The following is a 72,089-nucleotide window of genomic DNA, read 5'->3' as shown; positions in this document are numbered from 1 at the left end:
CGGTTCGGCCTTCCGCTTCTGTTTCCGACTGGTGTTTCCTTTTTCCGACTGACTCGGCTTGTGCTTGCCGCTTCGGAGTCGGTCTTCTTCTTCGCCGTTGGCGTACTTGGTAGCAATCTCCATCATCCGACTCAAGGTCATGTCACCGGTTCGACCAAACTTCAAACTCAGTTCTCTGTTCTTGACACCATCTTTGAAGGCGCAGACTGCCTGATGATCAGACACATTCTCCACAGTGTGGTGCAAAGTGATCCACCTCTGAATATACTCTCTGAGAGTCTCATTAGTTTTCTGCACGCAGACTTGCAACTCTGTCAATCCAGCTGGTCGCTTGCAAGTTCCTTCAAACGTCCTGACGAACACTCGGGACAGATCTTCCCAAGTGTAAATGCTGCTAGGAGGTAATTGAGTCAACCATGCCCTGGCAGAACCTTCCAACATGAGGGGCAAATGCTTCATGGCCACCTCGTCGTTCCCACCACCAATCTGAACTGCCACTCGGTAGTCTTCAAGCCAAGTTTCAGGCTTTGACTCACCAGTGAACTTGCTGACTCCTGATGCCAACCTGAAATTGGGAGGGATAACTGCGGCTCTGATAGCTCTGCTGAAACATTCAGGACCAGAAATATGCACTCGACTGCTTGTGGGTACATCTCTGTCGAGTCCACCTCGATGGGCTCTGTTCCGGTCGACCAACCCTTGCACGATAATGGATCGCGCGTCGAAGCCTGGTTCTCTGGGGTCGACTGGAACCCTACGCCCTGTACTGTACTGACGCCTATCATCTGTCTACCGAGGAGTGTAAGACCCACCCCTCGGAGGGGAATAGGGCACTCGACGCCTATCACCCCGGTCGAGTCTGTCACCATATTGATCTCGCCGATTCTCACGCCCTTCACGCCGCGGAGGCGATCTGGGGCTGTGAGCCGACTGAACCATATTCACAGTGACGGATCGACTGTGAATTCTGTTGCGCGACTGAGACACGGCTGAATTCTGATCTCCTGCTGCCCGGAGCAGATCCCTGATCTGCAGCAAACCTCTGCCAGCTTCCGACTGCGAAGGCTGGATGGACTCTGCTATACGGGTCGCAGCTGCTAAATTCTGAATTGGGGTTCGATATACCTGAGTCGGCGGGAAGAGTTGACGTCGACTGGTGTCGGGAACTCGTTGCCGCGCGCGCTCGTCGAGTGCTCACTGAAGGTTCTCCAGTCGAGTGCGCTCGGCCAAATTGGCCAGGCGCGCCTCCTCCAAGGCACGAGCCTCGGGGGTTTCTCCTGCGATGGGAATACGTAGGGGGTCCTCGTTCCTGCGGCGAAGTTCCTCTCTTTGCAGAGAGTCGAGTGGCTCGGGCTGGTACTCTTCGTAGCCTCGTGTAGGGTCGCCGCCGTCACCTGCTCCACCACCACGGGCGAAGCCAGGGGGACTGTGGGGCCCGTCGACCATCAAGATTTCCGCCGCTGGATCACTGCTACCGCACTCGGATGCAGTCTCTACGGAGCCAGTCGACTGATCGAACAAGCCGTAGAGAGGTTCGTCGGGCTCGATTGCCGCAACTTGGGTGGTGGCCGATTGGCGAGCCACCGCGTGCCTCACCCATCGCTGAAGCCTCGACCGGCCTGAGCGCTTGCGCTGGCGGGAGACCGGGAGGGTGGACGATAAAGGAGCCGACCGATACTGGGTCGACGGTTGCCGCAGCAGAACGCCACGGACACATGCGCGAAAATGCGTCGCACCGCGGACGGGGAGCGCATCCACGTCGAGTGGAGCCTCCTGGAGCCATGCGGAGTCGTCGGCGATGAAGGCGAGAGTGCCGAGACGGATCTCTTGACCCTCGACCAAAACTCCAGCAGACACCATGATGAAAGTACTCGGAAGAATCGCAACTTCTCCACAAAATCGCTAAAACACCTGCCCCACGGTGGGCGCCAACTGTCGTGGTTCTAAGCCTGACAGTAGAGTGGGGGTAGGTATGGAGAGGCAAGGTCTTAGCTATGGAGAGGTTGTAAGCACAAAGGATGTACGAGTTCAGGCCCTTCTCGGAGGAAGTAACAGCCCTACGTCTCGGAGCCCGGAGGCGGTCGAGTGGATTATGAGTATATGAGTTACAAGGTGCCGGACCCTTCTGCATGTGGAGGGGGGTGGCTTATATAGAGTGCGCCAGGACCCCAGCCAGCCCACGTAGGAGAGGGTTTAAGGTGAGTTAAGTCTGGGGCGTTACTGGTAACGCCCCACATAAAGTGCCTTTACTATCATAAAGTCTACTTGATTACAGGCCGTTGTAGTGCAGAGTGCCTCTTGACCTTCTGGTGGTCGAGTGAGTCTTCGTGGTCGAGTCCTTCAAGTCAGTCGAGTGTGTCCCTCGTTGGTCGACTGGAAGGCGACTTCTTCTAAGGGTGTCCTTGGGTAAGGTACTTAGATCAGGTCCATGAACCTACCCTAGGTACATAACCCCATCACCCCCCTAAGGCCCAAACCGAATTGGTTTAGGGCAAAGGGGGCCGGGCCCCTCTTTCCTTCTCCTCCTCTCCCTTTCCTTCCCCCTCTCCTACTCCTACTAGGAAAGGAGGAGTCCTACTCCCGATGGGAGTAGGTCTCCCCCCTTCGCGCATCCTCCTTGGATGGCCGCCTCTCCCCCCTTGCTCCTTTATATATGGGGGCAGGGGGGCACCTCTAGAAACACGAGTTGATCATTGATCTCTCCCAGCCGTGTGCGGTGCTCCCCTCCACCATAATCCACCTCGGTCATATCATAGCGGTGCTTAGGCGAAGCCCTGCGATGGTAGCTTCATCAACATCGTCACCACGCCGTCGTGCTGACGAAACTCTCCCTCGAACTCTACTGGATTGTGAGTTTACGGGACGTCACCGAGCTGAACGTGTGCTAGAACGCGGAGGTGCCGTACGTTCGGTACTGAGGATCGTTCGATCATGAAGACGTATGACTACATCAACCGCGTTGTCATAACGCTTCCGCTTAACGGACTATGAGGGTACGTGTACGACTCTCCCCTCTCGTTGCTATGCATCACCATGATCTTGCGTGTGCGTAGGATTTTTTTTGAAATTACTATGTTTCCCAACAGTGGCATCAGAGCCAGGTTTATGCGTAGATGTTATATGCACGAGTAGAACACAAGTGAGTTGTGGGCGATACAAGCCATACTGCTTACCAGCATGTCATACTTTGGTTCGGCGGTATTGTTGGATGAAGCGGCCCAGACCAACTTTACGCGTATGCTTACGCAAGACTGGTTCTACCGACGTGCTTCGCACACAGGTGGCTGGCGGGTGTCAGTTTCTCCAACTTTAGTTGAACCGAGTGTGGCTATGCCCGGTCCTTGAGAAGGTTAAAACATCAATAACTTGACAAACTATCGTTGTGGTTTTGATGCGTAGGCAAGAACGGTTCTTGCTCAGCCCATAGCAGCCACGTAAAACTTGCAACAACAAAGTAGAGGACGTCTAACTTGTTTTTGCAGGGCATGTTGTGATGTAATATGGTCAAGACATGATGCTATATTTTTGTATGAGATGATCATAACGGAGTTATCAGCAACTGGCAGGAGCCATATGGTTGTCGCTTTATTGTATGCAATGCAATTGCCCTATAATTGCTTTACTTTATCACTAAGCGGTAGCGATAGTCATATAAGCAATAGTTGGCGAGACAAAAACGATGCTACGGTGGAGATCAAGGTGTCGCGCCGGTGATGATGGTGATCATGACGGTGCTTTGGAGATGGAGATCAAAGGCACAAAGTTGATGATGGCCATATCATATCACTTATATTGATTGCAAGTGATGTTTATCCTTTATGCATCTTATTCTGCTTTGATTGACGGTAGCATTATAAGATGATCCCTCACTAAATATCAAGGTATAAGTGTTCTCCCTGAGTATGCACCGTTGCGAAAGTTCGTCGTGCCGAGACACCACGTGATGATCGGGTGTGATAAGCTCTACGTTCAAATACAATGGGTGTAAGCCAGTTTTGCACACGCAGAATACTCGGGTTAAACTTGACGAGCCTAGCATATGCAGATATGGCCTCGGAACACTGAGACCGAAAGGTCGAGCGTGAATCATATAGTAGATATGATCAACATAGTGATGTTCACCATTGAAAACTACTCCATCTCACGTGATGACCAGACATGGTTTAGTTGATTTGGATCATGTGATCACTTAGATGATTAGAGGGATGTCTATCTAAGTGGGAGTTCTTAAGTAATATGATTAATTGAACTTAAATTTATCATGAACTTAGTAGCTGATAGTATTTTGCTTGTCTATGTTGTTGTAGATAGATGGCTCGTGCTGTCGTTCCATTGAATTTTAATGCGTTCCTTGAGAAAGCAAAGTTGAAAGATGATGGTAGCAATTACACGGACTGGGTCCGTAACTTGAGGATTATCCTCATTGCTGCACAGAAGAATTACGTCATGGAAGCACCGCTGGGTGCCAGGCCTGCTGCAGATGCAACTGACGATGTTAAGAACGTCTGGCAGAACAAAGCTAATGACTACTTGATAGTTCAGTGTGCCATGCTTTACGGCTTAGGACCGGGACTTCAATGATGTTTTGAACGTCATGGAGCGTATGAGATGTTGCAGGACTTGAAGTTAATATTTCAAGAAAATGCCCGGATTTAGAGATATGAAGTCTCCAATAAGTTCTACAGCTGTAAGATGGAGGAGAACAGTTCTGTCAGTGAACATATACTGAGAATGTCTGGGTACCATAACCACTTGACTCAGCTGTGAGTTAATCTTCCGGTTGATAGTGTCATTGACAGAGTTCTTCAATCACTGCCACCAAGCTACAAGAGCTTCGTGATGAACTATAATATGCAAGGGATGAATAAGACAATTCCCGAGCTCTTCGCAATGCTAAAGGCTGCGGAAATAGAAATCAAGAAGGAGCCTCAAGTGTTGATGGTCAACAAGACCACCAGTTTCAAGAAAAAGGGTAAAGGGAAGAAGAAGGGGAACTTCAAGAAGAACGGCAAACAAGTTGCTGCTCAGGAGAAGAAACCCAAGTCTGGAAGTGCTTCTACTGCAAACAGACTGGTCACTGGAAGCGGAAATGCCCCAAGTATTTGGCGGATAAGAAGGATGGCAAGGTGAACAAGGGTATATGTGATATACATGTTATTGATGTACCTTACTAATGCTCGCAGTAGCACCTGGGGATTTGATACTGGTTCTGTTGCTAATATTTGCAACTCGAAACAGGGACTACGGATTAAGCGAAGATTAGCTAAGGACAAGGTGATGATGCGCGTGTGAAATGGTTCCAAAGTCGATGTGATCGCGGTCAGCGCGCTACCTCTACATCTACCTTCAGGATTAGTTCTAGACCTGAATAATTGTTATTTGGTGCCAGCATTGAGCATGAACATTATATCTGGATCTTGTTTGATGCGAGACGATTATTCATTTAAATCAGAGAATAATGGTTGTTCTATTTATATGAGTAATATCTTTTATGGTCATGCACCCTTGAAGAGTGGTCTGTTTTCACTAAATCTCGATAGTAGTGATACACATATTCATAATATTGAAACCAAAAGATGCAGAGTTGATAATGATAGTGCAAATTATTTGTGGCACTGCCGTTTGGGTCATATTGGTGTAAAGCGCATGAAGAAACTCCATACTGATGGACTTTTGGAATCACTTGATTATAAATCACTTGGTACTTGCGAACCATGCCTCATGGGCAAGATGACTAAAACGACGTTCTCTGGAACAATGGAGTGAGCAACAGATTTGTTAGAGATCATACATATTAATGTATGTGGTCTGATGAATATTGAGGCTCGCGGCGGGTATCGTTATTTTCTCACCTTCATAGATGATTTGAGCAGATATCGGTATATCTACTTAATGAAACATAAGTCTGAAACATTTAAAAAGTTCAAAGAATTTCAGAGTGAAGTGGAAAATCATCGTAACAAGAAAATAAAGTTTCTACGATCTGATCGTGGAGGAGAATATTTGAGTTACGAGTTTGGTCTACATTTGAAACAATGTGGAGTAGTTTCGCAACTCACGCCACCCGGAACACCACAACGAAATGGTGTTTCCGAACGTCGTAATCGTACTTTACTAGATATGGTGCGATCTATGATGTCTCTTACTGATTTACCGCTATCGTTTTGGGTTTATGCTTTAGAAACAGCTGCAATCACGTTAAATAGGGCACCATCGAAATCCGTTGAGATGACGCCTTATGAACTGTGGTTTGGCAAGAAACGGAAGTTGTCGTTTCTTAAAGTTTGGGGCTGCAATGCTTATGTGAAAAAGCTTCAACCTGATAAGCTCAAACCCAAATCGGAGAAATGTGTCTTCATAGGATACCCAAAGGAATCTGTTGGTACACCTTCTATCACAGATCTGAAGGCAAGAGAATTGTTGCTAAGAACGGATCCTTTCTAGAGAAGGAGTTTCTCTCGAAAGAAGTGAGTGGGAGGAAAGTAGAACTTGATGAGGTAACTGTACATGCTCCCTTATTGGAAAGTAGTTCATCATAGAAACCGGTTCCTGTGACAACTACACGAATTAGTGAGGAAGCTAATGATGTTGATCATGAAGCTTCAGATCAAGTTGCTACCGAACCTCGTAGGTCAACCAGTAAGATCCGCACCAGAGTGGTATGGTAATCCTATTCTGGAGGTCATGTTACTTGACCAAGGCGAACCTACGAACTATGAAGAAGCGATGGTGAGCCCAGATTCCGCAAAATGGCTTGAGGCCATGAAATCTGAGATGGGATCCATGTATGAGAACAAAGTGTGGACTTTGGTTGACTTTCCCAAAGATCGTCAACCATAGAGAATTAATGGATCTTCAAGAAGAAGACTGACGCTGACGGTAATGTTACTGTCTACAAAGCTCGACTTGTTGCGAAAGGTTTTCAACAAGTTCAAGGAGTTGACTACGATGTGACTTTCTCACCCGTAGCGATGCTTAAGTATGTCCGAATCATGTTAGCAATTTCCGCATTTTATGATTATGAAATTTGGCAAATGGATGTAAAAACTACATTCCTGAATGGATTTCTGGAAGAAGAGTTGTATATGATGCAACCAAAAGGTTTTGTCGATCCAAAGGGAGCTAACAAAGTGTGCAAGCTCCAGCAGTCCATTTATGGACTAATGCAAGCCTCTTGGAGTTGGAATAAACGTTTTGATAGTGTGATCAAAGCATATGGTTTTATACATACTTTTGGAGAAGCCTGTATTTACAAGAAAGTGAGTGGGAGCTCTGTAGCATTTCTGATATTATATGTGGATGACATATTGCTAATTGGAAATGATATAGAATTTCTGGATAGCATAAAAGGATACTTGAATAAGAGTTTTTCAATGAAAGACCCCGGTGAAGCTTCTTACATACTGGGCATCAAGATCTATCGAGATAGATCAAGACGCTTAATTGGACTTTCACAAAGCACATACCTTGACAAAGTTTTGAAAAAGTTCAAAATGGATCAAGCAAAGAAAGGGTTCTTGCCTGTGTTACAAGGTGTGAAGTTGAGTCAGACTCAATGCCCGACCACTACAGAAGATAGAGAGAAAATGAAAAGTGTTCCCTATGCTTCGGCAATAGGCTCTATCATGTATGCAATGCTGTGTACCAGACCTGATGTGTACCTTGCTATTTTATTAGCAGGGAGGTACCAAAGTAATTCTGGAATGGATCACTGGACAGCGGTCAAGAACATCCTGAAATACCTGAAAAGGACTAAGGATATGTTTCTCGTTTATGGAGGTGACAAAGAGCTCGTCGTAAATGGTTACGTCAATGCAAGCTTTAACACTGATCCGGACGATTCTAAATTGCAAACCGGATAAGTGTTTACATTGAACGGTGGAGCTGTCAGTTGGTGCAGTTCTAAACAAAGCGTCGTGGCGGGATCTACATGTGAAGCGGAATACATAGCTGCTTCACAAGCAGCAAATGAAGGAGTCTGGATGAAGGAGTTCATATCCGATCTAGGTGTCATACCTAGTGCATCGGGACCAATGAAAATCTTTTGTGACAATACTAGTGCAATTGCCTTGGCAAAGGAATCCAGATTTCACAAGAGAACCAAGCACATCAAGAGACGCTTCAATTCCATCCGGGATCAAGTCCAGGTGGGAGACATAGAGATTTGCAAGATACATATGGATCTGAATTTTGCAGACCCGTTGACTAAGCCTCTTCCACGAGCAAAACATGATCAACACCAAGACTCCATGGGTGTTAGAATCATTACTATGTAATCTAGATTATTGACTCTAGTGCAAGTGGGATACTGGAGGAAATATGCCCTAGAGGCAATAATAAATTTATTATTCATTTCCTCATATCATGATAACTGTTTATTATTCATGGCAGAATTGTATTAACCGGAAACATAATACATGTGTGAATACATAGACAAAAATTGTGTCACTAGTATGCCTCTACTTGACTAGCTCGTTGAACAAAGATGGTTGAGTTTCCTAGCCATAGACATGAGTTGTCATTTGATTAATGGGATCACATCATTAGGAGAATCATGTGATTGACTTGACCCATTCCATTAGCTTAGCACTTGATCGTTTAAGTTTACTGCTATTGCTTTCTTCATGACTTATACATGTTCCTATGACTATGAAATTATGCAACTCCCGATTACCGGAGGAACACTTTGTGTGCTACCAAACTTCACAACGTAACTGGGTGATTATAAAGGTGCTCTACAGGTGTCTCCGATGGTACTTGTTGAGTTGGCATAGATCGAGATTAGAATTTGTCACTCCGATTGTCGGAGAGGTATCTCTGGGCCCTCTCGGTAATGCACATCACTATAAGCCTTGCAAGCAATGTGACTAATGAGCTAGTTGTGAGATGATGCATTACGGAACGAGTAAAGAGACTTGCCGGTAACGAGATTGAGCTAGGTATTGAGATACCGATGATCGAATCTCGGGCAAGTAACATACCGATGACAAAGGGAACAATGTATGTTGTTATGCAGTTTAACCGATAAAGATCTTCGTAGAATATGTAGGAGCCAATATGAACATCTAGGTTCCGCTATTGGTTATTGACCGGAGACATTTCTCGGTCATGTCTACATAGTTCTCGAACCTGTAGGGTCCGCACGCTTAAAGTTCTGTGACGATCGGTATTATGAGTTTATATGTTTTGATGTACCGAAGGTAGTTCGGAGTCCTGGATTTGATCACGGACATGACGAGGAGTCTCAAAATGGTCGAGACATAAAGATTGATATATTGGAAGGTTATATTCGGACACCGGAAGGGTTCCGGGGGTTATTGGATAAATACCGAAGTACCGGGGGTTACCGAAACCCCCCCCCCCCCGAGGGGGCTTAATGGGCCTACATGGGCCTTAGTGGAAATATAGGGCAGCAAGGGGAGTGTGGGGCGCTGCCCCCCCCCCAAGGCCCAAACCGAATTGGTTTAGGGCAAAGGGGGCCAGCCCCCTCTTTCCTTCTCCTCCTCTCCCTTTCCTTCCCCCTCTCCTACTCCTACTAGGAAAGGAGGAGTCTTACTCCCGGTGGGAGTAGGACTCCCCCCTTGGCGCGCCCTCCTTGGCCGGCCGCCTGTCCCCCCTTGCTCCTTTATATACGGGGGCAGTTGGCACCTCTAGACACACAAGTTGATCATTGATCTCTCCCAGCCGTGTGCGGTGCCCCCCTCCACCATAATCCACCTCGGTCATATCGTAGCGGTGCTTAGGCGAAGCCCCGCGACGGTAGCTTCATCAACATCGTCACCACGCTGTCGTCCTGACGAAGCTCTCCCTCGAGCTCTACTGGATTGTGAGTTCGCGGGACGTCACCGAGCTGAACATGTGTTGAACGCGGAGGTGTCGTACGTTCGGTACTGAGGATCGGTCGATCGTGAAGATGTACGACCACATGAACCGCGTTGTCATAACGCTTCCGCTTAACGGTCTACGAGGGTACATGGACGACTCTCCCCTCTCGTTGCTATGCATCACCATGATCTTGCGTGTGCGTAGGAATTTTTTTTGAAATTATTACGTTTCCCAACAGGGTGGACGGCTGGTGGCCGGACCAAGGTCAAGGACACCATGGAGGTGTGCTCGAACTTCGGCTCCATGCCGGACATGCAGAACGAATCTAATGTCGTGCTCATGAAGGCCACTAAAGAGGAGCTGGAGACACTGATTCCTGACCCAACGAAGGGCGCGATGGTAGTTGACATCATTCGCTGGGCCATGAATCAGGTCGTCTCCGACGACCCTAAACAGAGGAAGAAGTGGTGCAAGTACAAGACCAACTGGGCTCCTAATGACCGCCGTGCCGCACTGTACTGGGAGATGGCTACCGTACCGGCGGCGGTCATCGGCAGGGAGCCTAAGGAGGAGGAAGAATAGGCGGTGCACATGCCAGCTAGGGCGCCGGAGCCAGTCCGTCCTACCTGGCAGATCGACCTCGACTCCGCCGAGGACGACGAGGATGACCCGCCGGCCCGCACGGCGATGAAGAAGAAGATGAAGGCCAGCGGCTCGACCAGCCGCTCCGCACGCCGATGACGGCCGTCGCGGTCAGCCGGTGTCCGTTGTGTACCCCCTTTCCCCCTATTCCCCAATCCCGAAATCTACCTTATGCATTCCGATCTTGCATGTATGAACTTGTATGAACTGCTATGAACTAGTATGAACTACCCCTATGCTTATCTACCTCTATTCCCCATTCCCCTTCGCCGTGGATCGAATATATCGCCGTGGATCGAATCTAGCGTGCATGTTGAAGAGAGAGAAGTGCTTACCGCCATTGATGGAGTCCGGTGGTCTTCTTCCTCTGCTCCGATCCGCCGACGCCGGTGATGGAATCCGGTGGTCTTCTTCCTCTGCTCCGATCCGCCGCCGCCGGTGAGAGTTGGGAGAGTGGAGAAGAGTGGGGAGAGGGAGCGGTGAGGGGCGGTGAGGCTAATAACTGTCGGTGCTTCGAGAAGCAATGCGGCTTCTCGAGGGTGGTCGTGCGCGTGCAGCCGCGCCCGCCCACGTGCACCGCTCGGGCTTGGCCCTGAAGAAACTGTCGATTCGTACGTTCCCACTGAGGCAGGCCATGAGATGCTTTAAGAAGCGTGCAATGCAGACCCAATAATGTATGCGGGCTACCAAACAGGCCACGCACATCCCGCACGGGCCTGGTTGGGCTGCATGCGGGCAACCAAACACGCCCGTACCTGCTGCAGCCAACATGTGCACTGGACAAGTTACCTGGAGCTGGAGCTCCTTTTGGTTTGGACCTTTGCTTCAGAGAATGGAAATGGCCCCCTTTCTTTCTTTCCCTTGGACTTGGAGGCGCCTCACGTACTACTCAAAGCGCCAAACTTGTTGTTTACTGCTAAGCAAAATCGAGCCAACGCGTGAGATTCAGAGAAGCGTACCCAAAAGAAAGTGCACTGTGACGGAATTCGGCGGCCATAAGAACTACGGTGGCTCGGCAAGTATCAGCCGGCGTACACATCCCAATCCGAGCGTATACCTTTCCCGCCGTCTAGCCAAAGACTCGAGAGAATGCAGAGGCCGGTGAGCACCCCGTCGTTCCCCGTCTTCGCGGACGAGGAGGAAAGGGAGGACCTGGAGGCCAAGCCGGAGAAGGCGCCCGCCGTCCGGCCGTCGGCGGCGACGGAGCGGTCCGTCCACCTCGTGCCGCTCATCGTCGTGCTCTGCTTCGTCGTCCTCTTCCTCTGCTCCCACGTCCCCTCCCCCTCTGGTACCCGCGTCGCCTGTGCGTAACTACGCAGCAAACGTCTTGATACAGCTGTGCTGCTGATTCTGAGCTCTGCGTTATGCTGCGTTTTTTTTTATCTGCAGATATGTCAAGCTTCAGAGGGAAGGCCGGGGGCCGGAAGCCCAAGCTGCTCTGACGCGGACCAAGGAAGGAGACGATCGTGACAGCCTGACAGGAGCTGAAGAACTGAGGACGCGATATGCCAAAAATATGTGAAAGTTTTCTGCTTTCTTTCTTGATCTCAGCTGTGTTAGACAGTAAGCTGTACTGGTCTCGCTGCACCAATAATAAAGCGTGCATACAGAACGCAATAATTGTGTGGTTTCATGGCCGGTGCCATTTGTCCACTCATAATTGTGCGGTGAACAAACCTCTCATCATTTCTTCGTTCAAGAGGGTATAAAATGACGTAATTCAAAACGGTGTCCAGACTCATCTACCCCTGATGAACAATAAATTAAAGAAAAACAAAATAACTCAAAAAAACCTGAAGGTTTTACACATTAAAGGTGAGAGAATCTTCTAGGTGCGTGCAAAATTTCAAAGTGTTTGGACATTTGAGAAGCCCGTGGTAAAAAAATAAATCCGGTCTACAGAGTGCACTTTTTGAAAGTTTCTTTGACAAACCAAATTTGTTATTTTTACCACGAGCTCATCAAAATTCCAAACAACTTGAAATTTGGCACGCACCTAGAAGATTCTCTCAACTTTCATGTGTAAAATTTTCAAATTGTTTTAAATTGATGGGTGGAACTGGAAGCATGAACTGTTTTTTCTTTTCTTTTTGAGGCAGGGAAGTGTGAACTTGTGAAGAGGCATGTTTTGGTTTCGTTGGCCATAATGCATGCGAGGCTTCTAAGATGGGCTCGGGTATTACCGTACGGGCGAATCGACCACTTGTAAGACCATTGAATTCTGGGAAAACCCAGAGAGAAAGCTCCCAAAAATAATTTATGGATTATGAGCATTCATGGAAGATCATTGTATACCCTTTTGCATCAATATATTGAACTTCTTTTGTTACCCTATGTTCCCGTCACCAAATTAAGGGTTTTTCTATCAATGTTTCCGCATATTTTTGATATATATTCAAGCATTCCCATATCTTAAGGCAACAATTCCCCATTGACCCTGAATGTTCCTATTTTATTTTTCTTCATTCCTTTTGTGCCGAATAGATTGTCAGGTCATTTGTCGAACATCAAAACAGCTCGGGTGAGGTGCTAGATCAGTCATGTTTGCCTACTTTTAGATTTTCCAAACCAAGGTTAGATTCGACTTAATTATCTGGGAGACCAAATAGTTTTTGCCATGTTGCATGTAAGCACGGAGGAAGGCTTGGAAAGAAAAGGCTAGGCACACTAGCACACGAGCTTTTCTTTTGCAAGCACGAAAACTCATAACAAACAAAAACTGGTAAACCCAATACAACCCGAAAACCCATAATAAACAAAGAATACGCAGATTTGTAAAAGTAACTATCACTTAATAAGTGAAATAAATTGTTTATTTTGAAAACCTAATTTTATTGAAATATATATTTAAATATAGATAATAATCAAGTAAACCAAGGAATTAATAACATAAAAGAAATGGAAAATTATTCCACGTAATTTTCAAAATATGGAGATGTTACACATGGAAACTACTTAGAAAAAAATAAAAAATATGGGGAATAGGTATTCCGGGAAAACCCCTAGAATTAGAGAAAGCTACCGAAAATACTTTACGGATTATTAGCATTCATGGAAGATCATTATATACCCCTTCTGCATGAATGTATTGAACTTATTTCGTTACTTGTGTTCCCGTCACCAAATTAAGGATTTTTTATCACAGTACGCAGACAACCATATATGCACATATACACTCATTCATATGAATGCACACACGAACAGTGAACCTCTATGAGCACCTCCGGGAGATTGGCTGGCACAACATCTTAAGATTGACGAAGTCACCACAGACATGTTCATAGTCGACGAGAACGTCTCCTCACATTAAACGCACATCGCCCAAAGGCCTGAAATGAATCCAGAAAAAATGTGACCACCAATATCAAATCTAGGACTTGAACCCTGGTGAGTTGTTTGCATCAAAAGGAACATAACCATCTGAGCTACGCTTAGTTTGCAAATTAATGGTTTTTCTGTCAATGTTTCCACATATTTTTATAGATTTTCAACTATTCTCATATGTTAAAGTAATTTTCCCCATTTTTCCTTAATGTTCCTATTATATATATTTCCCATTCCTTTTGTGCCGAATAGACTATCGGGTCATTTGTCGAACATAAAAGCGGTTCGGGTGAGGAGCCATATCAGTCATGTGTGCCTAGTTTTAGGCTTTAGGTACCAATATCAGATTTAACTAATTATTGGAGACCAACAATGTCATGGATATAGGATTTGATTTTGCATGTATGCCCGGAGAAAGATCCAGAAAGAAAAGACTAGGCACACTAGCACACGCTTCGCTTTTTCAAACACGCACCCCAAAAAGGCCGAAACATGGCTTCCCTCATGTTCTAAAAGCAACAATTTTTCCTTTATTAGTGGTATATACTTGACGAACTGTTGTAGACCAGAAAAGGAGGAATAAGGACTAGATTAGAACACGACGGAACACGTTTGGTTTCCTGTTCCATAACAAGTGACCCGGCGGCAGGCCAGCTTGCGAATGCGGCCGTACAGCAGGAAGGACGCTGCTCCGTGCGCCTTTTCTCCAAAGGAATAATTGGAACGGGACGAAAAGGAAACGAGATACCTTATTTTTTTTAACACAGTATGCACATACACTTATCTCTGTGAATGTATGCACGCGCATTCTATTTTTTTGAGCATCTTTGAGAGATCAAGTCACCACATCATCTTGAAATTGACGAGGTTTTCATAGTCGACGGAACACTTCTTTTCACTGAACGTACATCGTCGGTAGTTTTGAAATAAAAAAAATACGAACACCAATATCAAGTGTAGAACTTAAACTCTGATGAAATAATGATATCATTATTCTCCTAACAATCTAATCACAGATTGGTCTGTAAAAGGAAACGAGATACTCCGGACAAGAGTAGGACGCATGATCATACTGTTAAAGTGCTACGCCGCTACGCGGCAAGTGATCATAGTTTAATGTACTGCAGCAAACCCAAAAAAAGGTCGATCAACAAATAGATAAACAAGCAACGTGCCTTCAGCTTCTAAGCATACGCATGCACCACGACACTCTTAGGCCCCTCCCAATGCTCCACCTTATACAGGTGCTAAGCCTTCCATGTAGACAAAAAATCTAATGTGGCATCTTATTTAAGAGGAGAGAGATGAGTGTTGTGACCCCAGGAAGAAACAATGCTAAGCGCGTGAACCTAGGCAAAACATTTAAAGGAAAGAAACCCACCAATACATGAAGAGCTTTAGTTGCTAAATCATTAAATGAGGCAAGCTTAGCAACCCTAAGCTAAGCACCTATGCATTGGGGGAGTATAGTTGCTAAGCTATTTAATGTGCTTAGCACCTCATTTAAGGGTATCTCCAATGGCTGTAAGATAGTTGTTGATAAATTTTGACACATAGAATTTTTGACGATGTGTCATACAATAAATGAGGGAAGAAAGGAAGATTGTATGTACATGAACCAACGCCCCTTGCATAAGCTCCAATGTAGAATGAGAGAGCACCTTATTTATTATCCCACGTCTTATTGGGCAAACTAGATACAATCCATTGGAGTTGTTGTATATTAAGGTATTGGTTGATGACATGGCATATTTACCAACAAGCTAACATACAAACTGTTAGAAATGCCCTAAGCACCCATGCATTGGGAGCAGCCTTAAACCACCCTGCATGGCACCAAAAGAGGCTTCAACGACGCTCCCTTTTTCGCGAGCCTTTTTGCGCCGCAATGTTGAAAATGATACTTTTCGCAAAGAAAAATTGATGATGATGCCCATTTTCAACATGTGAAGACTTGGATCAGCCGAGTGATGGCGACGATAGAGCATTGCATTTCTGATCCGACGCCGGGCGATCGAATTGAGGGCAACTCTAATGCTGACCCGCAAATCGGACACCGCATCCATCTGCGGATAAATAAGGATCAGTTTGCGGATACGGATGTGAAAATCGGCTATCCAATGTTATCTGCATACATTTCAAGCCATGTTTTAAACAAATTATACGAATTACATGCAAACTGGATGATTTTCATACAAACCGGACGAAAACATTTTCATTTCGGGCATATTTTAACTAAAATATACCGGGCTAGGCTAAAACTAGTCTAATGCCGGCCAGGGTGGATCTCCACTCCCATGACATGTCTTCACTATGTCCGGCAGCCCGCTCATCAATGTGCCGGTAGCCCGCTCATCGGTTTGTCGTGAGCCCTAAAGGGATATGCTTCAGCAGGAGGGAAAGAGTGGCCTCAGCCTCCGCGAAGCACGGATCAGAGTTGGATTTTGGGCGAGGAAAGACGGTCGTCGTGGTCTACGCCCCCGCTCACCGGGTAAGTCACCGGCTGTGTAACCGGACGACGCGGTGGCGGTGGCCTTCATGAGATCCAGGCACCGGCGGGCTCCCATGATCTACTTTTCCTCACTGTCCGTGGTGGCCGTACAAAGCAAGCTAACAAGAAAATCCTATGTAGATCAACCTATACAACCCTAATTCTCATAAGAGATATCCACTATCTCTGTGCCCGGCTCTTGGTATATGGCCGGCAGCCACAGCTCCGGCTCCTGCGGCTGCTCCACGTTGGCCTGCGCCTCCATCTCCACACCGAGTTCGGCGAAAAGCGCGTCGGTCACCACCCGTTCCTGCCAGATGAACTGCGGGCCCATGTTATCGAGGAAAATGTGAGCATCCATACCAAGTCTAAAACTTAAATCCCCATGGGTTGATTCCATCACAAGGAACTTAACTATCTGAACTACCCTCAATTTGATGAATATTATCTATTGCGAAACTCCAATTATAAAGTAGTAAAATTGGAGGCCCAGGAGGACCTAAGCCAACAAAAGTTCAAACACCGGGCCATGGTCAATAATTCAGAGAGAAGAAAAGATTAAAAAAATCAGCATGGAAGCCCAAGATGGATGAGAGATAGATGATGTAGTCCACCATGGACTACGCACCACGCTCTCATCCTTAGTTCCTCTTGGATTAGTAGAACAAAGATTACCAAAAAAATTCGAAAAGGAGAACTACCCGGCGTCAGTATCAAGCGATGCACACAATTATTTTTATCATATTATTCAACAAGATCTGACAAAATAAATACATGGATCAACGCAAAGCCATCTTCCTGGCAACCAATGTCGCAACACCTACAATCTTGATGATGTGCCCTGACCTCGTATCAACACACATTATCTAATCCGATGGCCTCATTAAGCCGCCCGCCGGCAAGCTGAGGGCACCAACCGGTCTAGCAAACCCTTTGCATGCACCGCATGTGCACGCTCTAGAATCAGTTGTCACCATCTTTCATCATATCACCTGCAGGAGCGATGATCTTACTACAACCTCACACTACTAGGGAAAACCTTATACACGCGGCCAAGGAAAACACGCTACTGATGTGAATTTAGCAGTAGCGCTTGGTGGCTAAACCGCGCTGCTACAAAAATCCACCGACAGTAACCAACACCCTAAGTTTAGCAGCAGCACGGTGTCGCGGCCGGGGCGCGCTACTGCTACAGAAATAGTAGTAGCGCGCTTTTTGCTCACGTCGCTGCTGCTAATTTTGAAATTGCCGCGCGGTTGGCCCCATTTAGCAGTAGCGCGTGCGAGAAACGCGCGTTGCTGCTACGCTATTAGCAGTAGCGCGTTTTCTCTCCCGCGCTACTGCTAAGTCGCAGGGCCCCACCATCTTTTTCCACCCACCCATCCTCCCCCCATCCTCCCTTTCCCCTACCTCCCATCCTCCCTCTCTCACTCTTCTTCTTCCTCAATACTTCTCCCCCCATTACTCTCCCTCTTCTCCCTACCTTTCTCTCTCTTCATTACTCCTAGCTAACTACACACCACCTCCATCAATGCATCTCCTTTCTCTTTTTCCTTCCCCCTCTACTAGTTGAAGTTGTCTCCTCCCAAATTAGCTAGCTAGGTAGATGTAGCATTTAGTAAAGTGACCTATTTGCCCCCTAACAAGATCTATCTTTGTCAAGAAGAGCTTTGTGCACTTTTGATCTCCCTACATCATCATCTCCACCGTGTGATCGATCTCGAGAAAGAGGTGATTAAAATTTCATGCTTTTGCAAAATGGAAATATGTGTATGTGTGTGTGATATGATAATTGGGCAATATGATGGAAATTGTGTGTGTGGCATGTGTTGACGCCAAATTGTGCTTTTTAGTTGTCTATGTTTTGCCGAAATGTCGATTTATTTCCGTTTCGGTGAATTTCGGGCAAACTCTAGATCTATATATGTCCTATTTTTAGGGAAGGTCATGCCGAATTTTTGTATGACTTTGATGCATGCACGCATTTCTATAATCAATTTGTTTATTATTACCGTGCAGACGTTCATGATGGTCAGTGGAACGATGGTGGACAGGTGGTTGCGGTCGGCGGTGCAGGACGTCATGAAAGAAAATAACCGGACAAAGGTTTTATGTCCTTGTCGAAAATGCAAAGGAATAGTTTGGCTCGACCCCTATGACGATGGTTGTGTTGAAGCGCACCTGATCATGACTGGTTTCATGGATGGCTATACTCGGTGGATAATTGAAGATGAGGATGACGATGTTGAGGACGCCGACGGGGCAGGCAATGACGACACGGGGCAAGACGCAGAGATGATCGATAATGGAGGCGGGGAAGAGGGCGGACATGGTGGTGGAGAAGGGGCCGGACATGGCGGAGGAGAAGGGGTCGGACATGGCGGCGGAGAGAACATGGACTCCACGCAGCAGAGTTCGTCGGTACTAAGTTCAATCGTGTGGGACCCTCATGTTCAAGCACTGCTTCGCAAGGAGACGAGTACAGAGAGAGCTGCTTCTAGAGAGGAGGCTAAGTTGGAGCAACTGGTGGTAGACTCGAACACCCCATTGTATGATGGTTGCAATCCTGAGGTGACCCACTTGAGTTTCACGCTCGAACTCCTGAAGACGAAGGCTAAAAACAAATGGACCGACACTAGCCTCGATGAGCATCTCAAGTACCTAAAGGATGTTCTTCCCACGGGGAATCTATGTCCTACTAGTGTTGATGAGGCCAAGAAGATCGTGTGCCCTCTTGATCTGCCGCACGTTAGATACCATGCATGCATCAACGATTGCATAATTTATCGGAAGGAGCACGCGGAAAAAACAAGTTGTCCGGTGTGCAATGCTTCTCGATACAAGAAGGCCGGAAAGAAATGTCCGCAGAAAGTTGTATGGTACTTACCAATCACTCCCCGTCTCCAACGGTATTTCGTAGATCCGAAGGAAGCAAAGCTAATGCGCTGGCACGCGGAGAGGAAGAAGCCCGACGATGGAGATGATCCGAAGCTGAGACACGTCAAGGATGGAAGCCAGTGGAGAGCGTTGAACATCTTCTATTGGTATTTCGAATGTGATGCAAGGAACATCATGCTCAGCGTGGGTACCGATGGCATGAATCTGTTTGGCAACCAGAACACCAACCATAGCACATGGCCCGTGTTTGTATGGATGTACAACCTCTCCCCGGTTGTGCATGAAGTTGAAGTACATTCACATGAGCATGCTTATTCAAGGGCCGAAACAACCAGGAAATAATATTAATTTGTATCTGGGGCTACTTCACGAGGAGTTAGACACTTTATGGAAAACACCGGCCAAGACATGGGACACCAGCAAAGGCGAGTATTTCTACATGAGAGCCGCGCTGATCACGATGGTGCACGACTATCTCGGTTACGAATATGTCACAAGCCAGGTGTGCCATGGATATTGCGGATGCACACGGTGCATGGATGATACGATGTCTTGGCAGCTAACGTCAAGGAAAGATGGCGGGCCTGGGAAAATCGTGTACATGGGGCATCGAAGATGGCTCGACCAGGACGACCCGTGGAGAAACCATGGAGATCTATTCAATGGTCACGCTGAGCATCGAGGACCTCCACGTAAGCGGAGCGGTGCCGAAATCGATGAGCTGTTGAAAAACTGGAAGGAGTGCCCAGCGCCGGGAAAGACGATGAAAAGGCGCCAGAGCCGCTGCTGAAGGTATGGAAGACGAGGTCTGTGTTCTGGGACTTGGAGTACTGGCACAAACTCGATACACCTCATTGCCTTGATCAAATGAACATCTGTAAGAATGTCCTTGAGAGCTTGCTCGCGACACTGATGAACATGCCGGATAAGACCAAGGATGGGCCGAAGGCAAGAAAAGACTTGCAAGATTTGAATATCAAGGAAGATCTGCACATGCCGCCCCGTAAACAGTTAGACGAGACAGAGTCGGAGACAGAGGCGCGGGAGAAGAAGGGCAAGAAAATAAAGAAAGAGGATTATTGCCCCTTCTTGCTTCACCTTAAGTCAGGCTGAGATCGATCAATTCTTTAAGTGCCTTACCGGAGTCAAAGTTAGTTCCGGTTACTGTGGCAAGATAAGTAGATATCTAGATACGGACAAGAAAAGGTTCAGCATGATGAAGTCCCATGACTGTCATGTGATGATGACACAGATACTATCTGTTGCCCTTAGAGGGATAATGGACAAGATATGGACAGTGATGATCAGAACTTAGTGGTGACGATGGAATGCATGACTGGCAGCGACAACGGCGCAACTGAAAGATTTTATGAAAGGGTCGAGGAGATCTGGGAGCTTGACTACTCTGGACTACACAACACAACGATATTACGTGTCAGATGGGCTAAGAATGTCGAAAGAGAAAATCGGAATTTCACTACCATGACTATACCCAACGCCAAGAGCGCTACCATGAACGCTATCGCAAAAAATGAGCCATGGGTACACGCTAAGCACGTGACACAATGCTTCTTCATAACTGACCCGCGCAATCCCAGCCGTGTTGTCATGAGGAGAGGCAAAAGGAACATCACTGGAATGGATGGAGTCGCCAACGAGAAAGACTATGATCAGTACGGCAACCCAATGAGGGAAGATGATGATGATGATGAAGTATACGTCAAAAGAAGAATCAATACTACATTACCTAAGAAAAACCATACTCCATGGAAAAGGCAAAGTCATAATGAGGGACTCAATTATTCTTCAACGAACAAGAAGGGAAAAAAGCTGACTTAAAAACGAAAACGTCAACGCTGAGGAACCGTATGTTATCGGCCAAATGATGTAATATATATGTTCCTATTTTGTATACACACTTAGCCATTATTATGCATGGGTCCAATGATGTAATATATATGTTCCTATTTTGTATACATATTTAACCGTCTAATGATGCAATATATATCGCCTACAATTCCCTTCGTTAACTGCTCTTGGAAAAAAAAGTGAGAGAAAATAAATGAAAAGAAAATAGAAGGAAACAAACAGGAAAATTGTTATATAGGTACTGATTATAGCAGCAGCATGCTAATGAGGATATGGATGATCTGCCCGGGCAGGAAGGTCGTAGCAGGGATTGCAAAAAGTCTCTCTTCATGAAATCCTCACAGGACACACCTGAAGATGCCGCCTCAACACAGGCTCAACTAGCCGAGGGTCGTACAGTGCTTAGCCCGGGAACACTGGGGCAGGGGTTAAGGAAGGGTCTGAAAGGTGTGCCCAAGAAAAAGGAGAGGAAGATATCGGGGAAGATAGCTGCCTCCAAACAAGTCAGAGCACATAGCAGCCAGATGATGGATTCTGAAGAGCATGTACCCATAAAAGGTGCGGCCATGTTCCATCTCAAGGGCGAGCCGATGCTACCGTCGAAACCGCTGGAGGCACTATCAGGGGATCTCAGGAGACTGCACGGCCATGTGATGTCGACTGAGAAAAGCCTACTAGCCTCGAAGGATTCAGAATATCCGACATATGCGGCTCATGTGCCTGAGGGGAAGTGCTACGTCGACACACGGCCTGCGGAGGAGTTCTTCCTGCGGTTTAACCATATCTTTGAGATGTTTCTGAAAAGGCGGCTCAAGGCGGCTCGATTTTACAATCGTCCGCCTTTTTGTGCTACATATGAGCTCCATTATGAAGAGAGAAGAAGTCTCGCAAATCTATGTGACGGATCCGTACTACATGCACGAGTCTTTCTTGAGTCTCGGCGACTTTGAGTGTGAAACTGCTAGGGACTATCTTCAAAACTTCATGGTATAGAATAAGGACCAGGAAATTGTCCTCATGCCTTATCATCCAAAGTAAGTCAGTTCCAGACAATCCTTTCGTACATTTCAATCATTCCTTCTCGCTCATATGGAGAATAATTTGAGGTGTCTTTTTCCCGCAGCAACGGGCGCGCCGTCCTTATCGTTCTTTACCCGCGAGTCTCCCACGCCGTGTATTTCGACTCTTACAGACACTATGAGAAGAAGGACTACACCCATATAATGAATATTCTAGATGATGCTCTCCAAGGCTACAACATTAGAGGTGGCCACATGCAGATCAGGAAATAAAGGAACAAGAAGATGGGTTTCGCACATAAAACTAACTTCTGCTGCATCCATGTCCCAAAACCAAGCAAGAAGGATGGATTCTACATCCTCCATCTCATGATTGAGTTCAGCACGGATCACCAAAAGCTTCGCATGACAAGTAGAAATGATGATCATATCCACAAGTGGCTAGAATCTCATGGAGAAGCAGATTATAAGCATAGAGATGACTTCTTTCGCATCCAAAGGGACATTGCGACGATCATCATGAAAGAAGTCGTCGATGAGAAAGGGATGTTCCACCACGGCCCTATATCGCGAGCTGACGTCCGAACTCGCATAGGCATGCAACGTCAAGACCTCACGCCGTTTAAGAAGCTAGGGTCCATCCTCGACGATACGGAAGGATGAAACTTCTAGTGATTTACGATGCCGATGATGATGATATGTGTCGGTTGAACTTGTATACTTTCTGTAGCGATGAAACTTTGTGATGTCCACGGTCCCTGTCGAACTTGCATAACGCTACTTTGTTTGTTTGGGTATGATGACCTGCGTACCTTTAGTTAATTAGTTTGTCTACTGTATGTTGCACCTAGTTGCTAATTAACCCTTTCTTTTTCGTGTTGCTCTAATATATTTTGCTGCATATGATTGTACATCCTTTTGATGAAGATGCATCTCTAACAGGTACCTAGTTTCTTGATGGCGAGATGGCGGTGTTATGTCGTGTACAAAGGGAAGGTTCCGGGGGTGTACACGAGTGGCCTGAGTGTCAAGTACAAGTGAATGGGGTCTCGGGCGCCAGCCATAAAGGCTTCAAAACAAGACAAGAAGCCGAAGCTAGTTACTTGAGGTTGATGCTAGCGCGAAACAGGACTCGTAACCGCCGCCTCATGTACTGCATAGTTCCGCTCTCACTCATAGTGATAGCTCTTCTCGCGTACACCATTTTTTAGATGGATGACGTTGTAGTTGCAAGTATTCGAGACTTGCATGTATCGCTATTTTCGAGATGATGACGAGATACCACTTTGTGTTGGATGATGATTATGATGAGACTATTTGTATGTATATGCTATGATTACATTTGTGGTCTCGCAGTCATTTGTATGTGTATCATGATGACATTTGTATCTGCTAAAGATTCTTCTATAAAGCCTGTTCAAATACAAAACAAATATACAGAAAAAAATAAAAACTACTAAAATTAGCAGCAGCGAGTGGAGAAAAGTTAGCAGCAGCGCCACAGTAGCAGTAGCGCGTCCAGGCAAAGAGCGCTAGAGCTATTAGCAGTAGCGAGCTTCCACGAAGCGCGCTGCTGCTACACTTGTATAGCAGTAGTGCGGGTGTGCACGCGCTACTACTATGGGTTAGCTGTAGCGCCTTATTAGTAGCGCATGTCCCCACGCTACTGATATACCTAGAACCTGTGCTGCTGCTAGCCTTTTCCCTAGTAGTGTCAAGGTCACACTGATCATCTGTAAAAAGAAATAGCAATGTGTCGCAACAACTAAAGTTGAGATACCCCTTAGTCTCTTGTTGTCTTGATGACTACAGTAAAGGCAACATACTTTTCTATAGTTCGATATGTGATGGTATAATGGTGTGTCTTGCAACATTTCAATTAAACCGATGTGTATCAAAGGCAATGAGATGGCACACATTCTAGTGAAAAGCGTCTTTTTCAGATTTATTTCAACAGTTTATTTTATTTTTCAATGTAGATCAAATTATAGTTTGAAGTTTATGGCATGATATATTAATAATATTAATATTTTGCTGATGTTGTAGAAAAACTCTTTACTTTCATGATAATTTGGGTATACCACCTTTTTTACGTTGGTATCATTGTATCACCTCCCAGGCTGCCATTACATATGTCCTCAAAGTACTTCTGTATTTTGCATCTGGCCAGAAAAATCATATATAGTGCTCCAAGCTTTTGTGGTGTATATGATCATACTAATTTTTTTGGTATATACTATGTCAGATGCATATTTAATATTAAAATTGTTTGATGCATATGGTGTTGATGATATCACTCTTTTACAGATTCCATAGTGACTTTCTGGTAGTACTTCAATCTGGCATTATTTATGGAAATGACATGTGCACAAAGAAATATCCTTTGCCTACAAATGAGATAGATAGGTGCACAAGGGGCTAGATAATACAGGTGGGTCCTGGGTAGTTACGGAAATGATTATATGTGCCAAAGCAAAGCTAGGACCTAGGTTGTGAATCATTTAGCACGTCAGGGGTTACACAACTTGTTTGAAGCATTGGAGGTCAAATGTTCACGACAAAACTGCTTCTACAAGTCTCTGGCCAAGTCCACATAATTCATGACAGCCAAGCCCGTGCCTTCCGATTCTTTAGGTTTTGGAGCGCCGCCGTTTCCATGGGAACGCGACAGCGACGATATAGCTCATAGGTCACTCCGACGGCCGTAAGCAAAGCATGGCATCGCTACATTTTCTCGCCAACCTAGACCTTCAGTTTTCTAATCATCTTGATCAAGTTGGAGTTGGAACCGATGAACCAATGATGGTAAGTCGCATCCCAGTTTACTTTCGGAAATCTAGTCTCTGGCCAAGGCCAGAAATTTCATGACAGCCAAGTCTGTACTTTGAAATTCCAAGATTTCGGAGCGACCGTTTCCATGTGAACGAGACGTTTGAATGTCTACTACTTATGGAAGCTTGTAGGTCACCCCATATAAGGAAGCATGGCGTTGTTGAATGAATTTTCTGCACAACTTGGCAACTTTCTTCAGTTTTCTAATCACGTGTTGTGACGCAGCGGACTTTTCTTTGTACGAACTTTATATTTCAGGGAATTCAGCAATTACGTACAATTACAATTAAACATTGTCGGTGTTACTAAAGAGGGGAGAAATGTCACTGTGGAGTAAGAAAAGAAAAGGACGGCATTTCTTGAAAAGCCAACTTTCATATCCTTTTTCTGTACCAGGAATCTTTTAAAATGGTGTGCGCGATTTGAATAATAAAAAACCGTACAAATATAAAATGTCGTAATTGACCAAATCGAGCAATTTCTTTTGAGATTGATAATCTGTTGTAGTATGCAGGTTGGTATGATATTTCCTCCATGTGAACGCCACGTCGGGTACAGACAAAGTGGTTTACTAGGCGTGTGTTTCAAATTTAGATCTCAATTTTTTAGGTCTTGTGAACGTCCAGAAAAAATTAAGAATTTTTCGAAACATTTAATGTGACTTTTGAAAACTTGGAGCATGGTAGCATGTGATGGATGGTATCACCTGATATTTTCCCCCTTACTTGTACTATCTAGTGGTTAACATTTCTCCACAAGCATCATCTAAAAAACATTTCTCCACATCCCTCAAAATAAAGACCATTTCTCCACAAGCATGCATTTCCAAAGATTCATCCACTCACGGACCACGAGTTCCTTGAAAAAATGCGCGCGCAAAGGTTGCAACTGATGCATCAGGGCGCCCAGGATTCAACGGAATATTGCACGATACGATCATTAAACGAGTCGAAGCGAGCGAGCGACAGAGCGAATTTTGCATAAGGAATGTGAAAGCATGGCGAGGGCTTCCCGGCGCCGGCGCTGACGAGGCGCCGGAAAGATCCCCGCTGGCCATCCCCATCCCCATCCCCATCGGTGAGCGCACGTTGACGCGCGCCGCAGTGTCCATCCTCCATCGTCGCCCCCAACCCTTCGACGTCACACCGATCCCCGACTTTGCGACTTCGCGGCGTCCCTCTAGCTAGCTACTCCAGCTAGCAAGCAGGCTCAAATCCTCCTCGTTTGGTATCACGCGCGCACTGTTTCTTTTCCTCCAGGTTTGTTGCGCCGTATTCGCACCGTCTACCGCAGCGGCGATGTGCCGATGTCAGCCGGCGTGATCGGTTTCCTCAATGCATGGGCAGCATTGAGGTGAAAGAAATTTGAACGGTTGCGGTGTCGCTGTACTGAGTTTTCAGATGGTCCGGTCATTCAGTCAGGTGACTGGCGCAGTAAGATCTTGTCCAAGTGACGGTCAGACAGGTGAAAACCCACCTCGTCAGTTCACATTTCTTTCAGTTCAGATCAGATGATAAAAAAAGGCGGTACTGGTATCTTCGAGTTCAGTATGTAACTCGGGCACGCAAAGCCTAGCTATCCAGCTATAGCCTAGCCGGTTCGTGCCGACGCCCCGGCCGACAGTTCCAGCCAACGATCATCCGGTAGAAAGTTTCAGAATCCAGACCACTCCCAATCAAGGCATCCAATCAGTGATTCATTCCTCAGAATAGCGTCACGGTCACCAGCAGGCAGCAGCAGCCCCGAGGTTTCACCACCGCGGGCAAACACATAGCGATCGACGCGGTAATATATTCATTTCAACCTAGGACACTGTAAGTAGTACATAGGATTAGGTAAGTGACAGCGCTCAGCAAATGATTACGGTTGAACTGCGAAGCCAGCGTTTTGACAAATACGGCCATGTCTCCCTATCCAAGTTTCAGTTTCAACTAGGTAGTAGTGTAGGATTACCAGTGCCACACAGTGTTTTCAGTTGGGATTAGGCTTGGACTTGGCTCACTGATTAAACTAGTCCAAATGTGGCTTTCGGATTGAGGGAATTTGGTGGGATTTCCGTCCTCCCCCCTCGACGATCGACTGATTGACCGGTCGGTCGAGTTTGTTGGGGGTGGGGTTGCGTGAAATGACCCAATGACACACTGCTGCTGTAAGCCCCGCGTAACTTGGTGTGTCATCGTGTGAGGCTGGGGACAGGAGCGCCTGTCACCAGGCCACTGGGCGCTAATGGGTACCTACCTTAATATGTTTCTTGCGACGACCTTATCTATAAGACTACAAAACTTGTTTATTCCGGGAAGACTTTAGAGGCGAAAGGGAGGGTTAATATTTTCGCTAAAGAAGATGAGTGCTTTTTGTTGCTGTTGCTGTTGCTGTTGTGGGAAATCGATGGGTGAAAATGGAAGACTCAACTTTTTTTTTTTGAGACAAAATGGAAGACTCAACTGTTTCTTTGTTTGATGAGGCAAGGAAAGCCTCAACTTGTGAAGCTTTGGTTTGACGGGCCATGGTGTCGGTGTGGGCCTCTTAAGATGGGCAGGTATGGGCGGGCGAATCGGCCGCCGCCTGTACAGCCCATGCATGGTAGACGAAAATATGGTAAAGTGCCCATAACAAGGACAATTTGGTAGGGAAAATATCAGGTGCTCTCACACATCAAATGCCCCCGTTTCAGGAAAAAAAAAACTTTAAGCGCTTCCATGCTACAAACTATTTTTTTAATATTTGAAAATTTTCGAAAAACAATTGTGAAGGCATATCTCTACAATCTCTAGAAGGAGACCCGGCCGGAAGCGCGGTACGCAGGCAATCCGGCAGATGCTTTTGAGGACAAGAAACCCCACACGCCCGGGAGGGACCCCGTCAGGGCGCGCGGCGGCTATGGGATGCCCTAGGTAGACCTGATCGCCCCTAGGGTCTTGGGGTTCGCCGCCTTGCAACAAGAAGAGCAGACGAAGAACGAGGAAGAAGAAGAACTAGGGTTAAGGAGAAAGATAAAAGATAAAAAGTAGTAGATTGATTTGTTCGATTGTGTGTTGTTGTTCAATCGGCCGTCGCCCCTTAGGTATATAAAAGGCGGATGGACTTCTCGGGCAAGCAAAGGTTAGAATTCACGTTCAAAACCCTAGTTTGGCTCAAACTCAGAATCCAACTTTCCAAAACGGTTTGGTTTGCAACTTGCGGTAGGAAAATCCAAAACCCGGACAAACATCCACAGAGTGTCCGGCCATCCTCGGAGGATGATCATTCCCGGAGTGTCTGGCCATCCTGATGCAACCGCACATTTTCGGCTCTAACTTTTGTATACGAACTCCGATTGAGATGTTTTTTATATCAAAATCAACCGTTTCAACGAGACGCAAAATTTCATGTTGAAACTTTTTTCCATTTGAAGCCATCTTAATTGGGTTTCAAGTCATTCTTTAATCTGGTGTCAACGTGAGCATCTCTGAATTTGTCATAAATCCGAGCTCCGTTTTAGACCATCTTCATATCCATCTTGATCTTCTCGAAGAGAGCCGTCTCATAGTGACTTTCAATAATATGTTCGAATTAATCTTGACATAGCTTCAAGCTACTCTTTATAATCGTGTCACTTTTGAGCATCAACACACTGTTTCTTTTCTCCAGGTTTGCTCAAATTCTTCTGGTATTGTATCACGCGCGCACTGTTTCTTTTCTCCAGGTTTGTTGCGCCGTATTCGCACCGTCGTTCGTCCGTCGTCTACCGCGGCGACGTCAGCGGTCAGCCGGCGGGATCGGTTTCGTCCGTGCATGGGCAGCATTGAGATGCAAGATACTACGGTCGCCGACTACCACCGCTCTACCGGCGATGCCTGAAGTCTGAACGGTGGTGGTTTCGTTGTACTGAGTTTTCAGATGGTCTGATCGTCTAATCAGATGACTGGTGCAGTAAGATCTTGTCCAAGTGACGGGTGAAAACCCACCTCGTCATTTCACATTTCTTTCAGATGATTGATAGTAAAAAAAGGTACTACTGCTCTAGTAGGAGTAGTATCTTCCAGTTCGGTGTGTAACTCGAGCACGCAACGCCTAGCTGGCCGGTTCGTGCCGACGCCCCGGCCGACAGTTCCAGCCAACGATGATCCAGTAGAAAGTTTCAGAATCCAGACCACTCCCAATCAAGACAGCCAATTACTGATTCAAAAGGGGTTACGGTCACTAACAGCGCTGATGCTTCACCGCGGGCAAAACAGAGCGATCGACGCGGTAATATATTCAACCTAGGACACTGTAACTAGTACTCCCTCCGTAAACTAATATAAGAGTGTTTAGATTACTATTTAGTGATCTAAACACTTTTATATTAGTTTACAGAGGGAGTACATAAGATTAGGTAAGTGACAGGGTCCTGCATGGAAGTGTAAATTTCAACCTCGGGCGCTCATAGAGATGAGGGCAGCGGTGAGGTCAGCGAATGATTATTGTTGAACTGCGAAGCCAGCGGTTTCACAAATACGGCCATGTCGCCATATCTAAGTTTCAGTTTCAACTAGGTGGTACGCGCAGTGTTACCAGTGCCACACAGTGTTTTCAGTTGGGATTAGGTAGTGGGAGCTTTGGACTTGGCTCACTGATTAAACTAGTCCAAATGTGGCTTTCGGATTGAGGGAATTTGGTGGGATTTTCCGTCCTTCCCCCTCCACGATGGATGGATCGATTGATTGACCTGTCGGTCGAGTTTGCTGGGGGGTGGGATTGCGTGAAATGACCCAATGACACACTGCTGCTGTAAGCCCCGCGTAACTTGGTGCTGATGGGCACCTTAATATGTTTCTTGCGACGACATTATCTACTTATAAGACTACAAAACTTGTTTATTCCGGGAAGACTTTAGAGGCGAAAGGGAGGGTTAATATTTTCTCCAGAGAAGATGAGTGCCTTTTGTTGCTGTTGAGGAAAATCGATGGGTGAAAATGGAAGACTCAACTGTTTCTCTGTTTGAGGCAAGCAAAGCCTGAACTTTTTTTTGAGGTGAAGGAAAGCCTGAACTTGTTGTGAAGCTTTGATTTCACGGGCCATGGTGTCGGTGTGGGCCTCTTAAGATGGTCAGACAGGGCAGGTATGGGCGGGCCGCCGCCTGTACAGCCCATGCATGGTAGACGAAAATATGGTAAAATACCCATAACCAGGACTTGTCTCAAAAAAAAAAACTAGGACAATTTGGTAGGGAAAATATGAGGTGCTTAAAAATATGAGGTGCTCTCACACATCAAATGCCCCCGTTTTAAAAAATATATTAAACACTCCCATGCTAAAACTTAAAAATAAAAATAAAAAATTGAAAATCTTTGAAAAACAATTGTGAAGGACATATCTCTACAATGTCTAGAAATTATAAATGAATAGTAGAGACACACATGGAAAAACAAAGAAGAAGAAGATAAAGCCGCAATCTGGAATTTCAGGCCTCAACACAGAGTGCCCGTCGCCAGGCTAAGGCACGTTATATGTTTCTTTCTTTCAGCGACATTATTTACAAAGCTTATTTGTTTTAGGAAGACTGTGGAAGGGGAAATGAGGGGTAATTTTGGTTGAAAAGAAAACTGTGCCAGATAGATGAGTGCATTTTGTTGCAGTTGAAGGAAATGGATGGGTGAAAATGGTTGCCTGAATTGTCTTTCTTTCTCAGCTGAACCAAGGAAAGCTGTCGAGGGAGATAGGCAAGTGCTTTTTCTTGCTGCAGTTGAGGGAAACAACTTTGGTTAAAGAAGATTGCGCCACAGAGATGAGTGGCTTTTGTTTCTGTTAAGGAAAATCGGTGGGTCGAATTGGAATCCTGAACTGTTTTTCTTTTTTAGGCAGGGAAGCCTAAACTTGCTAACAAGTACTCCATCCGTTCCAAAATATTTGTCTTTCTAGAGATTTTAAATGAACTACCATATACGGATGTATATAGACATATTTTAGAGTGTAGATTCGTTCATTTTGCTTCGTATGTAGTCACTTGTTGAAATCTCTAGAAAGACAAATATTTAGGAACGGAGGGAGTAGTATGTTTTGGATTCATGGGCCACAAAGATGGGCGTATGATCGTCACCGTAAGGGCGAATCGGTCGCTGCCTGTAGAGCCCAAACTCGCTGTAGGACCACGTGTCCGTATGTTTCCCTTAACTGAAACAAAATTATTTGTTTGTTTCGGTGACATTATCTTTTATCTACAAAGCTTAATTGTTTTAAGAATACTCTGGAAGGGGAGATGATTGCTTTTTGTTGCTGTTGAGAGAAATGGATGGGTGAAAATGGCAGGCTGGATTGTTTATCTTTTTGAATTTTGAGTTGAAGCAAGGAAAGCCTTTGTTGCTGTTGAGGGAAATAGACGAGTGCTTTTTGTTGCTGGTGTTGAAGGAAACATTTATTTTTGTTAAAGAAGATTGCGCCACATAGATGAGTGCTTTTTGTTTCTGTTGAGGGAAATCGATGGCTGGAAATGGAAGCCTGAACTGCTGTTTTCCTTTCTTTTTCAGGCAGGGAAAAGGCCTGAACTTGCGAAGAAGCAATGTTTTGGTTTCATGGGCCATAATGCGGGCCCCTTGAGATGTGCACGTATGACCGTATGGCCCTGATTGGCACACGCGGAATACCCAGCCCATAACTAAGACAATTTTTGGTTTGGCATTCCACATTTCCAAAGATACGAAGTGGCCCAGCTTCAAAGCCGCACGTGACGAGAATTCTCGGTCGCCGGCGGCCAGGAAAGGACATCTGGGAACGACCCCGCGCGCGCTTTTAATGTACTCCGCGACCTGTGAAGCCGACGCGACGACAAAGCGGCCAGCAGGATTGCAGAGGAAGCCAGGGCCACACACACCACCACCACCACCACGACGACGACGACGACGACGACGACGACACCGACACCACCAGGACGATCCTTTTCACCATCGTCGTGTTCCTGCGTCGCAGCTCGTCTCAAGCCCTGCCTGCCCCTCTCAGGTTCAGGTTCAGGTGCAGGTTCAGCGCGCACTGCTTGCACGTCGATGTGACCGGCGGCCACATGGACACGGCCACTGGTGCAGCACAGCTCTGCACGCCCAACGAACCTGCAGCGGACATGTGTTCTGGACAAGTTACCCGGAGCTGAGTCTCCCTTTGGAGACCTTTGCTTCAGAAAATGGAAAGGGCCCCCTTACTTGCTTTCCCTTGTACTGGAGGCGCCTCTCGTACTCAAAGCACCAAGCTGTTGTTGGTGCTAAGCAAAATCGAGGCACGTGATCCAGCCGACGCGTGACATTCAGAGAAGCGTAAAAAAAATGCAGATATAGCCGGCGTGTTAGTGCTACGTATCTCGGAATTTGACGGCCATAATATAAGAAGTATCAGCCGGCTTGCACGTCCCAATCCGAGCGTAGCGTATACAGTCCCAGCCGTGTAGTCGAGACACGAGAGGATGCAGAGGCCGGTGAGCTCCCCGTCGCTGCCCGCTTTCGAGGACGAGGGGGAGGACCTGGAGGCCAAGCCGGAGAAGGCGCCCGCCGTCCGGTCCGTCCACCTCGTGCCGCTCATCGTCCTGCTCTGCTTCGTCGTCCTCTTCATCTGCTCCCACGTCCCCTCCCCCTCTGGTACCCGCGTCGCGCGTGTGTGTGATACATTCATCAAACGTCTTGATACAGCTGCGCTGCTGACTCTGAGCTCTGCATTATGCTGCGCTTTTTTCTTTTTGGTCTGCAGATATGTCGAGCTTCGGAGGGAAGGCCGGGGGACGGAAGCCCAAGCTGCTCTGACGCGGACCAAGGAAGGAGACGATCATGACAAGAGCTCAAGGACTGAGGACGCGATATGCCAAAAAGATGTGAACGTTTTCTGCTTTCTTTCTTGATCTCAGCTGTGTTAGGCAGTAAGCTGTACTGATCTCGCTGCACCGATAATAAAACACATACAGAACGCAATAGTGCTGCTCTGATGATTCTCATCATGTTGGTTTCATGGTCCGGTGCAATTTGGCCACTCATAATTGTGTAGTGAACAAACCTCTCACCATTTCCTCGCTGAAGAGGGTATATAATGCAGCCTAGTTCTATCACCGTGGTCGACAAAATGTCCGGTGTCTGATGTTGCCACGTGGTCGAACTTCCACTCGGCCACTCTTCACAGCACAGCACAACAAATTAAAACAAAGAATAAAAGAAGTTGTTTTCAGCAAAAGAATGAAAGCATGCCAGCAGCACTCTACCGAGTGAACTCTTGCACGCCCACACTTCTGGCTCCAAAAAAAACTTAATTGGGCAACACAAGTATTCCTAACAGTGGTGGAATTATCCATTCAGTCCATTTGGGCCACAAAAAATAACTGGGCTTTTGACACATTCACTGATCTATCAGTCTTGTAAAAACTCTGGAGAAGAAAAAAAACACATCAGAGAGGTGAATATCATACGCAAACATTGTGACACTGCAAGTGCATGATAATATTGTTTGATTAATTAAAATGGCTGTTACAAATTCCAAACTCTTTCGGTCCCGATAAATTTCAACCTTCAAACAGGTGAATTACAATACAGCAACCACAACGTTGCAGCGTGAATTAAACAACCCATCTCATGTCTATTTACATTCATGTATCAGCGAGATCATCATAGTATCAATCCCTGCGCAGGTTCCGGTTTCTTAGGAAGAGCAGCAGCGGGTGGCGGTGGAGACGCATCACTGGAATCCTCTACTGTAATGGGGAAAACTGCAGCGGTAGATATGGGGATATCTTCAGGGTTTTCAGAGACATGTATCTTTGTGATTTCACCATCCAAATCCCTGGGCTTTTCATGAGCGTCCGACATGTCAGCTTGTGCATACCCGGCCGCTACGGTCTTGCCCTCCTGCTCAGTGGCTATTTTCTCCTTTGCCTTTGCCCCGACGTCGTTCGCGGTATTCGCAACCTTACTGAAGGCACCAGTTACCCATGCAGCTCCAGTAAGGACATACCTGTTTTTCATGATGGCAGATCCAGCAGTGGAGACACCCTGTTCAGCAGCTGCAAGTGCTGACCTTGTCTTCTCGGAGACTAGATATTTCTGATCCATTTCCTTTACTTTATCGTTTACAACTGAAGTACCGACGCTGATCTTCTCACTCAGACCAATTCTCTTGTCAAAGGAAGATACTCGAGCAGTCGCAGTTGATGTGAGCTGATGCTTCTCATCCAAAGCTTTTGCTTTGTCGAGTGCATCCCTACCAAGAATGAACCCCTTGGCCAGCATGGTCCCAACGATGTCCTCTGCCTTCTCAAGAGCAGAGGACTTTGCATCTTTGGGCTGTGGATGCAAAGCAATGTAATGTAAGGAATTCCATTACCACCAGACAAAGACCATACTACAGACATGGATATTACACATCTCTAACCATACCTCTAGAGCAGCTAAAACATCAGCTGGTAGCTCATAATAAGTGGCTGGTGTTACGATGACAGCCATATCGACTATTGTGGCACCCTGCAACAGCAATAAAACCAGGCGCATCAGATATTCATCATAGGAGTAGTTCCAGCAAGTATAAAGCAATTAAGAAGCAGAAATAGACACAATTCAGTGACACGCTATGTATTTGCAAACAGATATCTATCTATCCAAAAGATATTGAGTTAGTGTTGAAATTTCCGTTGGGCAATGATTAGGTAAACTTAAACATTCGAATAAGCAAGCATGTACACATTATTTACTTGAAAGAGTCAATGGAACCAAGCAATATCTTTTTACATCATACTGTTTAAGCTGAGATCATGGGTCACAACTTACATAACATGGTTCATATGAAAAATAACTATGTTTAGTACTCCCAATTGAACTGTAAAACGTCTTATATTTTGATACAGAGGTAGTAACAAATACACAATTCATTCAGAAATATAGGGAAAGTTTTGTCTTGCTGTAGACCAGGTAAACAATATAAGTAGCTAAGTACTATATTAAACACATGCCGTAGAGCAGGTAAGCAACCTCACTTATCTCTAAAGTACTATATTCAACACATGCAACGTAAAGTTGGGCATTTATTAGGGACATAGAAGGAACAACACACTTATGTTGCACTGGAATATGAATTACGCCTTCTATATATATTCCAATGAATGGAGAATATTGGTGCATGCCATCAATGATGCGTAATTGCAGACAGCACATTTCACAAGCTCAAGCAACCATATATCCTTGGGGGGAAAGCAGGTTTTTTTTCAGAGATAGGAGGTAAAAAAGGTACCGTCAGAAGCATGGCTGTCTCAGCTCCTTGCTTATCTTTAAAAGTAATGTAGGCAACTTGAGACAGCTCGTCGCCACTGCAAAGTATTTAAAAGGTTAATGAGATTGATAGTACACAGTGGACCACAAGCATAATGAAGATCGTATTACTAACCTTTGCATTTCAACATGCACAAGGTCACCAGAAAAGGAAAAGAATTCCTTTACATCTCTTAGTGCTGCTTTTAGCGACAAATTGCTCACCATGACTGTGCTAAGCGTGCTTGTCTTCATCAAAGAAATAAAAGTATAAAAAGGAACAATTAATACTCCATCTCATAGATAGTATGTTGTTCTAGGCTATATGAGAAGAAGCTCAGCAACACACACTTGTACAGTATCTGAAAAACTAATAAGTAATGCAGACTTCTATGCACTGTCACATAAATAACACCGATGGCCTAAATCGATAACTTGTGCCTTATCTTGTTTCTAGTAAGGCATTACACAATATCTAATGGGATTTCCTAATCAACATTACACAACCTCAGTTAAAAAAGAAAGAACTTACCACCTCCACAGCTCCGATCTATGTTAGAAAATGATGAATTTGTTCCCAATGTCTTAGGATTATTTTAAATCCGGTACCCCAAACTAATATTTTTGGACAAGATTGGCCACTAACTGTTCATATCAAATCGCTGGAAACATATGCAGCCACTTTATGCATCAAGCTTAATATTTCAACCTCAGATGTTCATAAAGTGATTTATTCATGCTAAAAACATCATCTCCTTCGAAGGTTTGCATGTTTAAACTGTGCCATCATGCTAGGTTTTATGCACAACAACTATTCAATTTGTATGCAGATCAGTATGTGCCGCTCGTAATGAACATGTATATAGCACTCACAGTCACCGCCAAGACCTTTTTTCCGTGACAGGCATTGTATGACCCCAACGATATTTTACTAGTCAGTGCAGCTAGCATATCAAATAAAATAAAATAGCTAAACTGTAAACTGACGTAATCAGCGCTCTTTTGCTATTATGAAATATAGAGGAGAAAGAAAGCTCAATATTCACCATGCACTGATTGTTACATAACATTCTTGGTGTTCACAATGCAATAAAAAGAAGTAATAAGATCATTTTTTTTGCACCTAATACTTCAGCACAAGCAAGCAGGCATAAACAGATAACATGGGACAGGATATTAACCAAGTATACACGCTGGTTAAACCACTCACTGCAGACATCATAATATCAAACAAAAGTTTGCCAAAAAAAAAAGGGTTACGGAAGGCTGTTCATGGCTCACAAATCACAACACTTGGCCACAGTAACAATAACTAGATAAATCGACGGCGCTGGCACCTAAGTGATTTGAGTACCCTATCAGCATTCTACATGAGTGGGCGGCAGATTCAGCCCGCCGGCCATCCCACATTCAGGCAGGTAGAATGCCGAGCGAAACCGGACGAGATTTCACTAGAATCGATTGGTAAGAAACGGCTGCCTCCGATACACTATCCCACATTACATTCCTAAGGGACACCAATTTCTGGAGCCAAACTCTCTACTTTCCCCATCTTTGGCAGGACAAATTGACAAAAAGAAAATTCTATCCAGGACTGCGTATGCCCAAATCTAGAACCCCCCCAAACCAAAACCCCTGCTTCTAAAGTCTAACACGCAAACCAAGACCAGATCAACAGAGCCAAGAAGCACTCGGGCCGGAAACGGCGCTGCCGCCGACGGCCGACAGAGAGAGGGGGAACCGGGAGAGCTCACCGCCATGGCCGCGATGCGACGCCGAGATCTCCGAACCCTAACCGCTGACTTGAATCGGGAAACGGGAAGAAAAATATGCGAGAAATGGATCCGCCGTGTCCAGCGGGCGGGATTTATAGGAGGGGGGAGAAGGCGGAGACGCGGAGTGGAGTGGAGCAGGCGCCGGTTCCTGCCGTCCAACTCCAGCAATAGACGTGGAGGCGGTGACGTGGCGACGTGTGGGGGCGCGCAGGCTGCTGGGACCCCACCACGCTCCGGCCCTTTTACTTTGGGCCCTGCCTGTTGGAGTGTTGGGTCCAGTCCAGGGGCTCGCAGCCTCAGCGGCCTCGCCACCGGTTGCTCAAACAAATTTAAAAAGCCGACCTCGCCAACGAGAAAGCACAAATATTCCTCAAAAAGGAAAAAAAAACCGACAAAGCACGGGCAAGGTAGGGAGGGGAAGCGAAGCAAGGAACCCAATAAAGCGAAGTTCGTAAAGGAAATCCCGTCAAAAAAACAAAGTTCGTAAAGGAAATACTGAGTTCAATAAACGACACGGATATGGTGTACACGGGTACGCGTACATCTTTTATGGATAGTACATCAAAAAAATAGCACTCTCTCTATTCCCATTCCTCTATGTAGTGCACATAGATTTAGACGCAAATACCAATGTGTGGGCTGGCACAACAATTTGGACGAGAATGCCCTACCTCGGTCTGTCCCAGCACCAAAGTGCCCACCTCATAAGAGCAACTCTAGCAGACCCCACATGTGTCTCCGATCCGCAAAATAACCGTCGAAATACGGGTATGGGCCGAAAAGCCTGCCTGACCAGACCCGGCATTCCGTCTCGACCCGCAAAAAATTTTGAAGGGCGCGGCAAATTCCCGACCCCAACCCGGGAAAACGCGGGTTTCCCCCTCGCGGCTGCGGTGCCCTGCATAACAGAGAAGCAGTTGGCGGGAGGGACATTTCAGCCCCGCGATCTTTTCCCCCCTCCTTCCGCCGCCCGCCCGCCCTTGCTTCCGCCCGCCCGCCGTCGGTGATTCCGGCCATATCTGCGGGCGGAAGCGCGCCGCGGGGCCGCCCACACCCTCCCACGCCGAGCGGCTGCACCGCTCCTCCGGATCCGGCGAGAAGAGCCGCCACCCGTCGCCGCCGCCGCCGGGGATCGACCACCATCGAGCGCACCCCCTCGTCGCCGCCCGTGATCACCCGCCACCGGTTAGTCCCTTCTTTGTGATTTTTGCGAGCTGTGTAGTAGATTGACGCGTAGGTGTGCGTGTAGATGGAGTTGACCCCGTGCGAGAAGTTCTTGCTATCCGATTCGTCCGATTCGAACGACTCGGATGTGGAGACCATGCTTGCGACCTTTCGGCGGCAAACATTAGTCATGGCACTTGCTGTGAAGGAGCATGAAGACGAGCATCGGAAGAGGAGACGAGGATCTACTCTCGGGCGTCTGTGCATTCCTTGGAATCGCCATCTTGGGAATGAGATGTTGATGCAAGACTATTTCGCGGAGAATCCTACATATCCTCCACACCTCTTCCGGAGAAGGTACCGAATGCGCCGATCCCTCTTTGTGAAACTTGTTCAAGCTTGCGAGGCAAATTGTCGGTATTTTACTCAAAGAAGGAATGTCTCGGGCTTAAAGGGATTTAGCGCATATCAAAAAATCTCCGCAGCTATGCGGGTGATTGCATATGGCGTTCCGGTTGACTATGCCAATGAGTATCTTCGCATTGGTGAAGATAGCACAATTAAGTCTGTGCGTAGATTTGCGAAAGTGATCATCCGTGTCTTCGGTCCTGAGTATCTTCGGGCACCCAATGAAGATGACACAAAAAAATTGATGGCAACAAATGAGAGGAGAGGTTGACTTGGCATGCTAGGTAGCATTGATTGTATGCATTGGAATTGGAAAATTTGCCCCAAGGCTTTGCAAGGAATGTATTGTGGCAAGTCTCGTGATGCAACAATTGTGCTAGAGGCCGTAGCATCCAATGATTTATAGATTTGGCATTGCTTTTTTGGTATGTCGGACATTCTCAATGATATTAATGTGTTGCAACGGTCTCATTTGTTTGCTAGACTTGCTAGTGGTGATGCTCCTGCTTGCAACTACATTTATCAATGGGTATGAATACACAAGGGGGTACTATCTTGCAGATGGTATATACCCTCCTTGGTGCACATTTTTCAAGAGCATCAAAGAACCCAAAACAAAAAAAACAATGTGAATTTGCAAGGGTGCAAGAGACAGCCTGAAAAGACATTGAAAGAGCATTCAGTGTTTTGCAATCTAGATTTGCCATTGTCCGTGGTCCTGCTCGTTTTTGGGATAAGAAAACCTTGAAGAACATCATGACATGTTGTGTTATCCTGCACAATATGATTCTTGAAGATGAGAGAGGAATGAACTTAGAATTCTTTTACGACAATGTGGGTAGTCGTGTCAAACTAGTTAGAGACCTAAATCGCATTAGAGCTTTTCTTCAGATATACAAGGAGATTGAAAATGCAGACACACACTTTCAACGTCAGGAAGATCTCATTGAGCATCATTGGCAAAGGGCTGGACGGTGACTAATTTTTGTATTCATTTGTGTTTGTATTCATGACAAGTTTGTGTTGCATTATTTAAGTTTGCTACGGTGATTTGAATAATTATTTGTAATGCGGATGGTTATTTGTATTATGTTAGATTTGAATAATTCAGTTTATTTTCAATTGTTGAATTATGTTGGATTTGGTATTTGCGGGCTGATGATATGTAGGATGCAGCTGCGCAAAGAGCAGAACCCGCATAGCCGACCCGTAAAAAAGCATATTCCGTGAATATTTTTTTTTACGGATCCGTTGGGGGGTCTGCATCTGTGCCAGCCCGCGCCGGCCCACAAAAACTGTTTTGCGCGAACTGCAAACGCGTTTTGCGGGCCGGCGGGATGCGGGGTCTGATAGAGTTGCTCTAAGCACAGAAAAATGGAGGAACGAAGACTCGTAGATGCTCAGCCTGTGACCTTGCGTCCGGCCGCGGACGGGGGCTCAGACCAGGATTGTGGTGATGTCGGCCGCCGTGGGGACGCTCTTTGCGGACGTGGTGACGCAAGCCGCCGACCGCCGTGGAGACGCTCTTTGCGAACGTGGTGATGCAGGCCTCCGACTGCTGGCCGCGGATGTGGTGACGCCGGTCACCGGACAAGGAGGTCGGGGCGCCAACCGCCGGCCGCGGACGTAGGGGCGGCAGCCAGGGTCGCGGTGGCGCCGGCCGCTTGTTGTGGACGTCGGGCTGCCGACCGCAGATGTGGGATGCGGGCCATAGACGCGGGACGCCGGCGACCGATCAAGCGAGGAAGTACTCGCATATGAAGTTTCACGAAGAAATCACATCCGTGGTAATCTGAACAAAAATGATAAAATTAAAACTATATTTAAAAACACTTTTTAATGAATAGTATGGGTGCCTTTGTATTTTCTTCACTAAAATACCATGTGTGTCAATATATCATGAAACTTCACATGTAAGTACAATGATCGACTAACTTTCATACTGCGAAATTTCAGAAATTTTATATTTTTTCTAATACTTTTTATGAATTTACTATTCACATGGATGCGTGTGCACCCATGTTCACCTTTGTATTTTCGGCTCAATAAAGGACTAGTGGAACATTTTTCTTTGGGATGTGCCCAGCGTCATTCGACCGATCCAAGGAAAGACCGGTCGTCACATTCATGAAATTGTGTGCATATGATGAAAAGTGCGTACGATTTTCGTATTGACGCGATCTCACTCATCCGTGGAATTCAACCAACGGCTGCTGAGGATTGTTGTAGTAGATCGTAAAAAATTCATAGTAGATGTAGTACGACTCTTCCTTCACGTCGCCTTCACTCTCTTCTCGCTCTCTCTTGTGACCTTTGTCTCCTCTTATCGCGACCCACTCTCTTCTTTTATGACTCCGGTGAGCTAGGAACCGTTGCCACATCATTGTGCGCTCGTAATTATAAGTGTAAAAGTGTTGGGAAATGTAGCATGTAATTTAAAAAAAATACACTCATGCAAGATTTATCGAGAAGATGCATAGCAACGAGAGGGGAAGAGTGTATTCACGTATCCTCGTAGACCAAAAGCAAAAGCGTTAGTTTAATGTGGTTGATGTAGTCGAACGTCTTCTCGATTCAACCGATTAAGTACCGACGTACGGCACCTCCAAGTTTTGCACACGTTCAGCTTGATGACGTCCCTCGAACTCTTGATGCAGCAAAGTGTCGAGGAAGAGTTTCGTCAGCACGATGGCGTGCTGACGGTGATGATGAAGTGATCCGCGCCATGTCCGATTCAGACTCCTTTCATGGGGAGATGGGGGCGCCACCTCTTGTGGGCTGCCTTGTCTCTCCCCTATGGCCCATATCTTCCCCCGGGGTTTCGATAACACCCCCCCCCTCTGGTACTCCGATACGTACCCGATACATTTTGAAACACTTCCGGTGTCTGAATACCATCGTTCAATATATCAATCTTTACCTCTTGGCCATTTTGTGACTCCTCGTCATGTCTGTGATCTCATTCGGGACTCCGAACAATCTTCGGTCACCAAAACACATAACTCATAATACAAATTGCCATCGAAAATTAAGCATGCGTACCCTACGGGTTCAAGAACTATGTAGACATGACCGAGACACCTCTCCGGTCAATAACCAACAGAGGAACCTGGATGCTCATATTGGTTCCCACATATTCTACGAAGATCTTTATCGGTTAAACCGTAATGACAACATGCGTCATTCCCTTTGTCATCGGTATGTTACTTGCCCGAGATTCGATCGCCAGTATCTTCATACCTAGTTCAATCTTGTTACGGGCAAGTCTCTTTACTCGTTCCGTAATGCATCATCCCGTAACTAACTCATTAGTCACATTACTTGCAAGGCTTATCATGATGTGCATTACCGAGAGGGTCCAGAGATACCTCTCTGATACTCAGAGTGACAAATCATATTCTCGATCTATGCCAACCCAACAAACACCTTTGAAGATACCTGTAGAACATCTTTATAATTACCTAGTTACGTTGTGACATTTGATAGCACACAAGGTATTCCTCCGATATCCGGGAGTTGCATAATCTCATAGTCAAAGGAATACGTATAAGTCATGAAGAAAGCAATATCAATAGAACTTAACGATCATTATGCTAAGCTAACAGATGGATCTTGTCCATCACATCATTCTCCTAATGATGTGATCCCATTCATCAAATGAAAACACATGTCTATGGTTAGGAAACTTAACCATCTTTGATTAACGAGCTAGTCTAGTAGAGGCTTACTAGGGACACAATGTTTTGTCTATGTATCCACCCATGTATCAAGTTTCCGGTTAATACAATTCTAGCATGAATAATAAACATTTATCATGATATAAGTAAATATAAAACAACAACTTTATTATTGCCTCTAGGGCATATTTCCTTCAAGAGGGTCCCAACCATTTTTGATCGAAAGTATCACAAATCAAATTTATTGATTCACATGAGGGTATTTAAAAATATTTATAAGCTTTACCAATTAAGTAGCCAATTCAATTACATGTGAAAGAAAATGCTTGCTTGAGAGAGTTTGCTAGTTGCAAATGCAATGAGGTGATATAATTTGACTGGAGTAAAGTAACAACGAGCAACAATACCTACCAGTTGTCTAGCACATTTTTTTAAAGAGAGCAACAATGAGCAAAAGCGCGGACATGATTATAGATAATGCTACGTTGCATGGATAGAATTTTCAATTTTTGTGGTGGTTGTTAATAGCCGATCCATCTCCAATGCACCAAACCACTCCCTCCCTTAGGAGGTCTCGACTATAAATAATGCTCCTGTACGTGTACGATGCCCCACTCCGGCAGGTGATAACCCACAAGTATAGGGGATCGCAACAGTTTTCGAGGGTAGAGTATTCAACCCAAATTTATTGATTCGACACAAGGGAAGCCAAAGAATATTCTCAAGTATTAGCAGCTGAGTTGTCAATTCAACCACACCTGGAAACTTAATATATGCAGCAAAGTGTTTAGTAGCAAAGTAATATGATAGTAGTAGTAACGGTAGCAAAAGGTAACATTAGTAAAACTAGTGTTTTTGGTATTTTGTAGTGATGATAGCAATAGCAACGGAAAAGTAAATAAGCGAAGAACAATATATGGAAAACTCATAGGCAATGGATCGGTGATGGAGAATTATGTCGGATGCGGTTCATCATGTAACAGTCATAACCTAGGGTGACACGGAACTAGCTCCAATTCATTGATATAATGTAGGCATGTATTCCGAACATAGTCATACGTGCTTATGGAAAAGAACTTGCATGACATATTTTGTCCTACCCTCCCGTGGCAGCGGGGTCCTTACGGAAACTAAGGGATATTAAGGCCTCCTTTTAATAGAGAACCGGAACAAAGCATTAACACATAGTGAATACATGAACTCCTCAAACTACGGTCATCACAAGTAAGTATCCCGATTATTGTCACTTTGGGGTTAACGGATCATAACACATAATAGGTGACTATAGACTTGCAAGATAGGATTAAGAACACTCATATATTAATGAAAACATAATAGGTTCAGATCTGGAATCATGGCACTCGGGCCATAGTGACAAGCATTAAGCATAGCAAAGTCATAGCAACATCAATCTCAGAACATAGTGAACACTAGGGATCAAACCCTAACAAAACTAACTCGATTACATGATAGATCCCATCCAATCCATCACCGTCCAGCAAGCCTATGATGGAATTACTCACGCACGGCGGTGAGCATCATGAAATTGGTGATGGAGGATGGTTGGTGATGACGATGGCGACGGATTCCCCTCTCCGGAGCCCCGAACGGACTCCAAATTAGCCCTCCCGAGAGGTTTTAGGGCTTGGCGGCGGCTCCGTATCGTAAAACGCGATGATTTCTTCTCTCTAATTTTTTCTCTCCCCGAAACTTAATATATGGAGATGGAGTCGGAGTCGGAGAGGCAACAGGGGGCCCACGAGGTAGGGGGCGCCCCCCCCACCCTCGTGGCAAGGTGGTGGCCCCCTGGCCTTCATCTTTGGCAGGTATTTTTCTTATTTTCTGAAAAGTGTCTCCGTGAAGTTTCAGGTCATTCCGAGAACGTTTGCTCCTGCACATAAATAACACCATGGTAATTCTGCTGAAAACAGCGTCGGTCCGGGTTAGTTCCATTCAAACATGCAAGTTAGAGTCCAAAACAAGGGCAAAAGTGTTTGGAAAAGTAGATACGTTGGAGACGTATCAACTCCCCCAAGCTTAAACCTTTGCTTGTCCTCAAGCAATTCAGTTGACAAACTGAAAGTGATAAAGAAAAACTTTTACAAACTCTGTTTGCTCTTGTTGTTGTAAATATGTAAAGCCAGGATTCAAGTTTTCAGCAAAGATTATAACTAACGACATTCACAATAATGCATAGGTCTCAAGTTTACTCATATCAATAGCATAATCAACTAGCGAGCCATAATAATAAATCTCGGATGACAACACTTTCTCAAAACAATCATAATATGATATAACAAGATGGTATCTCGCTAGCCCTTTCTGAGACCGCAAAACATAAATGCAGAGCATCTTTAAAGACCAAGGACTGACTAGACATTGTAATTCATGGTAAAAAAGATCCAGTCAAGTCATACTCAATGTAAACTAACAATAATGAATGCAAATGACAGCAGTGCTCTCCAACTAGTGCTTTTTAATAAGAGGATGATGATCATAAAAGTAAATAGATAGGCCCTTCGTAGAGGGAAGCAAGGATTTGTAGAGGTGCCAGAGCTCGGTTTTAAAATAGAGGTGAATGCTATTTTGAGCGGTATACTTTCATTGTCAACATAACAACCAAGATATGGCGATATCTTCCATACTACACACATTATAGGCGGTTCCCAAACAGAATGGTAAAGTTTATACTCCCCCTTCCACCACAAGCATCAATTCATGGCTTGCTCGAAACAACGAGTGCCTCCAACTAACAAGAGTCCCAGGGGGAGTTTTGTTTGCAATTATTTTGATTTAGTTTGCATAAAGCATGGGACTGGGCATCCCGGTGACCAGCCATTTATCTCGTGAGTGAGGAGCGGAGTCCACTCCTCTTGAGAATAACCCGCCTAACATGGAAGATACAGACAGCCCTAGTTGATACATGAGCTATTTGAGCATACAAAACAAGATATTTATTTGAAGGTTTAGAGTTTGGCACATACAAATTTACTTGAAACGACAGGTAGATACCGTATATAGGTAGGTATAGTGGACTCATGTGGAATGACTTTGGGGTTTAAGGGATTGGATGCACAAGTAGTATTCCCGCTTAGTACAGGTGAAGGCTAGCAAAAGACTGGGAAGCGACCAGCTAGAGAGAGACAACAGTCATGAACATGCATTAAAATTAATCAACACCGAATGCAAGCATGAGTAGGATATAATCCACCATGAACATAAATATTGTGAAGGCTATGTTGATTTTGTTTCAACTACATGCGTAAACATGTGCCAAGTCAAGTCACTTAAATCATTCAGAGGAGGATACCACCCTATCATACCACAACATAACCATTTTAATAGCATGTTGGTGCGTAAGGTAAACCATTATAACTCATAGCTAATCAAGCATGGCACAAGAAACTATGATCTCTAGTTGTCATTACAAACATGTTTATTCATAATAGGCTGAATCAGGAATGATGAACTAATCATATTTACAAAAACAAAAGAGGTCGAGTTCATACCAGCTTTTCTCATCTCAGCCAGTCCATCATATATCATCATAATTTCCCTTCACTTGCACGACCGAACGATGTGAATAATAATAATAGTGCACGTGCATTGGACTAAGTTGGAATCTGCAGGCATTCAATAAACATGCGAAGACAAGGCAATATGGGCTCTTTTGTCAGATCAACGAATATGCATATAAGAGCCACTTCAACAATTTAATCATGGTCTTCTCCTATCGACCCCCAAAGAAAAGAAAAGAAATAAAACTATTTACACGGGAAAGCTCCCAACAAGCAAAAGAAGAACAGGAAATCTTTTTGGGTTTTCTTTTTAATTACTACTACAAGCATGGAAAGTAAACTAATTAAAAGCTACAACTAATTTTTTTTGGTTTTTCTTAAGGTTTATTAAACACACAAGAAGAAAGCATAAGAAGGAAAATAAACTAGCATGGATGGTACAATAAAAAAGTATGAGCACCGACATCTAGCAATGAGTGTGTGAACATAAATGTAATGTCGGTGGGAAATACGTACTCCCCCAAGCTTAGGCTTTCGTCCTAAGTTGCTCTATGGCCACGACTGGCCTGGCGGATATCCATAATAATAGTTGGGGTCGTACTGTGATGCAGCAGCTATCGCCTGCTGAGCTGCAGCGTGGCGACGAGAGGCCTCCTCTCTCCTCTCGTACTCATCTGCCTCCTCTCTAGTAACATTATATCCTCCCCTTGCCTCCTCACAAAGGAACTAGTGAGATTATGATACTGACTGCATTTCTCTTCCTCGAAGCTCATGAGATCAGCGTTACGCAAATATGCGTTAAATTCTTCTTTTATTCCCGCTCGATCCATAAATTTTTTAGAAGGCCACTCACAAGGACGCATTGGTGCGTCTCTTGGTGGCTCTTCATCAGCATCACGCATTGCAAGCCTGGGTCCTTGCTTCCTTCAAGAACCACCTTGGAACATTTTCCTAAGAATTTTTCTCCCTCTGAAAAATTCTGAAATTTTTTAGTAACTTCAAAATAAAAGTAAACCAAACTCAATAATATTGATAGCAACTACTCCTACAGGTGCCTAGGGCCTATATCATGCATCAAAACTACTTTTGACCATATAAATTTGACATGCAAGCTCAAGAACAGGGTCACCTAAGCAGCAGAAATTTGCAATGAATAAAGCACTAGAACAAAAACTAATTGGACCAATGGAGGAGTCACATACCAAGGAACAATCTCCCCAAGCAGTTTTGTGAGAGGTGCTTTGAGCAAGGAGATCGAAAATGGCAGCAAAACGAGCTTGGACTCGGGTTTGAGCTGGTTATTCGTGTTTGGGGGAGGAAGAAGGAGTGTATGGGTGAAAGGATAAGTGGAGGAGGGCCACCGTGGGCCCACGAGGCAGGGGGGCGCGCCCTAGAGGGGTATGCATGCCCTCCACCCTCCTGGGCAGGTGGTTGACCCCCCTGGTGTGTTCTCAGTTCCATAAATCCTCAAATATTCTAAAAAAATCATATTTAATTTTCAGGGCATTTGGAGAACTTTTATTTTTGAGGTATTTTTATATTGCACGGATAATTAGATAACAGACAGAAAAATATTTATTTCTATTTTATTTAATATAAATAACAGAAAGTAAAAGTGGGGTACAAAAGGTTGTGCCTTCTAGTTTCATCCATCTCATGATCATCAAAAGGAATCCACTAACAAGGTTGATCAAGTCTTGTTAACGAACTCATTCCGAATAACATGGAACCGGAGAAATTTCGAATAACACTATGTTACCTCAACGGGGATATGCACATCCCCAATAATAAGAATATCATATTTCTTCTTGATAGTAGGAAGAGGGAATTCAAAACCTCCAAATATAATCGATGGAATTTTTCCAATAGAGTTGATACTATGAACTTGAGGTTGTTTCCTCGGAAAATGTATCGTATGCTCATTACCATTAACATGAAAAGTGACATTGCCTTTAGTGCAATCAATAACAGCCCCTGCAGTATTCAAAAAGGGTCTTCCAAGAATAATAGACATACTATCGTCCTCAGGAATATCAAGTATAACAAAGTCCGTTAAAATAGTAACATTTGCAACTACAACAGGCACACCCTCACAAATACCGACAGGTATAGCAGTTGATTTATCAGCCATTTGCAAAGATATTTTAGTAGGTGTCAACTTATTCAAATCAAGTCTACAATATAAAGAGAGATGCATAACACTAACACCGGCTCCAAGATCACATAAAGCAGTTTTTACATAATTTCTTTTAATAGAGCATGGTATAGTGGGTACTCCTCGATCTCCAAGTTTCTTTGGTATTCCACCCTTAAAAGTGTAATTAGCGAGCATGGTGGAAATTTCAGCTTCCGGTATCTTTCTTTTATTTGTAATAATATCTTTCATATACTTAGCATAAGGATTTGTTTTGAGCATATCAGTTAATCGCATACGCAAAAAGATAGGTCTAATCATTTCAGCAAAGCGCTCAAAATCCTCATCATCCTTTTTCTTGAATGGTTAGGGAGGAAAAGGCATGGGTTTCTGAACCCAAGGCTCTCTTTCTTTACCATGTTTCCTAGCAACAAAGTCTTTCTTATCATAACGTTGATTATTTGATTGTGGGTTATCAAGATCAACAACAGGTTCAATTTCTATGTCATTATCATTACTAGGTTGAGCATCATCATGAACATTATTATTGACATTATCACTAGTTTTAGTTTCATTACCAGGTTGTGTTTCAGCATCAGAAATAGAAATATCATTTGGATTCTCAGGTGTTACAACAATAGGATCACTAGAAGCATGCAAAGTCATATCATTTTTCTTTTTCTTCTTTTTAGAAGAACTAGGTGCATCTAAATTATTTCTCTGAGAATCTTGCTCAATTCTCTTAGGATGGCCTTCAGGATACAAAGGTTCCCGAGTCATTCTACCACCTCTAGTCATAACTCTAACAGCATTATCATTATTCTTATTATCAATTCATTGAGAAAATCATTTTGAGCTTTAAGTACTTGTTCTACTTGAGTGGTAACCATAGAAGCGTGTTTACTAATAAGTTTAAGTTCACTTTTAACATTAGCCATATAATCACCCAAGTGTCCAAGCATATTTGAATTGTATTTTAATTGTCTACCAAAATAAGCATTGAAATCTTCTTGCTTAGCCATAAATTTATCAAACTCATCTAAGCATGGACTAGCAAATTTAGTAAATGGGATTACAACTTTATCATATCTGTAGAGAGAATTTACTTTACTACCTGTGTCGGGTTATCAAGACCATGAGTTTCTTCAATAGGTAAAGGATTTGGATTATATGTTTCTTCAACAGGCGGTAAATTAATACCATGTATTTCTTCAATAGGAGGTAAATTCTTAACATCTTCAGCTTTAATATCTTTTTCTTTCATAGATTTCTTTGCCTCTTGCATATCTTCAGGACTGAGAAATAGAATACCCCTCTTCTTCGGAGTTGGTTTAGGAATAGGTTCAGGAATTGGCTCCGGAGGTGTCCAATTATTTTCATTTGTCAACATATTATTCAATAGAATTTCAGCTTCATCCAGTGTTCTTTCCCTGAAAACAGAACCAGCACAACTATCCAGGTAATCTCTGGAGGCATCGGTTAGTCCATTATAAAAGATATCAAGTATTTCATTTTTCTTAAGGGGATGATCAGGCAAAGCATTAAGTAATTGGAGAAGCCTCCCCCAAGCTTGTGGGAGACTCTCTTTTTCAATTTGCATAAAATTATATATATCCCTTAAACCAACTTGTTTCTTATGAGCAGGGAAATATTTAGTAGAGAAGTAATAAATCATATCCTGGGGACTACGCACACAACCAGGATCAAGAGAATTAAACCATATCTTAGCATCACCCTTTAATGAGAATGGAAAATTTTTAAGGATATAAAAGTAACGAGTTCTCTCATCTTTAGTAAACAGGGTAGCTATATCATTCAATTTAGTAAGATGTGCCACAACAATTTCAGATTCATAACCATGAAAAGGATCAGATTCAACCAAAGTAATTATATCAGGATCAACAGAGAATTCATAATCCTTATCAGTAACAAAGATAGGTGAAGTAGCAAAAGTAAGGTCAGGTTTCATTCTAGCATTTAGAGATTGCTTACTCCATTTAGCTAATAATCTTTTAAGTTCAGTTCTATTTCTGCAAGCTAAAATAGCTAAAGAAGCATCTTGATCAAAAACATAACCCTCAAGTGGTTCTTCATCATCACTTTAATTAGTATCATCAGATTCAATATTTTCTATCTCTCTAGCCCTAGAAAGTTGTTCATCGAGAAAATCACTAAGTGGCATAGTAGTATCTGTTGGGGAACGTAGCAGAAATTCAAAATTTTCTACGCATCACCAAGATCAATCTATGGAGAAGTCTAGCAACGAGGGAAGGAGAGTGCATCTACATACCCTTGTAGATCGCTAAGCGGAAGCGTTCAAGTGAACGGGGTTGATGGAGTCGTACTCGTCGTGATTCAAATCACCGATGATCCTAGTGCCGAACGGACGGCACCTCCGTATTCAACACACGTACAGCCCGGTGACGTCTCCTACGCCTTGATCCAGCAAGGGGAGAAGGAGAGGTTGGGGAAGACTCCATCCAGCAGCAGCACGATGGCATGGTGGTGGTGGAGGAGCGCGGGACTCCAGCAGGGCTTCGCCAAGCACTACGAGAGACGAGGAGGAAGAGGGGTAGGGCCGCACCAACATGGAGAGCAAATCACACGTCTTGGGCAGCCCCAAACCTCAAGTATATATAGGGGGAGGGGAGGGGTTGTGCCCCCACCTAGGGTTCCCTCCCTAGGGGCGGCGGCAGCCCCCAGATCCCATCTGGGAGGCGGCCAAGGGGGAGAGAGAGGGGGGCACACCTAGGGTGGGCCTTAGGGCCCATCTGCGCCCAGGGTTTGCCCCCTCTCCTCTTGAGGCGCATGGGCCTTGGTGGGGAGGCGCCCCAGCCCACCTAGGGGCTCGTCCCTTCCCACTATTGGCCCATGTATGCCTCCGGGGCTGGTGGCCCCACCTGGTGGCCCCCCGGACCCCTCCAGTGGTCCCGGTACACTACCGGTGATGCCCGAAACACTTCCGGTGGCCAAAACCATACTTCCTATATATCAATCTTTACCTCCGGACCATTCCGGAACTCCTCGTGACATCCGGGATCTCATCCGGGACTCCGAACAACATTCGGTAACCGCGTACATACTTTCCCTATAACCCTAGCGTCATCGAACCTTAAGTGTGTAGACCCTACGGGTTCGGGAGTCATGCAGACATGACCGAGACAACTCTCCGGTCAATAACCAACAACGGGATCTGGATACCCATGTTGGCTCCCACATGCTCCACGATTATCTCATCGGATGAACCACGATGTCGAGGATTCAATCAATCCCGTATTCAATCCCCTTTGTCTATCGGTATGATACTTGCCCGAGATTCGATCGTCGGTATCCCGATACCTTGTTCAATCTCGTTACCGGCAAGTCTCTTTACTCGTTCCGTAACACATCATCCCGTGATCAACTCCTTGGTCACATTGTGCACATTATGATGATGTCCTACCGAGTGGGCCCAGAGATACCTCTCCATTTACATGGAGTGACAAATCCCAGTCTCGATTCGTGCCAACCCAACAGATACTTTCGGAGATACATGTAGTGTACCTTTATAGCCACCCAGTTACGTTGTGACATTTGGCACACCCAAAGCACTCCTACGGTATCCGGGAGTTGCACAATCTCATGGTCTAAGGAAATGATACTTGACATTAGAAAAGCTTTAGCAAACGAACTACACGATCTTTGTGCTAGGCTTAGGATTGGGTCTTGTCCATCACATCATTCTCCTAATGATGTGATCCCGTTATCAACGACATCCAATGTCCATGGTCAGGAAACCATAACCATCTATTGATCAACGAGCTAGTCAACTAGAAGCTTACTAGGGACATGGTGTTGTCTATGTATCCACACATGTATCTGAGTTTCCTATCAATACAATTCTAGCATGGATAATAAACGATTATCATGAACAAGGAAATATAATAATAACCAATTTATTATTGCCTCTAGGGCATATTTCCAACAGTCTCCCACTTGCACTAGAGTCAATAATCTAGTTCACATCGCCATGTGATTAACACTCACAGGTCACATCGCCATGTGACCAACATCCAAGAGTCTACTAGACTCAATGATCTAGTTCACATCACTATGTGATAAACACTCAAAGAGTTTTGGGTTTGATCATGTTATGCTTGTGAGAGAGGTTGTAGTCAACGGGTCTTGCCATATTCAGATCCCTATGTATTTCGCAAACTTTTATATCGTAGATGCTGCTACCACGTTCCACTTGGAGCTATTCCAAATTGTTGCTCCATTATACGTATCCGGTATCTCTACTCAGAGCTATCCGGATAGGTGTTAAGCTTGCATCGACGTAACTCTTTACGTCGAACTCTTTATCACCTCCATAACCGAGAAACATTTCCTTATTCCTCTAAGGATAATTTTGACCGCTATCTGGTGATCTATCCTAGATCACCTTTGTACCCTCTTGCCAGACATGTGGCAAGGCACACATCAGGTGCGGTACTTCAGCATGGCATACCGTATAGAGCCTATGACAAAAGCATAGGGGACGACCTTCGTCCTTCCTCTTTCTTCTGCCGTGGTCAAGCTTTGAGTCTTACTCAACTTCACACCTTACAACTCAGGTAAGAACCCCTTCTTTGACTGATCTATTTTGAACTCCTTCAAAAACATGTCAAGGTGTGCGTTCTTTGAAAGTATCATCAGGCGTCTTGATCTATCTCTATAGATCTTGATGCCCAATATGTAAGCAGCTTTATCCAGGTCTTCCTTTGAAAAATCACTCTTCAAACAACCGTTTATGCTTTCCAGAAATTCTACATTATTTCGGATCAACAATATGTCATCCACATATACTTATCAGAAATGTTGTAGTGCTCCCACTCACTTTCTTGTAAATACAAGTTTCTAGCAAACATTGTATAAACCTAAAAGCTTTGATCACTCCATCAAAACATATATTCCGATTCCGAGATGCTTGCTCTAGTCCATAGAAGGATTGCTGGAGCCAGCATACCTTTTAGCATCCTTAGGATCGACAAAACCTTTTATTGTATCACATACAACTTTTCTTACGAAAACTTGGTAAGAAAACTTGTTTTGACATCCATCTGTAAGATTTCATAATCGAAAAATACAGCTAATGCTAACATGATTCCGACGGACTTAAGCATCGCTATGGGTGAGAAATTCTCATCGTAGTCAACTCCTTGAACTTGTGAAAAGACTCTTTCCCACAAGTCGAGCTTCATAGACGGTAACATTACCGCCCACGTCCGTCTTCTTCTTAAAGATCCATTTATCTCAATGGCTTGCCGATCATTGGGCAAGTCCACCAAAGTCCATACTTTGTTATGATACATGGATCCTATCTCGGATTTGATGGCTTCTAACCATTTGTCGGAATATGGGCCCACCATCGCTTCTCCATAGCTCGTAGGTTCATTGTTGTCTAACAACATGATATCTAAGACAGGATTACCGTACCACTTAGGAGTAGTACATATCCTTGTCGACCTACGAGGTTCGATAGCAACTTGATCTGAAGCTTCATGATCACTATCATTAACTTCCTATTCAACAGACGTAGGCGCCACAGAAAAAATCTTTCTGTGTTGCACCACTCTCCGGTTGAAGTAAAGGTTCGACAACCTCATCAAGTTCTATCTGCCTCCCACTCAATTCTTTCGAGAGAAACTCCTTCTCGAGAAAGGACCCGTTCTTAGCGACAAACAATTTGCCCTCGGATCTGAGATAGAAGGTGTACCCAACTGTCACCTTTGGGTATCCTATGAAGATGTGTTTGTCCGCTTTGGGTTCGAGCTTCTCCGGCTGAAGCCTTAAGCATCGCAGCCCCAAACATTAAGAAACGACAACTTTGGTTTCTTACCAAACCAATTTTCATACGACGTCGTCTCAACGGACTTAGATGGTGTCCTATCTAAAGTGAATGCAGTTGTCTCTAACGCATAACCTCAAAATGAAAATGGTAGATTGGTAAGAGACATCATAGATCGCACCATATCTCATAGGGTTCGATTACGACGTCCGGACACACCATTACCTTGTGGTGTTCCAGGTGGCTTCAACTGTGAAACAATTCCACAATGTCTTAAGTGATTGCCAAACTCATAACTCAGAAAATCCCCTTTTGATCAGATCGTAGGAACATGATCTTATTGTTATGATGATTCTTAACTTCACTCTGAAATCGCTTGAACTTTTCAAACGTTTCAGACTTGTGCTTCATTAAGTAGATATACCTATATCTACCCAAATCGTCAGTGAAGATGAGAAAATAGCGATATCCACCGCACGCTTCAATTCTCATTGGATCACACGCATCAGCATGCATGATTTCCAACAAGTCACTTGCCCGTTTCATTGTACCTGAAAACGGGGTCTTAGTCATCCTGCCCATGAGGCATGGCTCGCATGTGTCAAGTGATTCAAAATCAAGTGACTCCAAACATCCATCGACATGGAGTTTCTTCATGCATCTTACGCCAATATGACCTAAGCGGCAGTGCCACGAGAAAGTGGTACTATCATTATTAACTCTACATCTTTTGGCGTGAACATGTGTATTACCACGACCGAGATTCAATGAACCATTCACATAGGGTGCATGACCATGAAAGGTATCATTCATGTAAACAGAATAACCATTATTCTCTAACTTAAATGAATGACCGTATTGCAATGAACATGATCTAATCATATTCATGCTCAACGTAGACACCTGATAACATTTATCTAGGTTCAATACTAATCCCGAAGGCAGATGGAGCGTGCGATGGTGATCTCATCAACTTTGGAAACACTTCCAACACACATCGTCACCTCGCCCTTAGCCAGTCTCCGTTTAGTCCGTAGCTTTTGCTTCAAGTCACCAATAATAGCAACTGAACCGGTATCCAATACCCAGGTGCTACCAGGAGTACTAGTGAGGTACACATTAATAACACGTATATACTTTGTTGAAGTTGCCAGCCTTCTTATCTACCATGCATTTGGGGTAATTCCGCTACCAGTGACCGTTCCCCTTACAATAGAAGCACTTAGTCTCGGGTTTGGGTTCAACCTTGGGTTCCTTCACTGGAGCGGCAACTGGTTTGCCATCCATGAAGTTTCCCTTCTAGCCCTTGCCCTTCTTGAAACCAGTGGTCTTGTTAAACCATCAACACTTGATGCTCCTTCTTGATTTCTACCTTTTGCGGTCTTAAGCACCGCGAACAGCTCCGGGATCAACTCCATCCCTTGCATGTCATAGTTCATCACGAAGATCTAGTAGCTTAGTGATAGTGGCTAGAGAACTCTATCAATCACTATCTTATCTGGAAGTTTAACTCCCACTTGATTTAAGTGATTGTAGCACCCAGACATTCTGAGCACATGCTCACTAGCTGAGCTATTCTCCTCCATCTTGTTGGCAAAAGAACTTGTCAGAGGTCTCACACCTCTCAACACGGGCATGAGCCTGAAATCCCAATTTCAGCTCTTGGAACATCTCATATGTCTCATGCCGTTCAAAACGTCATTGGAATCCCGATTCTAAGCCGTAAAGTATGGTGCACTAAACTATCAAGTAGTCATCAGGACGTGTCTGTTAGGTGTTCATAACATCCACAGACGACGTTGTAGGGGTTTGCACATCGAGCGGTGCATCAAAGACGTAAGCCTTCTGTGTAGCAGTGAGGACACTCCTCGGACTACGGACCTAGTCCGCATCAGTGCTTACAATATCTTTCAACTTGGTCTTTCTCTAGGAACGTATTGAAACAGGGAGCTACAACGTGAGCTATTTATCTACAACATATTTGCAAAGACAATTTAGACTATGTTCATGATAATTGAGTTCATCTAATGAAGTCCCACTCAGATAGACATCCCTCTAGTCATCTAAGTGAAACATGATCCGAGTCAACTAGGCCGTGTCCGATCATCACGTGAGACGGACTAGTCAACATCGGTGAACATCTACATGTTGATCGTATCTTCTATACGACTCATGCTCGACCTTTCGGTCTTCTGTGTTCCGATGCCATGTCTGTACATGCTAGGCTCATCAAGTCAACCTAAGTGTATTGCATGTGTCTCGAGGCCATGTCTGTACATGCTAGGCTCGTCAACACCCGTTGTATTCGAACGTTAGAATCTATCACACCCGATCATCACGTGATGCTTCAAAACAACGAACCTTCGCAACGGTGCACAGTTAGGGGGAACACTTTTCTTGAAATTTTAGTGAGGGATCATCTTATTTAAGCTACCATCGTTCTAAGCAAATAAGATGTAAAACATGATAAACATCACATGCAATCAAATAGTGACATGATATGGCCAATATCATTTTGCTCCTTTTGATCTCCATCTTTGGGGCTCCATGATCATCGTTGTCACCGGCATGACACCATGATCTCCATCATCATGATCTCCATCATCGTGTCTTCTTGAAGTTGTCTCGTCATCTATTACTTCTACTACTATGGCTAACGCTTTAGCAATAAAGTAAAGTAATTACATGACGTTTATGTTGACACGCATGTCATAAATAAATTAAGACAACTCCTATGGCTCCTGCCGGTTGTCATACTCATCGGCATGCAAGTCGTGATTCCTATTACAAGAACATGATCAATCTCATACATCACATATATCATTCATCACATCCTGTTGGCCATATCACATAACACGGCATATGCTGCAAAAACGAGTTACACGTCCTCTAATTGTTGTTGCAAGTTTCTTATGTGGCTGCTATAGGTTTCTAGCAAGAACGTTTCTTACCTACGCGAAAACCACAACGTGATATGCCAATTTATATTTACCCTTCATAAGGACCCTTTTCATCGAATCCGATCCGACTAAAGTGGGAGAGACAGACACCCGCTAGCCACCTTATGCAACTAGTGCATGTCAGTCGGTGGAACCAGTCTCACGTAAGAGTACGTGTAAGGTCGGTCCGGGCCGCTTCATCCCACGATGCCGCCGAATCAAGATAAAACTAGTAACGACAAGTAAATTGACAATATCGACGCCCACAACTGCTCCGTGTTCTACTCATGCATAGAAACTACGCATAGACCTAGCTCATGATGCCACTGTTGGGGAACGTAGCAGAAATTCAAAATTTTCTACGCATCACCAAGATCAATCTATGGAGAAGTCTAGCAACGAGGGAAGGAGAGTGCGTCTACATACCCTTGTAGATCGCTAAGCGGAAGCGTTCAAGTGAACGGGGTTGATGGAGTCGTACTCGTCGTGATTCAAATCACCGATGATCCTAGTGCCGAACGGACGGCACCTCTGTGTTCAACACACGTACAGCCCAGTGACGTCTCCTACGCCTTGATCCAGCAAGGGGATAAGGAGAGGTTGGGGAAGACACCATCCAGCAGCAGCACGACGGCGTGGTGGTGGTGGAGGAGCACGAGACTCCAGCAGGGCTTCGCCAAGCACTACGAGAGACGAGGAGGAAGAGGGGTAGGGCTGCGCCAACAGGGAGAGCAAATCACACGTCTTGGGCAGCCCCAAACCTCAAGTATATATAGGGGGAGGGGAGGGGCTGCGCCCCCACCTAGGGTTCCCTCCCTAGGGGCGGCTGAAGGAAATATGCCCTAGAGGCAATAATAATGTTATTATTTATTTCCTTATATCATGATAAATGTTTATTATTCATGCTAGAATTGTATTAACCGGAAACATGATACATGTGTGAATACACAGACAAACAGAGTGTCACTAGTATGCCTCTACTTGACTAGCTCATTAATCAAAGATGGTTATGTTTCCTAACCATGAACAAAGAGTTGTTATTTGATTAACGAGGTCACATCATTAGTTGAATGATCTGATTGACATGACCCATTCCATTAGCTTAGCACCCGATCGTTTAGTATGTTGCTATTGCTTTTCTTCATGACTTATACATGTTCCTATAACTATGAGATTATGCAACTCCTATTTACCAGAGGAACACTTTGGGTACTACCAAATGTCACAACGTAACTGGGTGATTATAAAGGAGTACTACAGGTGTCTCCAAAGGTACATGTTGGGTTGGCGTATTTCGAGATTAGGTTTTGTCACTCCGATTGTCGGAGAGGTATCTTTGGGCCCTCTCGGTAATGCACATCACATAAGCCTTGCAAGCATTACAACTAATATGTTAGTTGTGAGATGATGTATTACGGAACGAGTAGAGACTTGCCGGTAACGAGATTGAACTAGGTATTGGATACCGACGATCGAATCTCGGGTAAGTAACATACCGATGACAAAGGGAACAACGTATGTTATGCAGTCTGACCGATAAAGATCTTCATAGAATATGTAGGAGCCAATATGGACATCCAGGTCCCGCTATTGGTTATTGACCGGAGACGTGTCTCGGTCATGTCTACATTGTTCTCGAACCCGTAGGGTCCGCACGCTTAAGGTTACGATGACAGTCATATTATGAGTTTATGCATTTTGATGTACCGAAGGTTGTTCGGAGTCCTGGATGTGGTCACGGACATGACGAGGAGTCTTGAAATGGTCGAGATGTAAAGATTGATATATTGGAAGCCTATGTTTGGATATCGGAAGTGTTCCGGGTGAAATCGGGATTTTACCGGAGTACCGGCAAGGTTACCGGAACCCCCCGGGAGCTAAATGGGCCATGATGGGCCTTAGTGGAAGAGAGAAGAGGCAGCCCTACATGGGCTGTGCGCCTCCCCCTTCCCCTAGTTCTATTAGGACTAGGAGAGGTGGCCGGCCCCCTCTCTCTCTTTTCCCCCTCCGCGAATCCTATTCCAACTAGGATTGGGGGGGGGAATCCTACTCCCAGAGGGAGTAGGACTCTCCTGGCGCACCCCTTGTGGCCGGCCAGCCTTCCCCCCCTTTGGTCCTTTATATACTGAGGTAGAGGCACCCTAGAACACACAAGTTGATCCACGTGATCTATTCCTTAACCGTGTGCGGTGCCCCCAGCCACCATATTCCTCGATAATACCGTAGCGGAGTTTAGGCGAAGCCCTGCTGCTGTAGTTCATCAAGATCGTCACCACGCCGTCGTGCTGACGGAACTCTTCCCCGACACTTTGCTGGATCGGAGTCCGGGGATCGTCATCGAGCTGAACGCGTGCTCGAACTCGGAGGTGCCGTAGTTTCGGTGCTTTATCGGTTGGATCGTGAAGACGTACGACTACTTCCTCTACGTCGTGTCAGCGCTTCTGCAGTCGGTCTGTGTTGGGTACATAGACAACACTCTTCCCTCTCGTTGCTATGCATCACATGATCTTGCGTGTGCGTAGGATTTTTTTTTGAAATTACTATGAAACCCAACAGCGGCGGCAGCCCCCAGATCCCATCTGGGAGGCGGCCAAGGGGGAGAGAGAGGGGGCGCACCTAGGGTGGGCCTTAGGGCCCATCTGCGCCTAGGGTTTGCCCCCTCTCCTCTTGAGGCGCATGGGCCTTGGTGGGGAGGCACCCCAGCCCACCTAGGGGCTGGTCCCTTCCCACTATTGGCCCATGTATGCCTCCGGGGCTGGTGGCCCCACCTGGTGGCCCCCCCGGACCCCTCCGGTGGTCCCGGTACACTACCGGTTATGCCCGAAACACTTCCGGTGGCCAAAACCATACTTCCTATATATCAATCTTTACCTCTGGACCATTCCGGAACTCCTCGTGACGTCCGGGATCTCATCCGGGACTCCAAACAACATTCGGTAACCGCGTACATACTTCCCCCTATAACCCTAGCGTCATCGAACCTTAAGTGTGTAGACCCTACGGGTTCGGGAGTCATGCAGACATGACCGAGACAACTCTCCGGTCAATAACTAACAGCGGGATTTGGATACCCATGTTGGCTCCCACATGCTCAACGATGATCTCATCGGATGAACCACGATGTCGAGGATTCAATCAATCCCGTATTCAATCCCCTTTGTCTATCGGTACGATACTTGCCCAAGATTCGATCGTCGGTATCCCGATACCTTGTTCAATCTCGTTACCGGAAAGTCTCTTTACTTGTCCCGTAACACATCATCCCGTGATCAACTCCTTGGTCACATTGTGCACACTATGATGATGTCCTACCGAGTGGGCCCAGAGATACCTCTCCATTTACACAGAGTGACAAATCCCAGTCTCGATTCGTGCCAACCCAACAGATACTTTCTGAGATACCTGTAGTGTACCTTTATAGCCACCCAGTTACGTTGTGACGTTTGGCACACCCAAAGCACTCCTACGGTATCCGGGAGTTGCACAATCTCATGGTCTAAGGAAATGATACTTGACATTAGAAAAGCTTTAGCAAACGAACTACACGATCTTTGTGCTAGGCTTAGGATTGGGTCTTGTCCATCACATCATTATCCTAATGATGTGATCCCGTTATCAATGACATCCAATGTCCATGGTCAGGAAACCATAACCATCTATTGATCAACGAGCTAGTCAACTAGAGGCTTACTAGGGACATGGTGTTGTCTATGTATCCACACATGTATCTGAGTTTCCTATCAATACAATTCTAGCATGGATAATAAACGATTATCATGAACAAGGAAATATAATAATGACAAATTTATTATTGCCTCTAGGGCATATTTCCAACAGTATCTGGCATAGAGGTAGTTTCATCATAAGTATCATGCATAGCAGAAGTGGCATCATCAATAATATGTGACATATCAGAACGAATAGCAGAAGCAGGTGTAGGTGTCACAAACTTACTCATAACAGAAGGTGAATCAAGTGCAGAGCTAGATGGCAGTTCCTTACCTTCCCTCGTAGTTAAGGGATAGATCTTGGTTTTTGGATCTCTCAAGTTCTTCATAATGATAGGCAGAATATATCCCAAGTGACTCAAAGAATAGAGCTATGCTCCCCGGCAATGGCGCCAGAAAATAGTCTTGATAACCCACAAGTATAGGGGATCGCAATAGTTTTCGAGGGTAGAGTATTCAACCCAAATTTATTGATTTGACACAAGGGAAGCCAAAGAATATTCTCAAGTATTAGCAGTTGAGTTGTCAATTCAACCACACCTGGAAACTTAATATCTGCAGCAAAGTGTTTAGTAGCACAATAATATGATAGTAGTGGTAACGGTAGCAAAAGGTAACAGTAGTAAAAGTAGTGTTTTTGGTATTTTGTAGTGATGATAGCAATAGCAACGGAAAAGTAAATAAGCGAAGAACAATATATGGAAAGCTCATAGGCAATGGATCGGCAATGGAGAATTATGCCAGATGCGGTTCATCATGTAACAGTCATAACCTAGGGTGACACAGAACTAGCTCCAATTCATTGATATAATGTAGGCATGTATTCCGAACATAGTCATACGTGCTTATGGAAAAGAACTTGCATGACATATTTTGTCCTACCCTCCCGTGGCAGCGGGGTCCTTACGGAAACTAAGGGATATTAATGCCTCCTTTTAATAGAGAACCGGAACAAAGCATTAACACATAGTGAATACATGAACTCGTCAAACTACGGTCATCACCGGTAAGTATCCCGATTATTGTCAGTTCAGGGTTAACGGATCATAACACATAATAGGTGACTATAGACTTGCAAGATAGGATCAAGAACACTCATATATTGATGAAAACATAATAGGTCCAGATCTGAAATCATGGCACTCGGGCCCTAGTGACAAGCATTAAGCATAGCAAAGTCACAGCAACATCAATCTCAGAACACAGTGGACACTGATGCGTCCATTTTGCATCATGCTTTTATATCGATATTTATTGCATTATGGACTGTTATTTCACTTTATGTCACAATACTTATGGCTATTCTCTCTTATTTTACAAGGTTTACATAAGGAGGGAGAATGCCGGCAGCTGGAATTCTGGGCTGGAAAAGGAGCAAATATTAGAGACCTATTCTGCGCAACTCCAAAAGTCATGAAACTCCACGGAACATCTTAAAATAAATAAAGAAAAATACTTGCTAAAGATGAAGGCCAGGGGGCCACACCCTGCTCATGAGGGTGGGGGACGCCCCCCCTAGGGCGCGTCCCCCTACCTCGTGGGCCCCCTAGTGGCTCTCCGACGTCCATCTTCTCCTATATGAAGTCTTTCGATGAGAAAAAAATCAGAAGGAACTTTTCGGGACGAGACTCCGCCGCCACGAGGCGGAACCTTGGCGGAACCAATCTAGAGCTCCGGCAGAGCTGTTCTGCCGGGGATACTTCCCTCCGGGAGGGGGAAATCATCACCATCGTCATCACCAACGCTCCTCTCATCGGGAGAGGGCAATCTCCATCAACATCTTCACCAGCACCATCTCATCTCCAAACCCTAGTTCATCTCTTGTATCCAATTCTTGTCTCAAAGTCCGGGATTGGTGCTAGTAGGTTGCTAGTAGTGTTGATTACTCCTTGTAGTTGATGCTAGTTGGTTTATTTGGTGGAAGATCATATGTTCAGATCCTATATGCATATTATTACCCCTCTGATTATGAACATGAATATGCTTTGTGAGTAATTACGTTTGTTCCTGAGGACAAGGGAGAAGTCTTGCTATTAGTAGTCATGTGAATTTGGTATTCGTTTGATATTTTGATAAGATGTATGTTGTCTAGCCTCTAGTGGTGTTATGTGAACGTCGACTACATAACACTTCACCATTATTTGGGCCTAGAGGAAGGCATTGGGAAGTAATAAGTAGATGATGGGTTGCTAGAGTGACAGAAGCTTAAACCCTAGTTTATGCGTTGCTTCGTAAGGGGCTGATTTGGATCCACATGTTTCATGCTATGGTTAGGTTTACCTTAATACTTTTGTTGTAGTTGCGGATGCTTGCAATAGAGGTTAATCATAAGTGGGATGCTTGTTCAAGTAAGAACAGCACCCAAGCACCGGTCCACCCACATATCAAATTATCAAAGTATCGAACGCGAATCATATGAACGTGATGAAAACTAGCTTGACGATATTCCCATGTGTCCTCGGGAGCGCTTTTCCTATTATAAGAGTTTGTTCCGGCTTGTCCTTTGCTACAAAAAGGATTGGGCCACCTTGCTGCACTTTATTTACTTTTGTTACTTGTTGCTCGTTACAATTTATCTTATCACAAAACTATCTGTTACCACTTATTTCAGTACTTGCAGAGAATACCTTGCTGAAAACCGCTTATCATTTCCTTCTGCTCCTCGTTGGGTTCGACACTCTTACTTATCGAAAGGACTACGATAGATCCCCTATACTTGTGGGTCATCAAGACTCTTTTCTGGCGCCGTTGCCGGGGAGTGTAGCGCCTTTGGTAGGTGGAATTTGGTAAGGAAAAATTTATATAGTGTGCTGAAATTTACTGTCACTTGTTACTATGGAAAGTAATTCTCTGAGGGGCTTGTTCGGGGTATCTTCACCCCGTCCAGTAGAGCAAAGAGTTGCTCCTCAACCTACTGAACCTATTGAAAATGAAACTCCTTTTGAATTTCCTTCGGGTATGATGGAAAAACTGCTAGCTAACCCTTTTACAGGAGATGGAACAAAGCATCCTGATGAGCACTTAATATATGTGGATGAAGTTTGTGGATTATTTAAGCTTGCAGGTATACCCGATGATGTTGCTAAGAAGAAGGTCTTCCCTTTATCTTTGAAGGGAGACGCATTGATATGGTATAGGCTATGTGATGATATGAAATCATGGAACTATAAAAGATTGAAATTGGAATTTCATCAAAAGTATTACCCTATGCATCTTGTTCATCGTGATCGCAATTATATATATAATTTCTGGCCTCGCGAAGGAGAAAGCATCGCTCAAGCTTGGGGGAGGCTTAAATCAATGTTATATTCATGCCCCAATCATGAGCTCTCGAGAGAAATAATTATGCAAAGTTTTATGCTCGGCTTTCTCATAATAATCAACCATGCTCGATACTTCTTGTGCTGGCTCTTTTATGATGAAGACTATTGAATTCAGATGGAATTTATTGGATAGAATTAAACGCAACTCTGAAGATTGGGACCTCGACGAAGGTAAGGAGTCAGGTATGACACCTAAGTTTGATTGTGTTAAATCTTTTATGGACACCGATATTTTCCGTAAGTTTAGCACTAAATATGGACTTGACTCTGAGATAGTAGCTTCTTTCTGTGAATCTTTTGCTACTTATGTTGATCTCCCTAAGGAGAAGTGGTTTAAATATCATCCTCCCATAGAAGTAAAAGTAGCTGCACCTATTAAAGTTGAAGAAAAGACTGTCACTTATAATGATCCTATTGTTCCTACTTCTTATGTTGAGAAACCACCTTTCCCTGTTAGAGTAAAGGATCATGCTAAAGCTTCAACTGTTGTTCGTAAAAGCAATATTAGAACTTATACACCCCCTGAGCAAGTTAAAGTAGAACCTAATATTGCTATTGTTAAAGATCTCTTGTCTGATAATATTGATGGGCATGTTATTCAGTTCGAAGGTGAAACTGCTAGAATTGCTAAACCTTGTGCTAAAGATAAACATAGACCTGTGGTAGGCGTGCCTGTTATTTCTGTTAAAATAGGAGATCATTGTTATCATGGCTTATGTGATATGGGTGCGAGTGCTAGTGTTATACCGCATACTTTATACGAAGAAATTAAGAATGAAATTGCACCTGCTGAGTTAGAAGGTATTGATGTCACAATTAAACTTGCCAATAGAGATACTATTTCACCAATTGGAATTGTTAGAGATGTTGAAGTCTTGTGTGGGAAAACTAAATATCCTGCTGATTTTCTTGTTCTTACTTCTCCGCAAGATAGCTTTTGTCCCATTATATTTGGTAGACCCTTCTTGAACACTGTTAATGCTAGGATAGATTGCGAAAAGAATGTTGTTACTATTGGCTTGGATGATATGGTTCATGAGTTTAATTTCTCTAAATTTAGTAAACAACATCGTGAGGAAGAATTACCTAGTAAGGATGAAATTATTGGTCTTGCTTCTATTGCCGTACCTCCTAGTGATCCTTTAGAACACTATTTGCTAGACCATGAAAATGATATGTTCATGAATGAAAGAAGGGAAATAGATGAAGTATTCTTTAAACAGGAACCTATTCTGCAACACAATTTGCCTGTTGAAATTTTAGGGGATCCTCCTCCACCCAAGGGTGATCCCGTGTTTGAGCTTAAACCGTTGCCTGATAATCTTAAATATGCTTATCTTGATGAAAAGAAGATATATCCTGTTATTATTAGTGCTAACCTTTCAGAGCATGAAGAAGAAAGATTATTGAAAACTCTGAAGAAGCATCGTGCTGCTATTGGATATACTCTTGATGATCTTAAGGGCATTAGTCCCACTCTATGTCAACATAAAATAAATTTGGAAGCAGATGCCAAACCAGTTCGTGATCCTCAACGACGTCTGAATCCTAAAATGAAAGAAGTGGTAAGAAAAGAAATACTCAAGCTTCTGGAGGCAGGTATAATTTATCCCGTTGCTGATAGTCAGTGGGTAAGTCCTGTCCATTGTGTCCCTAAGAAGGGAGGTATTACTGTTGTTCCTAATGATAAAGATGAATTGATTCCACAAAGAATTATCACAGGTTATAGGATGGTAATTGATTTCCGCAAATTAAATAAAGCTACTAAGAAAGATCATTACCCCTTACCTTTTATTGATCAAATGCTAGAAAGATTATGCAAACATACACACTATTGCTTTCTAGATGGTTATTCTGGTTTCTCTCAAATACCTGTGTCGGCTAGAGATCAATCAAAGACTACTTTTACATGCCCTTTTGGTACTTTTGCTTATAGACGTATGCCTTTTGGTTTATGTAATGCACCTGCTACCTTTCAAAGATGCATGATGGCTATATTCTCTGACTTTTGTGAAAAGATTTGTGAGGTTTTCATGGACGACTTTTCCGTCTATGGTTCCTCTTTTGATGATTGCTTGAGCAATCTTGATCGAGTTTTGCAGAGATGTGAAGAAACTAATCTTGTCTTGAATTGGGAAAAGTGCCACTTTATGGTTAATGAAGGTATTGTCTTGGGGCACAAAGTTTCTGAAAGAGGTATTGAAGTTGATAAAGCCAAGGTTGATGCTATTGAAAAGATGCCATGTCCCAAGGACATCAAAGGTATAAGAAGTTTCCTTGGTCACGCCGGATTTTACAGGAGGTTCATTAAGGACTTCTCAAAAATTTCTCGGCCTCTGACTAATTTATTGCAAAAAGATATACCATTTGTCTTTGATGATGATTGTGTAGAAGCATTTGAAATACTTAAGAAAGCATTAGTCTCTGCACCTGTTGTTCAGCCACCTGATTGGAATTTACCCTTTGAAATTATGTGTGATGCTAGTGATTATGCTGTAGGTGCTGTTCTAGGGCAAAGAGTTGATAAGAAATTAAATGTTATTCATTATGCTAGTAAGACTCTAGACAATGCTCAAAGAAATTATGCTACTACTGAAAAAGAGCTTTTAGCAGTTGTATTTGCTTGTGATAAGTTCAGACCTTATATTGTTGATTCTAAAGTAACTATTCACACTGATCATGCTGCTATTAAATACCTTATGGAAAAGAAAGATGCTAAACCTAGACTTATTAGATGGGTTCTCTTGCTACAAGAATTTGATTTGCATATTGTTGATAGAAAGGAGCTGAGAACCCCGTTGCAGACAACTTGTCTAGGTTAGAAAATGTTCTTGATGACCCACTACCTATTAATGATAGCTTTCCTGATGAACAATTAAATGTTATAAGTACTTCTCGTAGTACTCCATGGTATGCTGATTATGCTAATTATATTGTTGCTAAGTTTATACCACCTAGCTTCACATACCAACAAAAGAAAAAGTTTTTCTATGATTTGAGACATTACTTTTGGGATGACCCACATCTTTATAAAGAAGGAGTAGATGGTGTTATTAGACGTTGTGTACCTGAGCATGAACAGGAACAGATCCTACGCAAGTGTCATTCCGAGGCTTATGGAGGACACCACGCTGGAGATAGAACTGCACATAAGGTATTGCAATCTGGTTTTTATTGGCCTACTCTCTTCAAGGATGCCCGTAAGTTTGTCTTGTCTTGTGATGAATGTCAAAGAATTGGTAATATTAGTAGACGTCAAGAAATGCCTATGAATTATTCTCTTGTTATTGAACCGTTTGATGTTTGGGGCTTTGATTATATGGGACCTTTTCCTGCCTCTAATGGATACACACATATTTTAGTTGCTGTTGATTACGTTACTAAGTGGGTAGAAGCTATTCCAACTAGTAGTGCTGATCATAACACTTCTATTAAAATGCTTAAAGAAGTTATTTTTCCGAGGTTTGGAGTCCCTAGATATTTAATGACTGATGGTGGTTCACACTTTATTCATGGTGCTTTCCGTAAAATGCTTGCTAAATATGATGTTAATCATAGAATTGCATCTCCTTATCACCCACAGTCTAGTGGTCAAGTAGAGTTGAGCAATAGAGAGCTCAAATTAATTTTGCAAAAGACTGTTAATAGGTCTAGAAAGAATTGGTCCAAGAAACTTGATGATGCATTATGGGCTTATAGAACTGCATACAAAAATCCTATGGGTATGTCTCCGTATAAAATGGTTTATGGAAAAGCATGTCACTTACCTCTCGAACTAGAACATAAGGCATATTGGGCTATTAAAGAGCTCAACTATGATTTTAAACTTGCCGGTGAGAAGAGGTTATTTGATATTAGCTCACTTGATGAATGGAGAACCCAAGCTTATGAAAATGCCAAGTTGTTTAAAGAAAAAGTTAAAAGATGGCATGACAAAAGGATACAAAAGCGTGAGTTTAATGTAGGTGATTATGTATTGCTATACAACTCTCGTTTAAGATTTTTTGCAGGAAAACTTCTCTCTAAATGGGAAGGCCCCTATGTTATCGAAGAGGTCTATCGTTCCGGTGCCATAAAAATCAACAACTTCGAGGGCACAAATCCGAAGGTGGTAAACGGTCAAAGAATAAAACATTATATCTCAGGTAATCCCATAAATGTTGAAACCAATATTATTGAAACCATAACCCCAGAGGAATACATAAGGGACACTTTTCGGAACGTTTCAGACTCTGAAAAGGAATAGGTATGTGGTACGGTAAGTAAACCGACTCCAAAACAATTTTTAAGGCAATATTTCTCCGTTTTGGAATATTTAGAAAAATAGAAAAATAAGTAGCAGTCCGGGAAGGACACGAGGGCCCCACGAGGGTGGTGGGCGCGCCCTACCCCTCTGGGCGCGCCCCCTACCTCGTGAGCACCTCGTGTGCCTTCCGGACTCCGTTTTCTTGCACGATACGTATTTTGGTCGGTAAAAATTCATTATATAACCTCCCGAAGGTTTTGACTCCCGTATCACGCAAACCTCCTCTGTTCTTGTTTCGAGCTGTTTTTCTGACAGATCTAGGTTATCATGACGGCCCCAAGCGCCTCCAAGGACAAGTTCTTCGAGAAGGTCATCAACCCTTACCTCGCGGAGGTGCTGCGACACCCTCAAACCATTGAGTTGCGTGATGGGTTGCTGCACATCCGCGATGAAGAGGGACCACAGGGGACCGGAAGCATGGAGACGAGGCTCGAAGCAGTGGAGCAACAAGTTTTCAAGTGCCAAGGGATGGTGGAACGTGGACTCAACTCTAACCACATGATGATCGCGGAGTTCACTAGCAACCACAAGTTGGATGCTGACAACATCGGGGAGACTATCTTCAAGCTTCATGAGAAGATCGAGCACCTCCAAGCCCAAATCTATGACCTGCAAAACCAAAACTGTGAGTATGAATATAGATTCAAAAGGATGAGTTTGGCTGCAGATTTGAGAATCCCGGAGACTCGATCATCTTTCTATGATGGAGAACCTATGCCTTGGAAGATGGACGCAAGGCCCGCATCATCTACAACACCTCCACCTTCTTCACCGACAAAGGAGATATAATCACATGGGTATGGGCACTCCCCTTGGCAACTGCCAAGCTTGGGGGAGGTGCCCCGGTATCGTATCACCATCACAACTCCTATCTTTATCGTTTTTCTTAGTTCGATCCTATTAGTAGTATCTTGATCTAGTAGAATAAAGTTTATGGCATGATCTAGTTTTGAGTTTTGCTTTATGATCTCTCTTTGTAATCGAGTCCGTGAGCTATATATAATAAAGATTAGTGTTGAGTCAAGGGCTTGATTATTTTGCCATGATCTTGGGTGAATAAAAGAAAAGAGAAAAAGAATAAAAAGAAACAAAAAGTTCATATTGATCTTATTGAGAGTAATGACTTCACATAGAAAGAGTATGATGATTAAAAGTTGTTGGGAGTTGGCAGACATAGCTTTGGTCATTGTTGCAATTAATAGGAAGTAATAAGGAAAGAGAGGTTTTCACATATAGATATATTATCATTGACATCTTTTATGATTGGGAGCACTCATTAAAATATGACATGCTAAAGAGTTGATGTTGGACAAGGAAGACAACGTAATGAGTTATGTCTTTCTTATATCTGAGATAAAGTATGTTGTCATGGATCCTCTAACTTGTTGAGCTTGCCTTTCCCCCTCATGCTAGCCAAATTCTCAGCACCAAGTAGAAATACTACTTGTGCTTCCAAATACCCTTAAACCAGTTTTGCCATGAGAGTCCACCATATCTACCTATGGATTGAGTAAGATCCTTCAAGTAAGTTGTCATCGGTGCAAAGCAATAAAAATTGCTCTAAATATGTATGATTGATTGGTGTGGGAGAAATAAGCTTTATACGATCTTGTGATGTGGAAGTAATAAAAGCGACGGACTGCATAATAAAGGTTCATATCACAAGGGGCAATATAAAGTGACGTTCTTTCGCATTGAGATTTTATGCATCCAACCATAAAAGCGCATGGCAACCTCTGCTTCCCTCTGCGAAGGGCCTATCTTTTATTATTATCTTCTACCTTATGCAAGAGTCACGGTGATCTTCACCTTTCCTTTTCATTTTATCCTTTGGCAAGCTCAGCATGTTGGAAAGAACATGATATATATATCTAATTGGATGTAGGGGAGCATGAACCATTATTGTTGACATTACCCTTGAGGTAAAAGGTTGTGGGGCAAAACTATAAGCCCCTATCTTTCTCTGTGTCCGATTAAAACTCCGTAACCACAAGTATTGCGTGAGTGTTAGCAATTATGGAGGACTAAATGATAGTTGAGTATGTGGACTTGCTTTTTAGCTCTGACATAGACTCTTTCCGATGTTATGATAAATTGCAATTGCTTCAATGACTGAGATTATAGTTTGTCGGAGCCCAATAAGGTTTATGATTTATACTTTTGCATTGTGAATAGATCATCACTTGAACATAAGTAATCATATGACAAAATCTATATATGTTGCTGTTATGAGAATAATCATGATGCCTTCATGTCCGTATTTTATTTTTATCGACGCCTCTACCTCTAAACATGAGGACATATTTATTGTTATCGGCTTTTCGCTTGAGGACAAGCGAGGTCTAAGCTTGGGGGAGTTGATACGTCCATTTTGCATCATGCTTTTATATCGATATTTATTGCATTATGGACTGTTATTTCACTTTATGTCACAATACTTATGGCTATTCTCTCTTATTTTACAAGGTTTACATAAGGAGGGAGAATGCCGGCAGCTGGAATTCTGGGCTGGAAAAGGAGCAAATATTAGAGACCTATTCTGCGCAACTCCAAAAGTCATGAAACTCCACGGAACATCTTAAAATAAATAAAGAAAAATCCTCGCCAAAGATGAAGGCCAGGGGGCCCACACCCTGCTCACGAGGGTGGGGGCGCCCCCCCTAGGGCGCGCCCCCTACCTCGTGGGCCCCCTAGTGGCTCTCCGACGTCCATCTTCTGCTATATGAAGTCTTTCGATGAGAAAAAAATCAGAAGGAACCTTTCGGGACGAGACTCCGCCGCCACGAGGCGGAACCTTGGCGGAACCAATCTAGAGCTCCGGCAGAGCTGTTCTGCCGGGGATACTTCCCTCCAGGAGGGGGAAATCATCACCATCGTCATCACCAACGCTCCTCTCATCGGGAGAGGGCAATCTCCATCAACATCTTCACCAGCACCATCTCATCTCCAAACCCTAGTTCATCTCTTGTATCCAATTCTTGTCTCAAAGTCCGGGATTGGTGCTAGTAGGTTGCTAGTAGTGTTGATTACTCCTTGTAGTTGATGCTAGTTGGTTTATTTGGTGAAAGATCATATGTTTAGATCCTATATGCATATTATTACCCCTCTGATTATGAACATGCATATGCTTTGTGAGTAATTACGTTTGTTCCTGAGGACAAGGGAGAAGTCTTGCTATTAGTAGTCATGTGAATTTGGTATTCGTTTGATATTTTGATAAGATGTATGTTGTCTAGCCTCTAGTGGTGTTATGTGAACGTCGACTACATAACACTTCACCATTATTTGGGCCTAGAGGAAGGCATTGGGAAGTAATAAGTAGATGATGGGTTGCTAGAGTGACAGAAGCTTAAACCCTAGTTTATGCATTGCTTCGTAAGGGGCTGATTTGGATCCACATGTTTCATGCTATGGTTAGGTTTACCTTAATACTTTTGTTGTAGTTGCGGATGCTTGCAATAGAGGTTAATCATAAGTGGGATGCTTGTTCAAGTAAGAACAGCACCCAAGCACCGGTCCACCCACATATCAAATTATCAAAGTATCGAACGCGAATCATATGAACGTGATGAAAACTAGCTTGACGATATTCCCATGTGTCCTCGGGAGCGCTTTTCCTTATATAAGAGTTTGTTCCGGCTTGTCCTTTGCTACAAAAAGGATTGGGCCACCTTGCTGCACTTTATTTACTTTTGTTACTTGTTGCTCGTTACAATTTATCTTATCACAAAACTATCTGTTACCACTTATTTCAGTACTTGCAGAGAATACCTTGCTGAAAACCGCTTATCATTTCCTTCTGCTCCTCGTTGGGTTCGACACTCTTACTTATCGAAAGGACTACGATAGATCCCCTATACTTGTGGGTCATCAGACACTAGGGATCAAACCCTAACAAAACTAACTCGATTACATGATAGATCCCATCCAACCCATCACCGTCCAGCAAGCCTATGATGTAATTACTCACGCACGGCAGTGAGCATCATGAAATTGGTGATGGGGGATGGTTGGTGATGACGATGGCGATGGATTCCCCTCTCCGGAGCCCCGAACGGACTCCAGATCAGCCCTCCCGAGAGGTTTTAGGGCTTAACGGCGGCTCCGTATCGTAAAACGCGATGATTTCTTCTCTCTGATTTTTTTCTCCCCGAAACTCAATATATGGAGGTGGAGTTGGAG

The 72,089-nt window shown here is 44.3% G+C and overlaps 1 protein-coding gene across 1 annotated transcript; it reads right to left on the bottom strand.

The window, feature by feature from the left end:
- Window positions 1–33,320: 33,320 nt before the first annotated feature.
- LOC123190343 (binding partner of ACD11 1) lies at window positions 33,321–37,086 on the bottom strand. Its single transcript, XM_044602969.1, has 5 exons — window positions 36,881–37,086; window positions 35,263–35,375; window positions 35,110–35,185; window positions 34,263–34,346; window positions 33,321–34,169 (listed from the first exon to the last, which is right to left on the bottom strand). Exons 1-5 carry the CDS (start codon window positions 36,884–36,886, stop codon window positions 33,495–33,497), a joined length of 954 nt encoding a protein of 317 aa, XP_044458904.1. The 5' UTR covers window positions 36,887–37,086; the 3' UTR covers window positions 33,321–33,494.
- Window positions 37,087–72,089: the final 35,003 nt, after the last annotated feature.

Source organism: Triticum aestivum, chromosome 2A, assembly GCF_018294505.1.
Source record: "Triticum aestivum cultivar Chinese Spring chromosome 2A, IWGSC CS RefSeq v2.1, whole genome shotgun sequence".
NCBI classification, from domain to species: domain Eukaryota; kingdom Viridiplantae; phylum Streptophyta; class Magnoliopsida; order Poales; family Poaceae; genus Triticum; species Triticum aestivum.
The sequence above is the reverse complement of the archived record's forward strand: the minus strand, read 5'-3'. Positions and strand labels throughout refer to the sequence as shown.

Excerpts from the sequence above, each read along its gene's own strand:
- LOC123190343 (XM_044602969.1), bottom strand. Across the intron at positions 35,186-35,262 it reads GTGCATGTTGAAATGCAAAG|TGGCGACGAGCTGTCTCAAG; the intron begins GTTAGTAATACG and ends AATACTTTGCAG. Across the intron at positions 34,347-35,109 it reads AGACAGCCATGCTTCTGACG|GGTGCCACAATAGTCGATAT; the intron begins GTACCTTTTTTA and ends TTGCTGTTGCAG.